The following is a 60,927-nucleotide window of genomic DNA, read 5'->3' as shown; positions in this document are numbered from 1 at the left end:
ATTCGATGGGTTGAAAAATAAATAATGAAAGGCTAGTTTACGCCGTGGTGTTACCGTAAATTATTAAATATAACAAACAAAAGTGCTTGTCGTACCACGCACAGTGCAGGAGTTCCATCATCAGGTTTGTTATAAAAACCACATTATCAAAAAAATAATTTGGCTCAATTCTATACACACTGTGTATATAGTATATTCTACTCCCTACGCAAGTTATAGATATAATTAAAAATACATTTATGATTTAATCTCGCATTCTTACTGTCGTTATATTCTTTCCAACGTTTGGAGTCCTTCACTGTTTTCTTTGTTAAGAACGGTGTACAACCGAAGAGGTTAAATTAATTAAAAAGAAGTTCATTAAATATTATATATTATAAATAATATATTTAAATAAATAAATTTGATTTAAAAATTACATGTTCAACATGTTTTAAAATACATATTTTTCGACTTCGTCGTGGCCTAACGGATAGGACGTCCGGTGCATTCGTGTTGATGCACCGGTGTTCGAATCCCGCAGGCGGGTACCAATTTTTCTAATGAAATACGTACTCAACAAATGTTCACGATTGATTTCCACGGTGAAGGAATAACATCGTGTAATAAAAATGAAACCCGCAAAATTATAATTTGCGTAATTACTGGTGGTAGGACCTCTTGAGAGTCCGCGCGGGTAGGTACCACCGCCCTGCCTATTTCTGCCGTGAAGCAGTAATGCGTTTCGGTTTGAAGGGTGGGGCAGCCGTTGTAACTATACTGAGATCTTAGAACTTATATCTCAAGGTGGGTGGCGCATTTACGTTGTAGATGTCCATGGGTTCCAGTAACCACTTAACACCAGGTGGGCTGTGAGCTCGTCCACCCATCTAAGCAATAAAAAAAAAAAAAAAACTTTAGGAGACCTACGTCTAAATATAACTGTAAGGATTGTGTTTTATAATAATACCAATACTAAGGTTCAATCCATATTTTATTGGCTTGATGAGGGAACGAAATGATAGCCCATCATAATAATTTTTATATTTACCAGAATTTCTGTAAATTAAATGGTTGTCTGAAAGAGATCGCTCTTAGCGATAAGAACGCCTATTGTACAAATGTATCTGCTTTTTGACTATTCTTTGAATGTAAATTGTGTTTTGGTGTGCAATAAAGTGTATTCTCTCTCTCTCTCTCTCTCCCCCCATCTATTCTCAAGATGAGTGGCGATATTCACGTTGTGATGTCTATGCGCTCTGGCTGCCACAGAACATCAGGTTGACTATAAACTCGTGCATCCAACAATGCAATAAATAAATAAATGGTTATCGGAGCCATAAAATATATTGTTTCGGGCTTACTGGACATACGGTCCTTCCATCAGTAATTACGCAAATTCAGAAATTATGCGAATTTGATTCTTATTACAGGATGGACGGATAGAGCCTACATCGTGTACATAATTCCGGAACAAATGTTAAGTAAGTATTTTATTAGAAAAATCGGAAGAGATTTGAACGACACACATAGTCACATCGCTCGATAAGAGTACAACAGGCGTCTTATACTTTAGGCCACAACGACTTCAGATGCAGAGTTACACCTAATTACCTTTTTGTTACATCTGACTCTACCGTTTACCTATAGAATACAACTGTAACTATACTTGAGACTTTAGAACTTATATGTCAAGGTTGTTGGCGCATTTACGTCGTAGATGTCTATATGGGCTCCAGTAACCACTTAACACCAGGTAGGCTGTGAGCTCGTCCACTCATCTAAGCAATAAAAAAAATCCTTCTAAATTCAATAATGCTATTGCAAATAGCCTTCGGGTAAAGTAATTGCGATATACCCACGGACAGACGGATAGGCGGTCATCCGGTCTTTGAACATTACGAAATACTAATAATTGACCGTTTTTAGCCATTATGCAAGAATAAGATATCCTAAAAATATATACCCAAATAAGACATTTCCTTAAAGTTTTAACATTTAAATTACTTATTAAAGCTTATTAAACTATTGAGTAAGCTAATAATGTCGGAATAATTACTGAATCATATTTAATTAGCGAGAAACAGTCAAGGCTTTTTTTTTATTGATAGTCTTAATGTAATTTTATACAAAAGTCAGTGAGTAAAATAAAAGAACTGAAAATTTTAAATGAACAACTGAAGTGTTAAGGAACATTTTTGCGTGAACTTTGTATTATCATCTATTTGGGAGCAAGTATACGTTTTTTTAAATTCCTTAGACGAAATAACGAGTTCAAGGACCACATGGTTAAGGGGTTACCGGAAATAGACATCAACAACATACATAAATGCTGCTACACACCTCGAGCCATAAGTTTTAAGTCACGGTTCTATAGTTCAAGGCTGCCCCATCCTTCAAGCCGGAACACATTACTGCTTCGCAGTAGGTATAGGCACAGATGTGATACCTATCACTCCGAGCTTGCAGTAGGCCGTCTCCCTACAAATGAAACAAAATTTACTATTTATTTTGTTAAATCAGTCGAAAGGTTTAATGAAGCAATAATAACCACAATTACATACTTATTCTGCTTCTTGTTATTATTTCATAAGCGAATCTAATTAGAATTTCTCAAGCTTATAGCACGCTATTGAGTTTCCCAAGTCACTGAGAACCTCTTTAAAAACTATACCCATTCTAAGAGGTAGTGTGTAATACTTATTAGAGCCAAAACAATCTTCAATTGTTTTAAATTCATAGAAGGTGTCCGCGCCTACGGACCACACCGAGGGGGTCTTGACGGTCTGCAGATGTTAGAAGCAGACCTCGGGCCCAAGATGTTTTTACCTTAGATTGTCTCACCCAACATCCGATCTACGCCCAAGATCAGAACCCAGGCAGAGAAAGGATATCCTGTGGATGACAGTAAAACTAGATTCATGGCGCCACTGCTTGGATCCTCGATAGTCGGAATTATCCGTGGTACGGCAGTCCATCAGGCCGTCCTGATGATGCCGCTGGTGTTCCAGGATATTCCGGAGGGTCAGAACTAGCCTGCCAGGTTAGAACGTAATGCAGCGCCGACCGGGTTGCTTTTCCAAAGTACGTCACAGAGATACTGTCGTTAACTAATCTGTTGTTAGATAAATTCAAAAAAAATACACATTCAGGTGTGAATTTTGTCATATATATATATATAGTATATACATATGTATATCAAAAAATTTCTGTGCGTATTCATTTACAAGTAATGCAAATAATTATCTAGAGAAAAGTAGTTAATGGGAGAAATACCGCAGGGTCTCATGACAAAAGTCTATGACCAGTATGAGATGCTAGTGATGACATATCATAGTGAGACATGGTTGCTGACAATGGGCCTTATCAAAAGTTTCAAAGTAATGGAGAGGGCTATGCTGAGCGTTTTCCTACAAAATCTAATTAGGAATGGAAAGATTCGCAGAAGCATTTCCAAGGAAACTGGGATAGTCCGAAGGATTGTAAAGTTGAAGTGGCAGTGGGCAGCGCACATTGCTTGTAGAACAGGTGGCCGCTAAAAGTCGCGGGAATCCGCTGGATGCATGCGATGTAGGATCGGCTCTTGTAGCGAGCTTTAGCAGCAGCAGATGCCAGTCGGTTAAAAAAATGGAAGCCTATGGTCAATGTATAATAAGTATAAATTCTAAATAAATCGAACAGTTTCTAAACCATTAGTAGTTCGGTAATCCGTCTACCGTCTAATTAGTGTTTCTTCAAGTTTAAATGTGTTTATATGTTTAAATATGTAACGGTGATTTATTAACTGTTTAGTATCTGTGAAAGTACACAAAGGTGGGAAAATAAAACTAAGCTTAACTTAAAAGCGTAACTTCTCGGGATCCTCCAAAAAGTCCATTGAAAAAGTCTCAGTAAATGACCACCATTTACTGAGATTATATTTCATCTCATATCATCTCAACTCATTTCATTTAATTTCATCCTAGTTGATTTATGTCTCAAATTAATCATCTTCATTTCATTTCACTCCATATTATCATTTTTCATAAAAATAAAAATATACATTAAAATAAGACATCACCTAAAAGTCTTAATTACCAGGTCATAAAAACCCTTATAACATTTTAATTTTGTCAATGTCACATTTCAGCTTGTCAAATGTTTGTCAATAATGACAAATAAATAAATATTTATATATGTAGGTATGGTACGGTATTGAGCAGCTTTGAGATTTATAAAAAAATAATGTGAAATAAATAGTATACTGAGTAACCATTTGACTATGAAATGTATGAATACAATATGACGAAAACCAATGAGAAAAGTATTCGTTAAAATTAACTATGTTGACGATATTGAATAATTTTTAAATAAAGGTTTAAGATATTCACGTTAAAATGTCGAAAGAAAGTTTAATGTTTCATCCTATAATTAGCTCAATACAACGAATAGCGCTTTATGAAACAAAAGCTGTGAGTATTACAATTATAAATTCAAAAGTACTTTGTCAAAATATTTGTTTAATAAAATCAAACAAGGTCAAAATGTATATCTAAATTTGTCTATTTTTTTGCATATAGTACCACCCCCTATCTTAAGTGGGAAGTCATTTAAAACTGTTTCTATTTTTTTGTGTTATAATAAATCAATGTAGATAAACCCACTGAAATAAAAATTAGAAGACTGATGACTAAATTATTTTTCCAGAGATTCTATTTGATTGGATCAAACAACACTGAAACGAGGTTTAGAGTTTTAAAAATTGATAGGACAGATCCAAGAGATTTGACATTAGTAGATGACAAAGTAGAGTATAACAAACAAGAAATTCATCAACTTTTGAACATGATTGGTTTTGGAAACAGAACTGGAAGATCAACAGGACTCAATAAACTAGTGTCAGCATTTGGGATTGTAGGTAAATATAAAAATTCTTTGTTCTTTAAGGAACCAACTTTGTAAATCAAAACTTGATTTTTATTTATGATTATAGGTTTCATAAGATTCTTAGAGGGCTATTATATTATACTAGTCACAAAACGTCGGAAGATCGCAGCTATTGGTTCACATTCCATTTACAAAATAGAAGATACAGCAACGATATACATTCCGAATGAAAACAATAAGCCTCCTCATCCTGATGAACATCGCTACCTCAAAATGTTCTTAGCTATTGACTTGTCCACCAACTTTTACTACAGCTATAGTTATGATATCACTCACACATTGCAAATGAACATGGCACCTCCAAGACAACTAGCTCCGGCGTTATTCCCTAAACCCATCACAGCAGCAGTATATCAATCAAACTTGAACACTGATAAAGCAGGTGACATGGGATGTGAATGTAGAAAAAAAGAAGACGATGAAGACATTTTTGAAACTTGGAAGAAACAAATTCGACAAAGACAAGAAAAGACAGGGTATGTTTGGCACAAATATTACTAAATAGTAATAAACCCTGATACTAAACATCATGTTTTAATATTACATATACATAGTCTGGAAGAATATATTTTCATGCTAATCATCAATATGATTAATTAACAGCCTTTTATAGTCCACTATTGGACATTAGTCTCTAGTGAGGCGCACCATGTGACCTCATCCTGGGGGTCAAATAATTTACCTTAATAATACATGAAAATAAAAATAAATGAAAATTGTAAATGAGTCGTCTATTATCAAAGGTGGCAATCTGTGCATTCGGACAAAAAAATGTTATTGATATGTCAATACAGATTGATTTGAATATAATCGTCTCCTTCAAAGAGTACCGTTCAAAACCTGCATTAAATAAAGGTTAATACTTAACCTGTTATTTATCTAAGATGTCGTTCAGAAGAGATTTGTGACTGCCAATGGAATACAAAGTCAATATTTCGTTTTTCTGATTTACCAATAATTGTCCAAAGGTCACATTGCCGGCTTTGATAATAGTCGACTCAAATGACATCATGCTGGGCCTCTCGTCAAATAATTGACTTTAATAATACATTAAATTCATAATAAATGAACATTGTATAGTGATCACCCTTTTAAAAGTATTAATAATAAAAAGAATAGTAATAAAAAGTAACATAAAAAATTTAAATATAAATTTATTTTTAATCATAAGTGTTAATTTTGACAATATGTAATAGCATTTAATTAAATTGTTATCTCTACACCAATAACACAGTGCTCTTATGATTAAAATACAATAATGTATGTAAAATTTTAAATTAAAATAATGTGAAAATTTTCAGAGGAAAAAGTCCAAAGCTAGAATTCGGAGTGCGCAGTGTACCGGAGTGGAGGTTTGTTTGGAACAGTCACCTGCTATCTCCAGTCCACTCACATCTGCATCCAGATTGGATATTGTACATTGTTCATGGGTTCATTGAACAAAGTAATCTAAATATATTCGGAAGAGCTGTATATCTCACTCTTATAGCCAGAAGGAGTAACAGATACGCTGGTACTAGATTCCTTAAGAGAGGTGCTAATATGCATGGAGATGTCGCAAATGAAGTGGAGACTGAGCAAATTGTACATGATTCAATGGTATCATCTTTTGCAGCTGGAAGGTAGGTAATTCAAACAAAGTAATTTTCACATTCAACTGGTACCTAAAAATTTGAGTTGTTTAACTTATATTCTTCTTCATAAAGCAAATACTAGGTGTTTTTTTTTTTATTGTGATCAATTTTGTATTTCGGCAATATATAAAAGATTTAATGCTTATGTGAAACATGACAGCCGTAACCCATGCTATTTAAAATAAACAACTGCATTACTATTTTTTTGAAATTGACATAATACATTCTGAAATAAGTAAGTCCCATTGTTTATTAGAATCAAAGTTAACATTGACTATATAAAATAAAACAGAACAAAATAATGTTATATAAATTGTGGCAAACTTATTCCTTCAATAATTTTTATTAAAAGTGTGTTAAACCAAAACAAACAGTATGTTTAATATGTCTTATGCGAAAAATGTATTGAGGATGAATAAAAGATTGAACAAACAAAATAAATAAAAGACTTAAAAATGTTAACTTACAGATTTAGCTCATTTGTACAAATGAGAGGTTCAATACCAAGTTACTGGTCACAAGACATCTCGAAGATGGTACCCAAGCCAGCAATATCGATTGACCTCGGAGATCCGTTTGCAGAAATACCAGGAAAACATTTGAACAATTTAATGCGAAGATATGGGTCTCCAATAATGTTCCTAAATTTAGTTAAGAAAAGGGAAAAGAAAAAACACGAATCTTTATTGACCGATGTGATTAGTAACGGCATCAAATATTTGAATCAGTTCTTACCCCCTGAGCATGCAATACAATATTATCATTTAGACATGGCTAGAGTCAACAAGGGCTCCGAGGCAAAGGTTTTGGACAAGTAAGTTACATTTTCATTTTAGGTACAAAAGTCAATGTGCAATATTTATCGCCACGCACTGTTTAAATTAACTGCAATTTCTTTTTACTCATCAAATACGTGTCCTGGATTTTTGAAAATGGAGATGAAATGAGTAGTATTTGTTATTATCACATAAACAAAGTTTGTTATTACTATATTTACACAGATACAAAATATAGTTACATGGGTTTGACTAATAGTATAGTAATAAAATAGGTAGTTACTTATGTGATTATTGTCCTTGAACGAAATATGATAAAACGTTTTATAGACTAAATGTAGATCCCGCTTCCCCAAGTTAATTTTTAAATCGTTTTGTATATTTCTATAATATCAATTAAACCCAAAGTGAATATACCAGGCACACTGTTTAGCCACTTCCCAGTGTCATGTAACATCTCTCTTTTAATATGAATATGAACGGAAGGAAGCGGCTCTGCCCCTGGCATTGCCGAAGTCCATGGGCGACGGTAACCACTCACCATTAGGTGGGCCGTATGCTTGTCTGCCTACAAGGGCAATAAAAAAAAAAGACAAAATATTAAAGAGGCTAGAAGTAAGGAGCACACAGAAGGATGGTGCCACCGTAGCAAGTGGTGTAACTAATGCTGTTTTGGTGGGTTTTTTTTGTTTAATGGTTTTAATTTGCCGTTTTCAACTCGAAAGTATTTCAAGTTCTCCTCTTAGATAAGACAATTTTACACCATACCTCTAACTTCCTTAAATGATACGCGATATTCAGTTCTACCTTAAGACAGTTTTAGCTGTAATAGGAATTCTATTCGTAAATAGACCGCGCCATATCGCGAAAATCTAAATTAAGGTCATAGCTTCCGATTTAAGTTCATCGGAACGCGAGTTCGGCTCTAAGCTGATTAATTCAATATTTTATTGAACATTGAGGGAAACTTTTGCAACTGATCAAAATTTAGTAAAAAAAACCGTTTAAATATAGACATAGTATTCGTGATATTGAACAATTATTGATCGGTATCCAAATAAGGCTTTTTGCGTTGTACCTATCGTTAAAGTTTAGTCGATATTTTCTCTCCACAGATTATCGGCTATAGCCCGTACAGTAGTGCGTAAAACTGGTATATTTTTGAGTTTAAATGGCTACGGAGAAGAGATCGGTGTTGAGGGGCATCAGAGCGGTCGCTTACAAACCGGTCTTGTTCGAGTCAACTGCGTGGATTGCCTCGACAGAACGAACACGGCTCAGTTTGCAATCGGAAAATGCGTACTAGCTTATCAGGTTTGTATTAATAAAATAACTTTTAAATTGAGTGGTTACCGGAGCTCACAGACATCTACAACGTAAATGTCGCCAGCTACCTTGAGATATAAGTTCTAAGGTCTCAGTTTTTACAGTACAACGGCGGCCCTACCATTCACACCGAAACGCATTTCTGCTTCACGGCAGAAACAGGCAGGGTGGTGGTGGTGGTAACTACCCGTGCGGACTCACAAGACGACCTACCACCCGTAATTACGCAAATTAAAATTTTACGGGTTTGATATTTATTACACGATGTTATTCCTTCACCGTGGAAGTCGATCGTGAACATTTGTTAAGTACGTATTTCATTAGAAAAATTGGTACCCGCCTGAGATTCGAACACCGGTGCATCGCTTGATACGAATGCACCGAACGGCTTATCGTTTAGGCCACGACGATTTCGTATTTGTATATTTTTTATACTTTATTCGGTTTTCGCGTGTAGTAGTCAATTAAAACTACTTTTACGGTTTAATTTCGCGTATTTTACTGTCGTCAAATTATTTCTGATGTTTCGAATACTTCATGTGGCGGGTAGCCACCATACAACACAAGATATTTGACAGGGTCCTTAATCTCGCTTACATTTTCAAGATAAGCTTGCTTATATACAAGTTCCGAACGTCAATATTCGGACCGTTGGTCTACCGAGCAATATCACCCGATCGGTGGAAAACCTTCCCTTTCTCGTTAAATCTTAACAGTTGCTGTGGTCATATATAATTATTACTATTAACACCTTCACTGCGGGACAGGCCCCCATCGGCCAGCCGCGATACTTTCAGCTGGTGGGGATAAAGAAAACCACGTCCCTGTCACTAGTGCGGACCGATTATTTCAGGTGTTTGTTCAGAGTTCGACACCGACAAGTATATACTATAAATCGTGTCAGAGGCGGATTATCTGTAAGGCAAACTAGGCGCGTGCCTAGGGGCGTGTAGTTACAAGGGGCGCGCGAGCTCAGAATTATTAAATAAATAAAGAAAATAACATATCGACGATTAAGAACTAAATGCTGATCTATAATCTAAATCTATAATAGATTATATTGCACAAGCATCGATATGCTCGTATTATGCAATATTGCGGGTTTGGTTGTATTTCATTCGCGCATTAGCGTAAGTACAAGGGCCCTGGTCTACTAAAGTCTAGGATTTGATGATACAACGTCATCCAATATTAATTCCAAAAACAACTAGTTAAAATTTATAGTATTATGATGGCCATTTATGGCCGGTACAGGGGCGCCGATAAAGTGATTGCCTAGGGCGCTCTGGACCTTTAATCCTCCACTGAATCGTGTATAGTATGTTTTCGAAAACTTACAGCAGTTTAACTTACCCTAGTGCTGGTGGGTCGAGAAAGACCCGCCACGCACTGGTGGAAATATCGTCGGAGGCGCATTTCGACCCGCCGCCGCACCACATGAAGGCTTATGATTTTACTTTCCGCAGCTAAGGTTTTATATACATACCAGGGCAGAGCAAAGAATTTTTTTCAGATATAAAGCAATTTAGAAAATATAACGAAGGAAATGCCTAGCATAAATAATGTATTATATTGAAGTATTCCAGATGGTCTGTATGTATACTAGTGTTAAAATTACGGCACAATCGTATTTATAGTGAAAACCAAAACTAGAACTATAACTATAACTTGTAGTCGATAATAATTTGCGCAGGAGTTGCCGCCCCTTTCAACATGTCCTCCGCCTGAAGAACAATAGATCAAAGCGTGGCCATCTTGTGTCTTTACCACTTCGACAAATAAGATGCGCCAGCGACATGTTGCAAGGGGCGTGGTTTAATAGTCTTTGCACACGGCACTCGGATCACCTGATGTGACGTAAAATCGTATGATTTCTGTGCTTCGTTGAGATGTGCGAGTTGACTTGCTCACTCGCCACAATATTATTGCACAAAGATATTTAAATGAACCATATTTTTTAATGAAACCAAAGCAAATAGTTTGATGAAATTAAAAAATATATACACATATTTCTTTCTTTGTTCGTTACAGCTATATGCTTTAGGTTTGATCGGTACACCGGTTATAGAATTCGACTCGGACTGTGCGAGGCTACTTGAAGCTTTATATGAAGACCACGGAGACACACTAGCTCTGCAGTATGGCGGCTCCCAACTTGTACATAGGTAAGTATATCGACGCTTGAAAGGCAAACATGACTTAGTGACAATGCGTGAACTTTACAGTAGACTAATTTAAATTAAATTTAAAGTTGAAATACCTGAAAAAAATTCTATTTTAACGAATCTAGCTGTAGGATTGAAATTATTTTAATAGACCTAGAAATATATATTTTTTGCGCATCGAATATGGTTATTGCCTATCATTTATGTACAAAGCAGTTATTGTCACTTAGTCACGTTTGTCTTTAAAGCGTCGATATGTTTTCGTGGTGTGCTATGTTTTGTTCCCATACGGGTGATTACTGTTGTACCGGCTGAAGTTAGCTTATCATGCATGTAGTAAGCACCCGCCTGCGGGATTCGAACACCGGTGCATCGCTAGATACGAATGCACCGGACGACTTATCCTTTAGTCCACCACGACTTATCGAACGACGACGAATATTATTTATAACACCGACTACAAGGAAATATTCAATAAGAATACAGATTTTTTTAGAATTAAGCATTGTTATGGGAAGTAAGGCTTTTTTTTCATACATAAAGCACATCCGTCACCGAGCGTCGTCATGTTTAGCCTTTAATAACATACAGCAAATACCTAACTGTTTCGTTTTGTTTTTATTGTCACAGAATAAAAACGTACCGCAAGACAGCTCCGTGGTCCTCGCACGGCAACGACATAATGCAGACCCTTAGCCGGTATTACTCGAACACGTTCTCGGATGCCGAGAAACAGAACACCATGAATTTGTTCCTGGGCCTATTCATACCGGACCCGACGAAGCATCCCATCTGGGAGTTCCCGACCGATCACTACCTGCATCATCCTGAAGCATCGGTGTACATACCGAGGACTAGGTGCGTAACATATTCCTAACACGATGCTAATAGTTTGAACTTTTTTTTTTCATTGCTTAGATGGGTGGACGATCGGTGGTTACTAGAGCCCATAGACATCTACAACGTAAATGCGCCACCCATCTTGAGATATACGTTCTAAGGTTTCAGTATAGTTTTAACGGCTAGCCCACCCTTCAAACCGAAACGCATTACTGCTTCACAGCAGACATAGGCAGGGTGGTGGTACCTACCCATGCGGACTCACAAGAGGTCCTACCATCAGTAATTACGCAAATTATAATTTTACGGGCTTGATTTTTTTATACGATATTATTCCTTCAGCGTTGAAGTCAATCGTGAACATTTGTTGAGTACGTATTTTATTAGATAAATTGGTACCCGCCTGCGGGATGCGAACACCGGTGCATCGCTAGGTATAGTAACCGGCAAACTTCTTGAGCAAATGACCTTGACTGCGCAGAACCGAATTTTAGATCACTTTGGTGGTGAGGGTGAGGCGCGACGGCAGGGGAAATCGTATCGAGCGCGTTATTGGTAGATCAGTCGAACCTTGCGTCCCGCACCGCGCCCTCTTTCCGCTTGCTCCCAAAAGTACGCTTGCGTACAGTGAAAAGTCTGTCGTTATTAATTGTTACGTTATTTGTTATAATTGCTTGTTGACTTTGTTGCCATTGCTATATGTTGAGTGTTTGTTGATTTTTTATAAAAAATACACTATGCCGCGACAAACTGGTGTAGTATTCAAAAGAAAGGGTAGAAAAATTGTGTACGACGTATATTGCTTCATTATAAAACAGGGGAAGAATTATATGGAAAAAGTAAAACAGACTTCGGAAGCAAGAAAAACATCAGTGAGTACTGTTAGGTGCATTATTAACGAAGCTAAAGGCTCTGGCTTGCTCGCCGTGTTTCGGACTCCGGGTAAGAAAATATTAGGGAAGAAGAAAGTTACCGGAATGGATAGTTTCGTTCAATCTGTAATAAAAAGATGTAATCATAATAACTACATAACAAGCAGCGAAACTCCGTATCGTAGAAAGGCTTCAAAAAATTTAAAGAAGATATAAATTTTAATGGCTCGGAATGAAGCTTACGACGAATTATGAAAGAGCTAGGCTTCAGATGGAAAAAAAACAGAAAGTAATCGGAAGCTGGTAATTGAAAAAAGTAACATTCGATTACTACGAATCGAATATCTTCAAAAAATAATTAATTATAGACAAAAAAGAAGACCGAACCGACCGAGTTGTAAACTACACCGATGAGCCCTATGTCGACTCATCACGATGATAGCGACTCGGGTGATGAAAACAGTGATGATGATGATGATGGTCAAGATTATGATAACGAAAAAAAAATTACAAATACCAGCTTCGCTTCAACTGAACGAAGACCTGGCAACAGCTCTAGTTTTAACTTAATAAAAGGAATATCTATTTTACCCCAAGATTAAATTATTACAATTATTAACCTATATTTTTTGTTGATGTTCTAATAAATATATAAATAAATACATAATATGTTGATTTTAATAATTTAATAGCATTATTATGACGCAGAGTAAATAATGTTTTTGCACGTGAGTGTACCATGCGCGAACTTACCCCCACTACGTCGACAAATGCTCAAGAAGTTTGCCGGCTATTATACGAATGCACCGGACGTCTTATCCACGACGTCTTAAAAACTATTTGTATATATTTAATGGAATCTGTACGTTATATTCTCAAACTTCAAAACGTTTGAAATTGGAATTTCGATCACCATCAGTATTAAAATAAAATAATAATATTTACTTTTTAATTCGATTGGCTATTAAGGAGCGTTTTTTAGACTATATTTAATATATTTTTAAGGTCAGATAATTTTATAGATTACAGTTTGTAGTGTTACAATAAAGAACAGTTTGTTAGATTTATCTATGAGACTAGTATACGATCGCTGAAGAGTTACTGTTCGTATTTCCCTATTAATCGTGAATTATCATAATATATTACATTACTAGCTTTTGCCTGACTCCGTCCGCGTGGAATAGTTACTTTAGCTTTGTGGAATAGTTACTTTAAACCCCTATTTTGAAACATTATTTATTGGTGCTCCACTTGTATTGGCATTACCGTGATGGTATATAGCCTTTAGTCTTCCTCAGTAAATCAGCTATCTAACACTGAAAGAATTTTTCAAATCGGACCAGTGGTCCCTGAGATTAGCGAGTTCAAACAAACAAACTCTTCAGCTTTATAAATATTTGTATAGATATTGTGACATTTAACATGTGAGATAACAAAACTTGTGTCGTACGTAAGCTTTGTTAGCAGCTAATCACCAATAAGGAATAAGCCTTTTAATGTCTGTGCTCATAAAGGCAAAGACGAAATTGTTTTTTTAAATAGTCATTTTTTTTTCTTCCGTCGGTCAATAACAAAACAAGAGTAGATAACATCAAATGAATCGAAATCTTGGGGTTTCAGTCAAATTGGCGGGTGAATTTCGATCATCAAGCAGACTCTACATTTCGATTATGTATGTATGTCTGTGAATTTTCTACAGATCCTTAACGAAATGGTGGGACGATGACGTTGTTCGTCACCTTCCTCTGCCGTGCAATGAAATGAGGAAGCTTTGCTGCGAAATAATCGGCATCCAGGGGGACGGCAATAGCACGGTGGAAATGGTTGATGCCTACCACGACTATAACAGACCTTTCGAGTATACCGTTTTCATGGAGAGCTTTGAGTTTAAGGTGAGGTAGTGATGTCTCTTCATCGAATTAGACGTGACCTTTAGTAATGAAGAAGATGTCCCCTAAAATATATTTAGGTATTAGAAATACAGCAATGGCAGGACGTAATGTAAGCCCGCCAAAGTGGGTACCACAGCCTGACCATTTTTTTTTATTGCATAAATGTGTGGACGAGCTCACAGCCCACCTACTGTTAAGTGATTACTGGAGCCCATAGACATCTACAACGTAAATGCGGCCACCCACCTTGAGATATGAGTTCTAAGCTCTCAGTATAGTTACAACGGCTGCCCACCCTTCAAACCGAAACGCATTACTGCTTCACGGCAGAAATAGGCGAGGTACTTACCAGTGCGAACTCACAAGAGGTCCTACCACCAGTAAAAATGTAACTCAAAACTCACTTCTTCAATACACGAACGTATTTATTCGAAATCGGATTCTTTTCGTATTTGTGTACTTAGATATTCTGAGATTTTAAACATAGTTAGTTCTATAAATTATCATTTGATCGTTGTGTAAGAGAATAGCGTTTTCAGATGATACATACTCTACGTGACTTGGCTCCAACATTCACGGAGAGCTTCAGTCCGTTTGTAGTCCGGGGTCGCGCGATCGGACAGAGCAAGGGACCTACTTCCAAGAACCCGGTCATAAGCGGCAGATCCAGTACCGTCTCGAACAACTCTAGCGAGTATGTAACGTCACGCGACATGGCGAATGTAACGGTAGGCAGCGGCTTGGCTCTGCCCCTGGCATTGCTGAAGTCCATGGGCGACGGTAACCGCTCACCATCAGGCGGGCCGTATGCTCGTCTGCCTACACGGGCAATAAAAAAATAAAAAAGAATAACATTTCTCGACTGTAAATCCATAAGGTCCGATGTCGAGGATTTTGAAATATTCAAATTGTAACTCAACCTTTTTGGTGTTGGACTTATTTTCAGATATTTTGCAGAAATTGCTAAAGAATTTTTGAAAGAAAAGTATCTTATAAAAAACTTGAACTTAATAAAAAATACAAAAATCAATGCTAAATTCACAGCAAAATAATTTTAAATGATTATTAATGAATGTTATTATTAACTTATTAATATTATGCTCCCGCTGACACGTCCGTAATGGTCGATAGCTAATACCTATAATTAAACTCCGCAATAATCGGTATTCCGATGCTCCGCACTTTATACATGAATAATGATAATGATAATAGACAGTCTATATATTGACGGATGGCATTCAAAGGGTTAAACTTCAAAATTTTAAAAACCAATAATACGCATAAAATCAATTTTTCAAAAAATTACATTATTCCTAATCCCGAAATATCTCTTGTCCATGCCGTGCTTTGACACATTACGGTAATTTTCATTAATCTATAATTTGTTCATAAATCATGTTTATTATTATTATCATCAATATTGTGTATAACTGTGTTTTAACACTGTGTTGATTTATCTTTGTGCCTCTCACGATGTCTATATTAAATGGAGCTTTATTGTGGCATCTTAATTATATTGTTTGAAGCGATCATTTTCGCGAGATATGGCGATACCCCAGCCTCCGCGTACCGTGTGGTTATATTTATTAATACCGTAATCTGAGGTCGCTCGACTAGAGTAGACTATGCGTTATTGTTCAAAAATAACATTAGTTATAAAACAAAATAAATTTAAAACATTAAATATAAAAAATACAATGGGCTGTCTTATCGCTAAGAATGAACTCTTCCTCCATCACCTGGACAGGAAAGTTTAAGGACAGATATGAATCAAGTTGCAATTACCGTTTGAAAAAAAAAAACAATAAAAAAACACAAAAATAAATAGATAATTCTCTATTTGTCTTTAAAAGGTTTTTTTCTATATAGTTGAGATAAGCTAGGGCTGTCAAAAAAAAGATTTATTATTTCACTTAATGTATTTCATCACTTCTTTGTCTTTATAACACTGGATATTTTAACGGATTACGTCACTGTGGGCAGCAGTATTAATCTTTCGATACCAGAATTGCCCAGCCACGTCTGCCCGCTACCGTTAATTATTAAAGACGTGTAATCTTTTTTTTTTGCTTAGATTTTTTTTTATTTTTTTTTATTGCCCTTTTAGGCAGACGAGCATACCCTTTTAGGCAGACGAGCATGACCTGATGGTGAGTGGTTACCGTCGCTCATGGACTTCAGCAATGCCAGGGGCAGAGCCAAGTCGCTGCCTACCGCTTAATACTCTCCACAAGCCTCGTTTGAAGAAGGACATGTCATAGCGCTCGGGAAACACCGTGGAGGGGAGCTCATTCCATAGCCGGATGGTACGTGGCAAAAAAGATCTCTGGAAGCGCACTGTGGATGACCGCAGTGGCTCCAGGTAGTATGGATGAACTCTACTCCGGTGGCGGGCGGTGCGATGGTAAAAACGAGATGCCGGTATCATCTCGAACAATTCCTCAGAGCACTCCCCATGGAACATACGGTACAAAATACAGAGGGAACCGAAGTCCCTCCGCAGACCCAGAAGTTCCAAACGTAGATGGGTGGTCAAGCTCACAGCCCGCCTGGTGTTAAGAGTGGTTACTGGAGCCCATAGACATCTACGACGTGAATGCGCCACCCACCTTGAGATATAAGTTCTAAGGTCTCAAGTATAGTTACAACGGCTGCCCCACCCTTCAAACCGAAACGCATTACTGCTTCACGGCAGAAACAGGCAGAGTGGTGGTACCTACCCGCGCGGACTCACAAGACGTCCTACCAGCAGTAACAAATCTTTTTCGGATACAGCTCGAATAGTGATTCGTCAACTGACGACGACTTAACAAGCTCAACGCCCAGTTCTCGTCTTACGGTAACATCTCCACTGGACGCAGTGGCTAAGTTATTGGAGACCAAAGAACTGGAAGAGACCCCCATGTTTCCGGCAGTGAAGAGAATCAATAGGATACCACTTAAGGAGCCGTCTAAAAGGGATATGATGATGTAAGTTTATTTATTTTCTTATTGCTTAGACGGATGAATGACCTAACTGTCCACCTGGATTTAAGTGGCTACTGAAGTCCATAGATATTGCTTAATTGGGTGGACGAGCTTACGGTTGTTAAGTCGATGTTAAGTGGTCACCGAAGCCCATAGACATCTACAACGCAAGTACCGCCACCTAACTTGAGGCATGTGTTCTAAGGTCTCAGTTTTTACAGTACAACAGCGGCCCCGCCCTTCAAACCGAAACGCATTACTGCTTCACGGCAGAAATAGGTAATGTGAGTGGTTTAGCAAAGTTTTTTTTTAATGCCCTTGTAGGCAGACGAGCATACGGCCCACCTGATGGTGAGTGTTTACCGTCGCCCATGGACTTCAGCAATGCCAGGGGCAGAGCCAAGCCGCTGCCTACCGATTAATAAGCTAATAGTTAGTTAATAATATAGTTAATAAGTTTCTCTTCGTACCGTCGCGGCAGTTACAGGCGTTATGTTAACTTCGAGCGTCGCTCCAACCCTCGGTACAAGTCGGAGTTGCACGTCGTGATGACGGTGAGCAGCGCCTTCACCATCGACAGCACGATCGACGTCATACCGCCGACGGTCACCAGAGCGTCCCGAGAGATATACCAGAACTATATACAGCGGACCGCGGGCCGCGTCACAGCGTCGCCGTCGTCAATGTCATTGTACACGAATTATGTTAATTTCAATATGTAGAATGTTATAGATTCAAGGCTCTTCTATATCAAAGGCATGTGACGAATTACGTATTTAATTTTGAATTTTTCAGCAAACATAAACTAGTGTCCGTACCTGTTTAGACGAAATGACACAAAGTAAAATATATCTCGAGGGGTGAAAGCAACATTTCGATTTTTCGGGGGTTTGTTGTAAGCGACCTTTCGATTAATACGCGACATTTATCTTTGTAATTAAAGAAGTCCGTGTTTTAATTTAGTATCTATATATTAATACGTGAAGCAAAAACTTTGTATCCCTTTTTAAGAAAATTGCGCGAACGGAGGAGTATGAAATTTTCCACACTTATAGAGAATATAGAGAAGTGCACAATGCTAATAATTTTTTTAAATAATGCATAAAAAAACATTAAATCAATAAAGAAAACATTACACACACTACATACCATGTATTTGACGCACACACGCATGCATACTATTTATTGTCAAACTTTTGTTCTTGACGTCTGTTGTCAATTGAGAATAGAATATGGTTTGTCTTTGTTAATATTTCTTAAAGTGTAGTCTTGGCGAAATTCGTGAATATAGAAGTATAAAATACAATCAAAATAGTGTACAAACTTTCAATTCCAATGAATTATAGTCGAATTTCGACTACTGCGGGACCTCTAGTTTATGTAATTTAGTATTATTAGTATGAGCAATTCGTTGTTTTTAATTAAACTTAAATTAAGTTTACCACGTTCAAATTATAGTTGAAGAAGTTTTTTTTTTATGACGTTTTTTTCCAAATTCTACACCTTAAATGGTTCTCCTGTGAAATTGCGTAAATGTCGCTTAAACCAAATCGCCTTTCACCCGTCGATATGTAGATGTCAAATGATATACGGAGTTTTTGCGAAAATGTCGCAATTGATTAAAAACCAAAATAGCTTTAAAAAAATGTTATACACAAATAAAACTTTTACTATCGGCAGATAGATACAATTGTTAGTTTAATTTTTTTAATTAGCAAACATGAGTCGACTATTATCAAAGCCGGCAATGTGACTTTTGGACAATTATTGGTAAATCAGAAAAACGAATTATTGACTTTGTATTTCATTGGCAGTCACAAAACTCTTCTGAACGACATCTTAGATAAATAACAGGTTAAGTATTAACCTTTATTTAATGCAGGTTTTGAACCGTATTCTTTGAAGGAGACGATTATATTCAAATCAATCGGTATCGACATATCAATAACATTTTTTTGTCCAAATGCACAGATTGCCACCTTTGATAATAGACGACTCACATAACCTGGGGTGGATGTTGAAAAAATTCCAATTTTTTTTATGGCATTTTTACAAAACGGCTCACCTGATGGTACGTATTCATCGTCGCTCATGGACATCAGCAATGTCAGTAAAGCAACTCAGGGCAATTCATTCCCAAGCTGGATGGTACGTGGCAAAAAAGGCTCTGAAATGAATTTCTCATGAATTCTGAATGGAAGACTGCTTCGGTAGCTGGCGGTGTGATGGTAAAAAGCAGATGAAAGGATCATTCGGAAAAAATCCTCACAGCAGACATCATGGAACATACGGTACATAGAGAACCGAAGTCCCTAGAATCAGCAGACCTATAAAACCCACGAATGACGTATGATTAATGTTTTGGAACAAAACATTAGAATGTACCTACCCGTACGATTTCATTTATTAATTGATTGATGTACACGTTTACAAGTTTAGGGCAACGGAAAAAAGGTTTAATTCTCAATTCTCCTGTGATAAATGTATAATTATTGGCCGCAAATTTTAGTAAATCTTATTTATAAAAGGTGTATATATATTTTTTTTTATTTATTCTTTGTTACTGTGATTTTTTTACAACAATTTAAATTAAGACCAGAATTAACCTGCCAGGTCGGAACCCGATACACCGCCAGCCGGTCACTCAATATTCTTGATACCAACAGGGTAGCGCGCTCACCCTACCTTACTTAATCCAAAGACCATGTATGCTATAAGTTTGGAATACAAAAAACAGTAAAATGTTTGAGCACGTAACTACAAAAATGTTTCTTTCCCTTAAAATTGTTCTTAATATTCTTACTTTCGTACTTCTTTTGTTCGGTGGTCGGTATTTGCACATTGAATTTAAAAAGGCAATGAAAAATATCCTCAATAAAATTATATTTACACTACTTTCATGGTACGTATTTTCCCTCCTGGCTGAGCCCTTGCTCCTGCACCTGTTTTTGGGAAACTGGAACCAAGGCCACCGGTAATCCCTCAATCAATAAAAAAGGTACGTATTTTGTATTAGACACATTTTTTCCGTTCTTCTAAATTATTCCAACAGCATAAAACGAATAAAAGTCATTGACATGTCACCAAAGTATTGATTTATTATTTTGACCTTGTTTACGATTCAAAATTGGCGTATTTAATTTTGTAAGTAAATACGCCTTAAAAGACTAAAACTGGCCGCATAAATACGCTTAACCTAATGATATTATTTAAGTGCATTATTTTTGTACGAGTAATTAATGACGCACTATAAAATCACTAGAATGTAGGCAATGAAATAAATTAAAAAAATCTTTAGAAATTCATTTTGGTATCTATAATCCATTTTGTTAAATTGTGTTTAAAATCTTTAATTAGGTAGGTACCAGATGGTGGGTGTCACTGAATAGTAGATACGTAGTAATCAGAGCGTGGTTTTAAGCGATATAGGTAGGTACTTAAAAAATTCGATCATCGACTTTTTGGCGGGAACGCGAGGAGCGAAGTTGTTGAATTAATTTATTTTATCTATTTAGTGTTTCTTTAGATTTAAATGAGTAATTACGGTGGTTTATTTACTGTTTAGTATCTGTGAAAGTGCAAAAATGTGGTAAAATTAAACAAAGCAGTTGGACGTAGCTTCTCGGGATTCTCCAAAAAGTCTCAGTAAATTACCACCATTTTATTGAGATTATATTTCATCCCATATCTCATCTCATTTCATGCCATGTTTCATTTTAATAAATTTCATTTCACTTCCTAATGCCGTATCGTCTCATTGCTTCGACGATGTGGTGTTGTGTTCCAATCGTTACATAAATCAACATTAAATTATTAGAAGAAAAAAAACGCGGGAAACATTGGAATTTGGCGGACGCTGTTTTTGTGCTGAATTTGCTTTTCCTTCGTTTTTTATTATTCATAAACTTTACAGCTTAAAGGTTTTAATTAAAACGGGCGAATTATAAAAATCTTATTACTTGACGCTGGCTAACGCACAAACTGTACCAGAGCCAAAAAATAAAGAAGAAGATGAAGAAGTCGATCATCGAAAAGCAGACAAGTAATGTATTATACCTGGGTAGTCTTTGAATGAAAGTAGGTACCGTACTAATAGTATCTATTGAAAAGTAACCTCATACCAAAAAGAGTTTCAAATTTAATTTAGATAGAGTAAACGTTAAGTTGATTTCCGCCTGTTACATAACACTTGTCTTTAAATAAAGTGAGTGTACCAATCGTTAGTGTAATACTTTTATTGTTGGGTAGGTCTCGTTAACGTACTAACCGCAACGTTAACGGCGAAAATGCAAATCAAAACAGTGTTGTCATGAAATTAATGTTCGTTATTATAAGTCGTGCTAAGAGGATGGTAATAATGCATAGATAGATGTAAACATTTCATATATATGAAGCTTAATATTCCAGAAAACAATGGGTATGGGAATAAGAATATTATATAAATTTTTAAATATACCATGCTAGAAATTCATTTTTGTAACAGTTGTGTATTTTCAATGATATTTTTTCAATTATAAAATGACATCCATTTTTAATCTTATTTTCTTGTAACATGTGGTCCAAGACTCAATTGTACCGTAAATCAATATAGAACGGATTGCTGGTGTGCTGCCATAGTAATAGAGTAATAGATAAAGGTCGATGGGTTTTAACTCAGCAAGCTCAAAAATGTCCCAACACCAGTAGGTAATTACGCAATTCACAAGTTTAACGGATTTGATTTTTATTTTCCAATGCAATTCTTTTCTCGTTGAAATCGTTATGGAACTCGACTTAGATATTTTCTAATAACTGATAAATAACTAACTAACCCGCAAGACTCAGGCGTGTTTTGAACTCCTGCTTAGTCGCAGCACTCGATACAAATAAAGCGTCTTACCATTGTTTTAAAGCTATGTACGTTTACAATAAGAAAGCTTCCTGATTTCCTGATTTAAAAAGCTATTCCAAAAAGCATACGTAAAACTTGAAAAGTGTTAAGCGCTTGTCAATTTTAAGCCGTTTGTCACACCACTAGTAGCATAGATTAAATTGGATAAGCACTATTCACTATTCTATGGGTGGATTGATTTGATTGAATTCATTCTGTCCACCAAGTCGAAGATTGGTCTCGGTTATTCTCATATAAATTTATAATTGTTATTTGACTTATCTTAAAAGCTAATGGCGTGATAATCGCCAAATAGAAACTAAACATGGCTATGTCCAAAGGCTTTAAAGTTCTGGAGAAATCATCGCCCCCCAGTCCGTATAGCATAATATTACAACACAGAAACAAAGACACTGCACTTCTTTTCGAATCTCAAGCCGTTGTTTCCTTATCATCGCAAGAAACAGAAACTTTAAGGAAACAATACCATAAAGTTGCAGACGCTTATGGATGTCTTGGAGTACTTCAGCTAAATTCTGGTGAAAGCTGTCTTCTGTATCTTGTGTTAATCACCGGATGCTCTTCTGTTGGTAAAGTGGGGGATTTAGAAGTATTTAAGATAACGCAAACTCAATTTCTGCCACTGTTCTACCAATCGCAAGGTGATGATAAGGTTTCGGAAGTCCGAAAATTAATTAATTCAGGTACATTTTATTTCTCTTGGTATTCTGGCAAAAACAATGATAATCTTTTTGATTTGACTCTGTGTGCCCAAAGAAAAAGTAAAGGAGCCAACCCTGATAATAGGTTCTTTTGGAATAGAACACTGTACATACATCTAATCAGATATGGCATAGATTGTGATGAGTGGCTAACTCGAGCAATGTGTGGATCTGTAGAAATACGCACTATTTATGTTGGGCATCGTCAAGCTAGGGCTGTACTTGTCTCAAGACTTAGTTGTGAAAGGGCTGGAACTAGATTTAATGTGCGAGGTTGTAATGATGATGGAAATGTGGCAAACTTTGTAGAAACTGAACAAGCTGTTTACATTGATGATTCTGTAGCATCTTATATACAAACAAGAGGGTCTGTGCCATTGTTTTGGGAACAACCTGGAATACAAGTTGGCTCACACAAAGTAAAAATGTCAAGAGGCTATGATGCATCAACAAGTGCTTGTGAGAGACATTTTGCCCAGTTAAAGCGTAATTATGGATCTGTAATAGTTGTAAATCTGCTTGGATCTAACATGATTGGGGGTAGTGAAGGTGAGGCAACATTAAGTAATGCTTTCCAGAAACACATTAATGAATCTCCACATTCTGATGTCCTACAAATTGTTTTTGACTATCATCAGGAAGTAAGAGCAACATCCCAAGAGATAGCTCTATCAAAATTTAAACAGAATATTGAGAAATATTATGATGAGATTGGGATTTTTAGTGCAAAAGGGTCAGACATTTATAATATTCAAAAGGGAGTTATAAGGACCAATTGCTTGGATTGCTTAGATAGAACAAATTCTATTCAGACATTTATTGGTTTAGAAATGCTTGCTGTTCAATTAATGCTACTACAATGTCTTGATAAAAAACAAAATGTTAATAGATTTGAAGAAGTTTACAAACAGATGTGGGTGAATAATGGAAATGAAATATCTAAAATTTATGCTGGAACTGGTGCAATTCAAGGAGGCTCCAAACTAATTGATGGAGCTCGATCTGCTGCCAGGACTATCCAGAACAATTTATTAGACAACTCAAAGCAAGAAGCAATTGATATTTTATTACTTGGTTCAACATTAAACTCTGAACTGGCAGACCGCACAAGAATACTGTTGCCATCTAACATACTACACACTTCTACAGCTATCTTGAGGGAAATGTGTCGTAGAACGAATGAATTCACTCAACCTTCAACTCTTAGAATAACTATTGGCACATACAATGTGAATGGTGGTAAACATTTCAGAAGTCTTGCTTATAAGGATGTTTCATTATCTGACTGGTTATTAGATTGTCCAAATTCATCTTTGGTAAATACAGTCAATCTGAAGGATCATCCTTCTGACATATTTGCAATAGGCTTTGAAGAAATAGTTGATTTAAATGCTAGTAATATTATGGCAGCTAGTACTGATAATGCAAAAGCATGGAGTGAGGAACTGGAAAAAGTGTTAGGCAGAGATGCATCTTATACACTTCTGTCTAGTCATCAACTTGTTGGAGTATGTTTATTCATATTTGTTAGAAAAGATTTAATACCGCATATCAGAGATGTAGCACTTGATTCAGTTAAGACTGGACTTGGAGGGGCTACTGGGAATAAAGGTGCTGTGGGAATAAGAATGGTAATTTATGGAACCTCACTATGTTTTGTTTGTGCACATTTTGCTGCTGGTCAATCACAAGTTACAGAGCGTAATGCTGATTACACAGAAATTACTAGAAAAATTGCATTTCCCATGGGTCGCTCTCTGTACTCCCATGACTATGTATTTTGGTGTGGTGATTTTAATTATCGTATAGATTTAGATAAAGATGAAGTACGCCTTTTGGCTTCACAAAATAATTTGCAAAGGCTTTTGGAGCAAGATCAACTTTTACAGCAAAAGTCACAAGATTTAGTTTTCAAAAACTGCTTTGAAGGAGAAATTACATTTCCTCCAACTTATAAATATGATCTATTTAGTGATGATTATGATACCAGTGAAAAATGCAGAGCACCAGCATGGACTGACCGTGTATTGTGGAGAAGCAGAAAATATACTATTGATCCTGAAACCACATCAGAATTATCAGCAGGGAAACTTCTACACTATGGAAGGGCAGAATTGAAACAAAGTGACCACAGACCTGTAATAGCAATATTAGAAATAGAAGTGTTACAGGTCAGCTATACAAAATGCATGGAAGTTTTTTATGAAGTAGTAAAAGATCTGGGTCCTCCTGATGCTTGTATAATTGTGCAACCATTACAAGACCTTAATACTGACGAGTCTGTATTTGATGATAATGTCATGGCTGCTGTACTCCAAGAGTTAGCTACTTTTGGTGAAGTAACCTTAGTTCGTTTTATAGATGAACACACTTTGAGCATCACTTTCAGAGAGGGTCAAAATGCTTTAGCAGCAGCTCAAAAAGCAACTTTATCAGTTTGTACAGTTCCATTGCAAATTTTCTTGAAATCTCCAAACTGGGTTAATATTGTTCGCACAGAAATTGGTTTGTGTACAAACAACACAATACCTTTATATGGTGAAATTCAATCTGAAAGACCACTGAGATCTGCTCCACCTACTCCTAGAAAGCAACAGCCGAGCAGACCCCCAGCTCCTTCACCAACACCATTGGTTCTATCGAGATTACCAGCAGTGAGTCCTGCACGACCTCCACCCCCAAGACCTGCACCTTTGTCTCCTGAAACTAGTAAAGTTGTGGGACAGCCCCCCATTGTTTCCCCGCCCGCCGACAGTGTTCCGCCACCTAGTTGTGCACCTCCTCCCCCACCGGAACCAAGTTCACCGCCGCCACTTGGACCTCCGCCTCCTGTGCCTGCTAGACAAGGTGCTCCGCCACCCTTACCTGCGCGGCCGCGTCCTACGAATTAAACAGACCTGACAAGGGATGTTTTTGACAAAAACAACGCATTAATACTATGTAATACACTGTAGAATTTATAATAGCTACATGATTATAGCTAAATTTATTTAAATGTTGTGGTTCTATGCTGTAGTGTTATTTGTAAAATTATGTTAAATCTGCAAGTTTTTTTTACTAGCAGTTATATATATTATAGTCTAAATGGCGCAAGTCCTTAAGTATTTTCAATGTTAAAAAGGCATGTGCAATATAAAGCAAGCTTTCACTATGTTATGTATTTACAATTTATTAACTTTAAGTTTGGGCTGGTCATTAATTATTGTTGAATCTAAACTGAAGGGTTTTGCAATAAAATCAAAATTAACACTACCTACTTAATTTCAATATTTAATTATTGTACTTATAAAAGAATAAAAAGAATAGAAAAATTAGGATGATCCAATGAAAAACTTCGTATGTTTTATTAATTTTCAGGTTTTTAGAATTTCCGAGGTAGATGTTAAATTGTTTCCACATTGTCTCAAGACAAATTTCGATAATTCAGTCTTATTGTTAAAATATGTTATATTACTTCATTTGGCTGTGTTAGGCATTTAATTTACTTAAATTAATGTTTCCTCTTAAAATTAAGAAAATCGAAAATATAACTTGCATAATGGCTCATTGTCATATCTTAGCCCTTAGAACCAGAAAAGATTAAAATTGTTTTTTGTTATTATTTATAAAAATTATGATTATTAAATTATAAACATCTATTATTATTGATAGATTAGTATTGGAAGAACAGTTAAGCTGATGTCTCAAATAAAAAGTTCAGTTAGTTTGACAATCTGAATTTAAGTTTTTGTTCTAGATAACGCAGATAGTGATGTTCCTTGTTTCTAATTTTATGTTAATTTTTATACTTTTTCATAGTTAATTACTATTTAAAAATGTACCTGAATATGAATTTCTTTGTTACATTTTAAAAATGTATTGAAATCAATTATTAAATGTAACAAAATGCTTCTGAAACTCCACAAACTGTTGTAAAAATAGTTAGCATGTGTTCTGCTTTGTAAGAGGTATATAATGTATATTAGAAATATAATGTTCAGAAAAATGGGGGTTTTAATTTTGATATGTAGGTAAACCTGGACAATGAATATAAAATCCATAAATAAAAGAGATTAAATGTTTTCATTATCTTTATTTCTAAGTGTTATCACTCCAAACCATCAACTAACATAATTATGCTTCACATTAATGATCTATTGTTTTTTGGGAATAGCATGGGAGTAGATGGTTTGCACTACACCTACCAATCCGAGAGCGCAGAGAAGCAAAGTCAGACGATACAGTATAACGTCAGCAGGTCCACCTTTTAGGAAGACGGGCAAGTCATTGTCTCTCTGAAAAATGTAGAACAAAATATTTTATATCATTGTTACTATAATGTAGTATAAATTTACATTTAGATATAAATTAGCTTGTAAACTTGTAATCGCGACTAACTTAATGTTTATAAAAATTTTAAAACATTTAACGTCGGTATTTAAAAGTGGGTGAAAGTAAGTAATTATTTGACATTTTTTACTGATATGTATTGTCATTGTATTTTTCTTTAGAAATTACCTGGAAGAGCTCTTGTTTTCTACGAATATTTTCGGGAACTGGTGGATAAGGAGTGTTCGTCCCAGGCATCAGATTCCTTTTTCCAGGTGCGGCACAAGCTTCTTCGGTCACAGTCGAGAACTGGTTGGTATTGTACTGGATTACAGGAACCTCCACCCGTTGTAGGGCTATGGGTGCCTGAAGTGTGTACAGAATTTTTAATGATTATCTAAATCTTGATAACCAAATTTTAAATTTAGAATCTTATGTACTTACTACAGGGAATAGTGGAGCCTGTAGATTTGAAGCTGCAATGAGTCTACCAGTAATTCGGCCTAGTTGATGATACATTTTGCTGTACAATATTTTATTTTATTGGGGTTCCTTTAAATGTCCGCAAAGTCGATCGAGCTATTACGAAACCAAGTTGTAGGTACTTTGGTTCGTACGTACTTCTTATCACACTCGTTCAGAAATAGTGTATTTGCTTAATAAAAAAAAAATACATTTATGAAGAATAAAATTAGTCACTTGATTTATTTCATTTGAACAATTTTGATTTTTATACCTAAAGTACTGAATTGTTTTTAAACGTAGTTTTTATTAGGAAATTTAGTCGAAGAATGTAACTCTTGAATATTTCTAATATTAAGTAAAATCGAGTTAAAATAATATTAGTCTACAACCAAGTAAAACCAATTTACACTCCGCTCGCTATTGTTAAATGTATGAAAAAATCTTTTTCCTAAACCATACGCGTACAGTTGGTTTATCATACTATATTTTACCCCTATCTAAAATTAGCCCTCGTAATTCCATCCCCGCCATCAAAATATTTGGCCAGCCCATACTGCGGGTCTTGAAGAACAAGTTACCTAGGCTTCATACTCGACAGAGAGGTGATATTCCGACCCCACAATAAGACAATCTCGGTACTCGGTCGACTCAACTCCATGATTTGAAAGCGAAGTAAATCTTTGTAATAAGGCGACATGCGCGACCATCGATATATTAACACTAGTACCATAACTTACCTTAATACTGTTACTATTATGTCATGGAAGACCGCCCACGTCCACCCTATCCCCAAGAAGGGTGACCGGTCGGACCCATCGAGCTATAGGCCTATCGCGATAACTTCCTTGCTTTCCAAGGTGATGGAGCGAATAATAAATATACAACTCCGGAAGTATCTTGAAGAATGCCAGCTGATCAGTGACCGACAGTACGGTTTCCGTCACGGTCGCTCAGCTGGCGATCTTCTCGTATACCTTACTCACAGGTGGGCTGAAGCCTTGGAGAGCAAGGGCGAGGCTCTTGCTGTGAGTCTTGATATCGCGAAGGCCTTCGACAGGGTCTGGCATAGGGCACTTCTGTCGAAGCTACCATCTTACGGAATCCCCGAGGGTCTCTGCAAGTGGATCGCTAGCTTTTTGGATGGGCGGAGCATCACGGTCGTTGTAGACGGTGATTGCTCTGATACCATGACCATTAACGCTGGCGTTCCACAAGGTTCGGTGCTCTCCCCCACGCTTTTCATCCTGTATATCAATGACATGCTGTCTATTGATGGCATGCATTGCTATGCGGATGACAGCACGGGGGATGCGCGATATATCGGCCATCAGAGTCTCTCTCGGAGCGTGGTACAGGAGAGACGATCAAAACTTGTGTCTGAAGTGGAGAACTCTCTGGGGCGAGTCTCCAAATGGGGTGAATTGAACTTGATTCAATTCAACCCGTTAAAGACACAAGTTTGCGCGTTCACTGCGAAGAAGGACCCCTTTGTCATGGCGCCGCAATTCCAAGGAGTATCCCTGCAACCTTCCGAGAGTATTGGGATACTTGGGGTCGAGATTTCGAGCGATGTCCAGTTTCGGAGTCATCTGGAAGGCAAAGCCAAGTTGGCGTCCAAAATGCTGGGAGTCCTCAACAGAGCGAAGCGGTACTTCACGCCTGGACAAAGGCTTTTGCTTTATAAAGCACAAGTCCGGCCTCGCGTGGAGTACTGCTCCCATCTCTGGGCCGGGGCCCCCAAATACCAGCTTCTTCCATTTGACTCCATACAGAGGAGGGCCGTTCGAATTGTCGATAATCCCATTCTCACGGATCGTTTGGAGCCTCTGGGTCTGCGGAGGGACTTCGGTTCCCTCTGCATTTTGTACCGTATGTTCCATGGGGAGTGCTCTGAGGAATTGTTCGAGATGATACCGGCATCTCGTTTTTACCATCGCACCGCCCGCCACCGGAGTAGAGTTCATCCATACTACCTGGAGCCACTGCGGTCATCCACAGTGCGTTTCCAGAGGTCTTTTTTGCCACGTACCATCCGGCTATGGAATGAGCTCCCCTCCACGGTGTTTCCCGAGCGCTATGACATGTCCTTCTTCAAACGAGGCTTGTGGAGAGTATTAAACGGTAGGCAGCGGCTTGGCTCTGCCCCTGGCATTGCTGAAGTCCATGGGCGACGGTAACCACTCACCATCAGGTGGGCCGTATGCTCGTCTGCCTACAAGGGCAATAAAATAAAAATAAAAAAATACTATTAGTATATCGATTTGCGTGACACTCCGCAAAACTTGTATAGTATACGTTCCGTCATGACCTATGCAAGTGTAGGATTCGTTCACACGACAAGCACACACATTAATTCTTTCCAGGTCATCTAATCCTGTTTTTGGCAGTTTAGCGGTTGGAGCATCGTGATACCTGAGGAATGTGTTGATCTTCATGACGACCTAAATCTAAAACTTCAATTAAAACAGCGGCGCGACACAATAACCCTCCTAACAGTCATAAAGTTACTTATTTTATAGGTACACGGCTAAATGAACATTGTAGTTTTTAGAGATTTTAGAAAGTATATTTATTTATTTAATTATTAGGCTCACAATACACATTACAAGGTAAAAAGATACATCAAAAACACAAGTAAAAAAGCAGGCTACATTTCAATATTAACGGATTTGTAATTGTTTTGGTCTCTATAGTAAAATCTTAAAAATCCATTGTTATTCTATCAGCCTACAGAAGATTATTAGGCAATACAGATTTATTCCATTTTTCTAAGATAAACACATTTTTTTTAATTTTTTTACCTTTTATCTGTTCACCATTTCCCGCAAAAATTTCAGAACGACATGAAACGAACCGCCATCTTTGGTTATCCACTTTGATTTGACGTTTCTTTTTCTTTCCAAGCACGTTTTTCATAGGAGGTGAGTGAATTATGAATTATTTCGGTAATAAATTATGATATCTTCGCAAAAAAAATACAAATAACAATTTACTGGAATACTACACCGCATTTTTGGTCTACGAAGTAAATAAAACCTATCATCATTGTTGAGACAGTTCGAAATTTAAAATCCTCGTGGCGTGTCATGTAGACAATCTCAGTTCATTTGTTTTAGATTCATTCACGGTCCAATTAGGAAGTAAAAAGTCATAAATTTTACGTGTGGTTTATTTTAGCAACACAATGCAAATATTCGTCAAAACCCTTACGGGGAAGACCATTACATTGGAGGTGGAAGCTTCCGACACTATCGAAAATGTCAAAGCTAAAATCCAAGACAAGGAAGGTATTCCTCCAGACCAACAACGTCTCATCTTTGCCGGGAAACAATTAGAAGATGGCCGCACTCTTTCAGACTATAACATCCAGAAAGAATCCACACTTCACCTGGTTTTGAGACTTAGAGGAGGTAATATAAATTCTTCTAATGAATTCATCTAACGATAATGTATTTTCAGTTCGTTCATATTCATACAACGAAATTTATTTGTAGGTACAATTGAACCTTCCCTTCGCATTCTCGCCATGAAGTATAACTGTGAGAAAATGATTTGCCGTAAATGCTATGCCCGTCTTCATCCTCGTGCTACCAACTGTCGCAAGACAAAGTGCGGACACACTAACAATCTGAGACCCAAAAAGAAGATCAAGGATTAAATAATAACCAAATGGGAAATTTATTGTAACAATACTATTCTCGTAACATGCAAAAGAAACTTAAAATAAAAGTTTTCCTCATATTGTAATTTGTTTCATTTTGTATATTTTCTTTTGTAAACAAATGGGCCTGTTGAACATTTACCTAATATTTGTAGCAAATGTTTGGAGCTAGTTTTGAGGAGTGTTTTTTGGTGCTATACAATTAAAGTGTAACTGTGTATTCTAGCAATGCAACTTTTAAAACTTTCAATTCCTGAATCTCCATTTCTGCTAATGTTTGTGTGAGATTAATTCAGGGTTTGGTAGATAAAATTTACTATTGCAAAATTTTCACTTTTTTTAAACTGAGTACCTACTTCACTATATTGGAATTCTTAATTAAAAGACAAAATAAATGCTCAAAATTAAGCCTAAACTGAAGAAGTTTAGGAAAGGAGCCCGTAGGTAGTGTTAATGAATTCTGGAGCAATAATTAAAAAAATTTTTTTTTTTTGTAGCTGTAATTGTCATTCGTATTGGTTTATGGGATTAGGGACTGATGCTGTTGCTATAGTTTATGGGTTTGCAAATATCAACCTTTCAAAATGATGTGTCTTCATAGGAGTTAAGGTAGTGCCTATTCAGTAAACTACCTATACCAACTTGAAATTAAAAAAACTCAATAAAATTTCCCATTAACATCTTGATTAAATTAGTCAGTTGTGTTAAGCAACATGTGGAGATTGCAATTGATGCTAAGTAATAAAGAAAAATATCATGCATTATAATTAATACATGGTTTATGTACCTATGTATCAGATTCCCAATTTCTTTTTTTTTTTGTAGAAGATTTATTTGTATTTTATTAATGGGCAATTTGTAGTCACATACTAGTCTTGTGTTGTGCAATGCTTTCATTGTGATGACTTTAGAAGGACATTAACAGTCAATGGGAATGACAATAAGTTATACCTACATTTTTCAAGAAAAGTTGTCTTCGGTAGTATTTCATTGACACTTCTCATTTTTATTCATGAACATAGTACACAAGTAGATTAAAAATACTAAGCCTAAAGATAAATAAAACGAAAATATAATCGACCTGAATATAATTTTTAAATGCATTTTACATATTCATAATAAAGAACTGATAAACTTCTATAATAATTACTTAATAATTTTAACAAGTTTGTGACTATTTAGTAAAAATAACAATACTTTATTCAAAATTAATGGGTATTATATACTTAGCGAGAAGTTAAAATACTTAAAGATAATGGACGGATGTTTTAATCACTAAAATTGTTTCGTATTTAGTCATAAATATAATTTCTAAATCAAATGCATATTGAGCTATAAGTTCAAACCATTCCAAAGTGAACTACTTTTATTTTAGAGGGTTTCTGCGGGGCCGCTTCTGTAAAAGAATTTAAATACAATTTTAACTATCTTTCATTAATATGTACTACCAAAAAAAATTGGTATGGGTACAGCGTTATAAGCATAAGGACATCATTGCTGACCTTAGGTCTCCCCAAAGATTTCGCCACAAGGTGTAATCCGGAGGAAAAAAAAAGTATACAATTATACCTATAACTAAACTACCTTGATAAATCAATTTCCAATAATTTATTTTTGCTTAGGAGTTATAGAGTGTGATGGTTTAATTGCATGCTTTTACAGAAAATTTTCATGCCTGTGAGTACTTTACTTATCTATTTTAAAAACGATTTGAATAGATAATTAGCACAGTACAAACGAGGTAAAAATGTGACTATTTTACATATTTTAATAACTTACGATAGGTGGACGAGGTTTTGATTTTGGTGTTTTAAAAATGACCACTGCTAGACTAGTGCCAAAGTGAATGTCACGCCCGTCATGACTCATGAGGTCGGTGTCTTTTTGGTAGGCAGCGGCTTGGCTCTGCCTTTGGCAATGCTTAAGTCCATGGGCGAAGGTAACCACGGTGAGCCATATGCTAGTCTTCCTAAAAGTGCAATATAATAAAGGCTCAATTCGACCCTTCAAATGACAACATCTGAGTATCTCACTACTAAAATTAACACGTCTGCGGCACTAATACGGTTGAGTTTTGCATGCCGTTCCACTAGCTCTTACTTCACTATTTTTATCTCGTTTGCTATACATGCGATGTGTGTTAAGAGTGAGTGCAGGTATGAACAAACATGTGCGATGGCGGCATGCGTCAGACTTCAACGTAGTCGAGCGGAGTACCGGGCGTCTGCGGAGTGAAGGCGGACAAGTAGTTGTGCGGCGGACACAGCGGCAGGCTGTCGGCCAGCTCTCGGGCCGAGTCCGGGGAGCCCGGCGGGTCCTGGAACATCATGCACAGATCGTCCTTCTCGCATTAAAACTGTATAATTTCAAAACTTACTAATTTTACAGGAGAGTGTTTTAAAGGTTTAACATGTGATATTTATAATATTAATCATCTTTGCAACATTTATGTTTTATCTTTTATCAGTTACATTATCTGTATTTTAAAGTAAGATAAAATTCTGTATTAATTATGTGTTAATAGTAGTCAAAATATAGGTAAACTAAAAAAAAACTAAACTACGCTCTTTTGACAGTATTTATGAGAAAAATACTGGTGATACCAAATGAATCCGCTTATTAACACAATTTAGAATATTTTTGGAAATTGTACACTTTTAAGGCGAAAAGACGAGATGTGGATGTATAAGTCGCGCCAATAAAGAAACAAATCTAAAATGGCGGCGGCGATCATGCGCTCTCACTCTAAACTGTTGTTGTCTTTAGTCGCACAGTGCGCGTACTGCATGCAAAAAAAATATCAGTTCTGACTTTGTTCTCACATTGTCTCGACTCGCTCTTTTTTCTCTCAAATTCTGTTGTTATTTGTTGCATTTGTTCGTTATTTCGTTGTTATTTTTGTTATTGTTAAAGTACATTCTCATTTGTTTTTTATATTTTTTTACAATTAACAACTTTTTCTACCTTTCTTTTTATTTGTTGACTCTACCATCTGTCAGTGCAACGCCATTTTCGATTCGTTTTTTTATTGACGCGGCTTATACCTTCGTCATCCACACGGTGAGACGTGTCTGTCGCCACCCACCTTGACACTAGGTTGATGTCTGAGGTTATCCCATTCTTCACAACGAAAATCATGATCGCTTTGCAGCATGAAATAAAAGTTAGGATATTTGAAAAATCGCATTATATTCCGGTTCAGTTTGGAATTACGCAATTTTATAGATAATATGGTGTCTTTCACCAAAGAGCCTCAAAGTTATTAGCGAAATATACGGCACTCACCGACATAACAGCGATCGTAACAGTATCCGAAAACTTAACTTTATTTTTTTCAGTACGATTAACTGTTCTCTGTACGTTGTTCGAATATGCTCTGTCCTCCAATGCGTAGTTCAGACTTGGCTGGTAATTGTTGTTTTGGTAACGGTACAGCGTGTTCGGGGCTTCCTCCTTCAGTTCGGTTTGGTACAGATGTTTGAAATGAGACATCGCGATCCTTTCGTCGTAGGGTCGCGGCACGATGTCTATGACTGAACGCGAAGGCATCACGGTCCCCTCGCTGATGGCCGCCAGCGAGTGCTTCGTCGGCGGCCTGTGCGTCGCTAAGCCCTCAACGCTGTGCCATTTGGAGCTTTGACTCAGAATCGGTTTCAGTCGATCAGCGCTGGGCGTCTTCAAGTAAGTGTCGTCTTGAATGGCTCTGTGCCAAATCGTCGAGTCCCTCTCCAGGTATTGGTGTAAGTTCGGACGGATGCTGTTCGTGGATGAGGGTTCGGGTTGTGATGCGGGGACCGGGAGTAGGGTCGAGTGGTCCGGGAGCGCCACCCGGGGCAGAGGCGGGGGCTTGGTCTCGGACGAAGCGCTCGTGTCGTCGTCAGAATTCGAACACGAGCTACACGAACACGACTCCGAACATTCCGAATCTGGAACAAAGCGTTGATTCAAGCTTTGAAATATGTATATCTAGTTAAAAACAAAATTGAGCATAATTGTACAGCCTACGACATCTAGAGAGGACTTATTTTCAAAAATTCAAATCAAGGAATAAAAAAAAACTTGGAAAATTCAAGATGATTCATTTTAATTATGTAATTGGAGGTAGGTTATTGTAAACCAAATAGGTACCACCCAGGAGCAGGCCTATACTATGCAAAGGAGCCTTTGATCTTATGTCTCAAGGTTTTTTTTTTTTTTTTTTTTTTTTTTTATGATTGAAAGTTTACTGGTGGCCCGAAGGCCTTTCCAGTTTCACCAGGACAGGTGGGCGAGCAAAGGCTCAGCCAAGAGGGGTGGGATTTGCTAACAACTGCCCGAGCGCCTCCGAAGGAGACCTAACAACTCAAGAGCAATTGTTTCGCGAATGAATCTACTACCGGATCGGAATCGCGACCCGCTGAGAAGATCCGGCGAGAAACTCAGCGGGCTGATGCATGGGTTAGGTTGCACGTCGACCTCTTTGTCGAGTTCGACGAGTACGGTTACCGGGGTCCCTAAGCCTGCCCCTAGTATTAGAGCTGAAGGCATCTAATGCAAAGGTTATTGGATCTGATGGATCCGTAAGGACGTGTCTAGGGCGTCGACGGTGACTGGCTCCTGCATGATCAGGATTCGGGGAGTAGTCAGCGGCGGCAACGATAAGGCGATTATCATGACGCATAGCCTTATCGAAGTATCGTTCCGACGCTGACTTCATGTATTTCCGAATTGATTCGAGGCCCAGGTCGTCGTGTAGGTCAACGTTCCTCACGAACCACGGAGCCCCGACAGCTAACCTGCAAAAGCGGGATTGTAGGGATTGGAGGGTGTCTATGTGTGTGCGGGCCGCGTGAGCGAACACCACACTCGCGTAAGTCATGACGGGCCTTATGCAAGTTTTGTAAAGTGTCACCTTGTTCCGAAGGGACATTTTACTCCGCTTACAGATCATGGGGTAGAGTCTACCGAGAATAAACGCGGCACGGTCACGGACTGATTTTATATGCGGGCGGAATGTCATCGATGCATCCAGGGTAACGCCCAGGTACTTGACCTTCCTGGCCCAGGGTATGGGTTGTCTAAAGAGAGTAATCGGGGGTGTGAAATTCCTCCTCCTAATCCGGGAGGAAATCCGTGTGGAGCTTCCCCTCTGAAATAGCACCGCAGTACTTTTCGCTGGGTTGATGTCTATGCGCCATTTTCGGAACCACTGTCCTAGGGCTAGGGCTGCGCTCTGAAGCTTCTTCGCGATTAGGGACTTATTTCTACTAGAATAGTAAACAGTCGTGTCGTCGGCGAATAAAGCTAAATGGGTCGGCGGCGACCGGGGAATATCGTTGACGAATAAGCTAAATAGGAGGGGTGAGAGGACAGAGCCTTGCGGGACTCCAGCTGTGAGAGGTCGTGGGGAGGAGCGGGTTCCCTCGACTCGATATCGAAAAGAGCGGTTCGACAAGAAGTCCCGTATGATGAGCACGAGACTATCCGGCACGCCCATGTTGAATAGTTTGAAAATCAAACCATTGTGCCAGACTTTGTCGAACGCTTTTGCGACGTCGAAGAAGAGAGCTCCCGTGTATAACGGTTTTGGTCGATTAAGCCCCACAAGAATGTGCTCCGTGAGGCGGTGCACCTGTTGAACGCATGAGTGATTTGTACGGAATCCGAATTGTTCATCGATAAGAATGCCCTTGGATGAGACGAAGTCTCTGAGGCGTTTGTAGAGCAGACGCTCATACAGTTTGCCTAGAGACATGAGGAGGCTAATCGGGCGGTAGCTCGTCGGATGATTTTTTGGTTTACCGGGTTTATGTATGCCGATAACGTCCGCTTCTTTCCACACCGCGGGAAAGATACAGTTCGCCATAGCGGCATTGAAAATAGATGCCAACATCACGATGAGTTGGACGGGTAGAAGTTTAATAACGCGGTTGGATATACCGTCGGAACCGGGAGCCTTGCGAGGACGTAGGTCTTTGATCAAGTCTTTAACTTCCATCGGGGTGACGGGTGGTAACGCATCAGAGGGTGGCAAGGAGGCTCTGCGTTCTACCTCACTGTCTACTAATTCTACATGAACAGGGTCCACGGATTGAGTGCTGGGCGTGCACTGGGTTTGCAATGTATCGGCCAGCAGCTCTGCTTTTTCGTCATCATCGAACGCCGCGAGTCGGCCTGAGGGGCCTACGAGGGGGGGCATAGTTACTACCGTATCCGATTTGAGAGTACGAGCTAAGCGGTAGTAAGACCTTTGGGAGGGCGCGAGTCCTTCTAAGAAATCAGACCATCTGGCATCTCGGACTTCGGCGATGCGAGACTTTACGTCGCGTTGTAGGGCACGCATTCGAATACGATTTTCCGCGGTAGGATACCTGTCGTAGGCGCGTATCGAGGCGTTCTTAGCTCTAAGGAGTTCCCTAATATCGTCGGACAATTTGAAGCGGTGAAGGAAGTCCTCCGCTACAACTTGTTTCGATGACCTATCTAATGTCGAGGTGATGTGTGACGTTAAGATGTCTATGGCTTCAGCGGTATCCTGAGGAGACGGGATAGAGTCCGGGTTAAACGGGAGCGATGGTGGATCAGATTCAGCCAGGCTGATGCCCAGCGTGTGCCAATCCACCACAGTCCTCGTGACGGGAACGGAATCGGGAGCGCGACCGAGCTTCATAACGACGGGACGGTGGTCTGAATCTAACTCTGAAACTACTTCGATCGAGTGTAAGGGCAGAGTTACGTTTTTTAATAACGCTATGTCGAGTATATCCGGGCGATGCGCGATATTTAGCGGGTAGTGAGTCGGGGTTAGCGGAGCGACGATATCGAAGGCGAGATCATCGACTAACGCGTCAAGCCGCCTGCCATTCGGGGTTGTGGTGTGTGAGTTCCACCTGATGTGTTTACAATTTAGGTCGCCCGCCAGAATGACAGAGCTCCCCATACCGAGCAGCGCCTCGATATCACTGCTTAGAACGATCTTATCCGGTGGAAGATAAACGGACGCGATAACGATCGGCGCGTGTCCCGTCAGTGAGATTCGGCACACTGATGCTTCGATATTAGCGAGCGCGGGAGGATCGAGCGGGACGCAATGCAGGGCTCTTCTATAGTAAATGACGGTACCACCACCACGGGCAGAGAGCCTGTCGTTCCTGACCATGTTATAGTTCGCGATTTTAGGGTCACGGCGCGCGGGCTTAAGTAGGGTCTCCTGCACTAAAAAGATATCAATTTGGTGGTCACGCAAAAAGTCAGAAACCTGATCACGTTGATTTGCGAGACCGTAAGCGTTAAAAAATCCTATCGTTACGGATAGGGGCTTTATTCTACTTATATACGCCATTGATTACCGGCGGAGTGAGGGGAGGACGTACGTATTTAATGACGCGTATACGTCGGCGTATTCCTGCACAACGGCGATAAAGTGTTGTGCAGTGGAGGCAGCGCGAATGGCGTCGCCCAAAGCGTTAACGCGCTCAAAGTTGATCGACTGAAAGAAGTCGATCGCTAAAGCGAGATTGTCGGACGCGGTCGGAGGGCAAGTCGCGGGAGAGGGACGAGTCGCGGGGGCGGGACGAATCGCGGAGGAGGGAGTTGTAGCCGTGTTCGTGTACGGCAGCGGTTTTGCCCAGGCCGAGACACTGGGCACCGTCGCCGGAACGAACGCTGGCTTAGCCTGCGACGCAGAGGGTGCCGAGGCTTTGATGTCTGGGCCGGAAGCTCGGAGGCGGTTTTGGCGGGCGACGCGGCGATTTATTTTAGGGGCTCGGGGGCAACCACGGTAATTCGCGGGGTGACCCTGTGTTCGACACAGGACGCAGCTAGGCGGTTCCGTCGCGGTTTTTTGGTCGCGAGCGCAGAGGGCCGTGGCGTGATCGCCCAAACACTTAACACATCGGGGGCGCGCGTGACAGTTACGGGAAGAGTGCCCGTACAATTGACAGTTATGGCACTGGCTAGGAGTGCCTTTTTTATGGGGGGCTTCGACAGCGATACCAGAGAGCCTACAGACGGTCTGTGTGTTAAAGATTTTCTTACCCTCAGGGGTAGGCTGGAGAGCGACTAGAACCATATTATATGGCTCCCTACCGCGACCGGTGTGCATACGGTGCACAGAATTCACTGGTAGGCCTTGTTCTAACAGGTCGGCTTTTACGAGCTCTACATCTAACTCTTTAGGGATTCCGCGTATTACAACGCGGAGTTCGCGCTCCTCCTGGAGCGTATACGTATGGAAACTTATACGCTCCTTACGGAGGTAAGAAGAGAGGGCCCTATGGTCGTCGGGTGTTTGAACCTTAATTTGAATGCCGTTCGCGAGGTTACGGGCATTCGTGAAATTTATATTTTTGGCCTTAAGGGCCAGGCAAACTCGATCCCAAGCTGCCTTCTCCTGAAGGATAACCGGGGGAGGGGTCTGGGTTTTATTTTGTGCCACCGGACGCGGCGACGGAGTGGCACGGGCTGGGGGCGCAACGGGAGTCTGAGGGCGGGGGCGCGACGCGTTCACGGCTTTGCTAATTTTAGCGGCCGCGGGAGCTCGAGACTCCGCGGCACGCTTCTTACCCTTCTGTACCAGGGTGAATCCATCCGTCGATGAGGCGGGGGCGAGGTCGACCTCCATGTCCGAGTCAGAGTCGGAGCACGAGGAGGCGGGTGCAGGCGACCTACGAGCAAGTGTAGGTGTTTTAGAGGGCGCGACGGAGGCCGCGGATGATCGCTCAGCTGAAACGATGGTCACGGCGGACGACGCAGCAGCTTTTCTCGCCAGTATAGGCGACACGGGAGCGGCAGGCACGACAGAGGCTGCGGTGCTCAATGCAGAAGCTCTGCACGCAGGTACAGGCGACGCAGGAGCAGCGAGCGCGGCGGAGTCCTCGAGAGGGCTCGCAGTGTGATTGGCCTTGAAGGCCAAAAACTCCGAGGCGAGCTGTGGGTGGCGAAGTCGGAGGAATTCCGCGAATACAGCGTCCATGATCGCTGAGTACCCAGGTGGGGCGGCCCCGGGTCTTGAAAACACTCGCCTTGCGGCGAGGCCCCAACTTCTCGGACCTGAGCGGATCTATTGAACACAGGTGGCAATGCGGCGCGATTACTACAGGACAAAGAAAAAGCACAACAAAACAGAAATTACGAAAAGAAACAAAACAAATAAATACTTGCAGGAAACCACTTTGTCGGCAGATGTACCACGAACACAGAAACAACAAAAGGAAACAAAACAAATAAAAACTTCCAGAAAGAGCACTTAGTCGGCAGATGTACCACAAACACAGGCCGCGCGAACAATGGCCGGGCTAACAAAAGCCGGGCGAACAAAGACCGGGCGATCGAGTGGACGATGAGCACGTCCGCACGTGACGGGTGCCTCTATCGGAATGCATGTCTCAAGGTATGGGGCCGACATTCATATTGTGATCTCTATCTCTTTCTCTTTCTCACTTAACACCAGATGGATCGTGAGCTCATTTTACTGTGCAGAAAATAAATGTTAGGGGGTGAGATTGTGAAATACCACGTCCCGGGTCCTGCCGGGCGGGTTTACTTCGTAACTTATAATGAACACGTCACTGTTTCCGCTGATTGCTGGTTAGTGCAAATGAACCGCTACGTTCATAGACTAGCAGCGTGACCCTTGCAATTCTTTATTTTCCATCATTCATTCTTTCATGCCTTTCATTCTTTCTGAATTATAAATTTAACGTGTGCGAAACCGCGTTACTTCAATAGTCTGTAATAAGTTGTAATCAAATACAAGTTGACATATATGTAAAATTAGGACAGTTGGAATTGCGGACATCCGACTTTATGACATGTCGACTATATGTCGAGGTATATTTCTGCCGTGAAGGTTTGAAGGTTTTTTTTCTGCCTATGCTGATAGCCTTGAGAGGATATTTCAGCTTCGCCCTAACATGTAGGTGAGCTCACGGGGCTCAAACCTGACGTCGTTGCTAACAAGAACCATAACAAGAGCCGTGCTTCGCAGAATCTACCACTGGATCGGAAACGCGATCCACTGTGAAGATCCGGCGACAAACTCAGTGGGCTGTTTGAAGGGTGGGGCAGCCGTTGTAACTATACTTGAGACCTTAGAACTTAAATATCAAGGTGGGTAGCGCATTTACATTGCAGATGCCTATGGGCTCCAGTAACCACTCAACACCAGGTGGGCTGTGAGCTCGTCCACCCATCTAAGCAATAAAAAGAAAAGGCTGTTTTTTTTAAGGAATTTTATGACCTGGTAAGTATTATCTTTAGGTCAAGTCTTATTTTAATTTTTAATCTTATTTTTATGAAAAATTATAATATGGAATGAAATGAAATGAGATGAGATGATATGGTATGAAATATAATCTCAGTAAAATGTTGGTCATTTACTGAGATTTTTTCAGTGGACTTTTTGGAGGATCTCGAGAAGTTACGTCCAGTGGCTTTGTTTCATTTTCCCACATTTGTGCACTCTCATCGTTATTAAGCAGTTAATAAACCACCGTTATTACACATTTAAACCTGAAGAAACACTAAAAATACACAAAATAAAATAATTCAACAACTTCGCTCCTCGCGTTCCCGCCAAAAAGTCGATGATCGAATTTTTGAAGTACCTACCTATATCGCTTAAACCCCCGCTCTTATCACTACGTATCTACTATTCAGTGACACTCATCATCTGGTACCTACCTAATTAAAGATTTTAAACACAATTTAACAAAACGGATTATAGATACCAAAATGAATTTCTAAAGATTTTCTAAATTTATTTCATTACCTACATTCTAGTGATTTTCTAGTGCTTCATTAATTACTGGTACAAAAATAATGCACTTAAATAATATCATTTAAGGTTAAGCGCATTTATGCGGCCAGTTTTAGCCTTTTAAGGCGTATTTACTTACAAATACGCCAGTTTTGAATCGTAAACAAGGTCAAAATAATAAATAACCTCCTTGGGTTCCCGCCAAAAAGTTAAAGAAAAGGCTGGGTTGTTCGTGACGCAGTAGTAGGTACCTGTGCAGTGCCGCGGCCGGAGCGCCCGCGCCAGCAGCTCGGCCTCGTGCTGGAGGCGCGGCGCACGACGGGCGGCGGCCCAGCGCGCGTCCCGGAACAGGTCCCAGGCCGCCAGCTCCACGCCCAGGGACAACGCCTTCTCCACGCGGCCCCGTCTGCGCAACGCACATACATATTCGGCCTCAAGATCCACTCAGGGTTCGACTAGACGCAGGACACAGTAGTGTACGATTTTCTCAGAGGTTGTCAATAATGGACGTAGTTTTGCTGAATTTAAACATATTGTTACGCCAGCAAGAGTAACGCCATCTATTGCCGAATAGCCGAACGAATGTTGAAGGATCCAGTAGCACCTAGAACGCTCGAGAAGCACAACGCCATCTATTGTCAGATAGCGGAAACACAATACTAGAGATGTGTGGAATATTCTCGATAATTCTAGGGATGTGGTATCGACTATAAAAGCGTTGCAGGGATGGCACGCAGTCAGTTAGTAATCGGAATTAGTCGAAGCGAAACAGCGAACGGATCACCGGAAGCGAAGCCGAAGAAACGAATTGAGAGTTTTAAAGTGTTTGTTGAGTGTTTTAAGTGTTCTAAGTGTTGAATACAGTTTTCAATTTGGAATTCGGTAGAATTTTATTTATCCCGAGCCCCAACGCGTAACAATATCTTTGTAATTAAAGGGGCGTTTTATTTGGTATTAGCATCAACGGTTCGATGTTTTTAATTGAATTTCAATTAAGTTTACTCGATTCAAACAGTTGAATAATGTTTTTTTAGTTATGACATTCTTTCAAATTTTAAACTTTAAGTGGCTCTACTGTAAAATTACAAAAATGTCACTTAAAGTAAATAATATTTCAACCTTCGATATGAAACCGTTCGCAAAAACTAAACTTCACTTCCAGAAAATTACTATTCTTCTTTTTTTTTTTTTTAAGCTGAGTCGATGAATGGAGATTATTTAACAGTACAGTTATTTATAGACGTAACTTGCTTCTAATGGTAATAATAATAATAAAATCATTTATTGCCTTTCACATAAAATAAAATAAAATACAAAAAAAGAAAAAAAAGAGGAAAAGGCAAAAGGTGGCTCAGCTAATGCTGTTCAAGGTCGATAAGTCGAACAGCGCTGATTTTCAGTCACCCCCGTTTCCCTTTGGTTCTTTGCGGGAATGAAGGCTAATTACAGACTTAGAACATTGTATAAACTAGTATAAAAAAATAAGAAAAAAACACGATTATATACCAAATTTACCTGAGTAAATGATGGAAGAACTTCCTGGCGAGGTCGTGCAGGGGCGAGGCGTACCGGCGGGCGGCGTGCGCGTGCGGAACCCGCGGCGCCAGCCACGCGCCCAGCGCCGCCTCCGCCGCGCCCTCGCCCGCCACCGCCTCTGACACACACGCGCGACACTGTTAATCTGTGCTCGCTCTCAAATTGTAATAAGTATTGTAACGCTATCTATCGCCGAATAGTCGAACGAATATCAAAGGATCTAGTACAGCTTAGAACGCTCGAGAAGTACAACGCCCTCTATTGACAGATAGCGGAAACACAATACTAGAGATGTGTAGAATGTTCTCGATAGTTCTAGGGGTGAGGTATCGGCTATAAAAGCGTTGCAGGGATGGCACGCAGTTAGTGAGTAATCGGAACTACTCGAAGCGAAACAGCGAACGGATCACCTGAAGCGAAGCAGAAGAAGCCAATTGCGAGTTTTAATGTGTTTGTTGAGTGTTTTAAAGTGTTTGTGAAGTATTTTAAGTGTTGAATACAGTTTTTAAGTTGTACTTTGGTGAAATTTTATTTATACCGAACCCCAGCGCGTAACAATATTGAATTTTTGGCGCCTATTTCTGTCGTGAAGCAGTAATGCGTTTCGGTTTGAAGGGTGGGGCAATTTTATTTTGTAATTATACTGAGACCTTAGGACTTCCACTCAAAATCAGGAGGACTGTGAGCTCGTCCATCCATCTAAGCATAAAAAAAAGACGCGAGGAGTGAAGTTGTGTGATTTGTTTCATTTTGTCTATTTAGTGTTTCTTCAGGTTTAATTGTGTAATAACGGTAGTTTATTAATTATTTAGTATCTGTGAAAGTTCAGAAATGTGGAAAAATAAAACAAAGCCGTTGGATGTAGCTCCTCGGGATCGTACAAAAAGTCCACTGAAAGTCTCAGTAAATGACCACAATTTTACTGAGATTATTATATTTTATCCCATATCATCTCATAGCACTTTATTTCACTACATATTATCATTTTTCATAAAAAATAATGTAAATTAAAATAAGACTTGAATAAAAGATCTTAGTTACCAGGTCATAATATCCCTTAAAAAATGTAATTACTAAATATATGGAATCTATAGTGCGTGTGTTTTAATTTTGGAATTTTAGTCCGACTTCCATGACTACAGAATTTAGTTTCAAGAAATAACAACGACCCCAAACTAATCTATGGTTGGCACACCAAAATATTAACATTTTTTTTAGAAAACGCTAGTATCGTATCGATGACATAGAATTGTGAACATAAGACAACAGCGACATTGCATATTATGTTCATTTAAAAATTAATGTAAAAACGTTGTCATCATCATTTTCAATTTCTTCTTTATGTACTAGTAGAGAAGTTTTATTTTTTAAAATACTATTCGTTAGATTACTAACATAAGTAGTATCGGTTGAAATTACGAAAGTCGAGGAGAGAGAGAGAGAGAACACCAATCAAATATAATACCTGCCCCGCTCCTGAGAGAAGCGCAGATAAGTTTATTGACTGCCCATAGGCAATCATTTCCTTCATGTTCCCAATCCATCGCCCGCAGCAAAGCTACTGCACTCGACGTCCGACGAGCCCTTATCCACGCCTGTTACAATCGGTTTAAGCCAGAGTAAGTTTTATAATTACAACAGAAAAAAAAGAAAAACACAATATTTAAAATAGCAATATCTTTAGAGAACATGTTTTTTTTTTTTTTTTATTGTTTAGATGGGTGGACGAGCTCACGGCCCACCTGGTGTAAAGTGGTTATTGGAGCCCATAGACATCCACGACGTAAATGCGCCACCCACCCTGAGATATAAGTTGTAAGGTCTCAAGTATAGTTACAACGGCTGCCCCACCCTGCTTACTGCTTCACGGCAGAAATAGGCAGGGCGGTGGTACCCACCCGCGCGGACTCACAAGAGGTCCTACCACCAGTAATTACGCAAATTATAATTTTGCGGGTTTCATTTTTATTACACGATGTTATTCCTTCACCGTGGAAGTCAATCGTGAACATTTGTTGAGTACGTATTTCATTAGAAAAATTGGTACCCGCCTGAGATTCGAACACCGGTGCATCGCTCAACACGAATGCACCGGACGTCTTATCCGTTAGGCCACGACGACTCCAAAACTCAAGACTTTATTGGTGGTAGTCAGAATTATCAACAACTATCGATTCCTAAGTACACAAAATACACGAATGCAGTTACCGTTATAAGACGTGGGTGCGTGATGTGAATTAATGCGAGCGGACCGCCAGTGAATGTTGCCAGCAAAATGGGACCACATTTCGCATTCAGGGTTGCGAGCACCTTCATTCTTTTCGCATCGCTGTAATTAATATTATTTTTTATAATATCTATACTAATATATAAATCTACAGTAGTTTTTACGGATGTTCCGTTATAACTACTGAACCATGCATCCGATTGACTTGAAACTTGGTATCCATGTAGAAAATAAATGTACTTAATGGATAGGCTAATATTTATATGAGTGTTGGACTCCCTACACCAGTTGCGGGGGCGTTAATGATGAGAATCTTTGTGGGGGTGAGAAATAATAATGTTAATTTTAAATGGCCAGCGAAGAGAACGGGTATAGCTAGTTAATTAATAGTATTGTTATTATAACACGTAGGTGGAAGACGTTCAGTCCTCCTGCTGTTAAGCGGTGGTCGGAGCCAAAATAACTTCTATGCTGTCTACTTTTAGGTATAAATTCGAAGAATAGAATGCCATACTTAGGAAACGGTTATTCCGAATTTTAAAACGAAACGTATGATGGTCTCGCATAAAAATTAGTTAATCATTTTTGAGTAAATTATAATAATAGAAACTATAAAGGGGTTGTTAATCCCTTTATCATGTTCTTAAGGATATCTCGATTTCTCGATTGCACTAGGTTCTTTAAAAATAATAATTACAAGACTATTCTTGAAATTCCGCAAATGAAAATATAAGACAAAATTATATATATTTTTTGTAATTATATACCTCAGATCCGCGGCTAAATCTAGAAACTTGATGTGATGATTGAGTAGCGAGAGGGCGCGGTCGAAGCATTGAATCCTTCCATTCTCTTCAATGGCTATCACTAATTCGCCAGCCCATCGCACGTCCGTCGCGATCTGCAAACAATATATTCACATATTAAATATTGTTTGTCGACAATTTACCGGACATAAGGTACATATATATATGATAATAAATTTTAATTAAAATGTAACTTTATAACGTGCACATCCCTATATCGTCTTCTCGTATTAAAACTGTATAATCTCAGAACTTACTAATTTTACCGAAGAGTGTTTTATAAGTTTAACATGTAATATTTTTAATATTAATCATTTTTGAATTTTTTTTGTTTTTTTTTTACCAGTAACATTAACAAAAAATATGTATTAATTTTGTTAATAGTAGTCAAAACATACATAAACTAAAAAAAAAAAACAAAAAACTAAACTACGCTCTTTTGACAGTATTTATGAGAAAAATACTGGTGGATACCAAACGATTCCGCATATTAAATCAATTTCGAATATTTTTGGAAATTGTATACTTTTAATGCGAAAAGACGATATCTCTCGTGGGTCTCGGAGGGGGATGCATGCGGGCGGGGCGGGAGTACACGCCGTCGACGCCCACTTAACTATGCTCTATAACTATTTTATTGTTTAGATGAGTGGACGAGCTCACAGCCCACCTGGCGTTAAGTGGTTACTGGAGCCCATAGAATCTACAACGTAAATGCGCCACGCACCTTGAGATATAAGTTCTAAGGTCTCAGTATAGTTACAACGGCAGCCCCACCCTTCAAACCGAAACGCATTACTGCTTCACGGCTGAAATAAGCAGGAAGATGGCACCTATCCATACGGACTCACAAGAGGTCCTACCACCAGTAATTACGCAAATTATAATTTTGCGGGTTTGATTTTTATTACACGATGTTATTCCTTCACCGTGGAAGTCAATCGTGAACAATTGGTGAGTACGTATTTCATTAGAAAAATTGGTACCCGCCTGAGATTCGAACATCGGTGCATCGCCTCAACACGTATGCACCAGAAGTCTTATCCATTAGGCCACGACGACTTCCATGTGAATGTAAAATTTTATGGGTGAAAGAACGGATCATGACATGATCGCTTTGACTTCATATCATATTGAGTATAGGGTCAATGACCTCCATTACAGTATTTAAAAAACTCTTTAGAAGTTCTTAGTTCCTTCTGCGGAAAATAAAAGTTGTGGGAACGTAAACTGACGAAGCCGGCTTTAGTTGAGTGCGTGAGTCCCGCGGTGTGGTGCGCCACGTGCACGGAGCCGTCGATGCAGGCTGCGACGAGGCGCGAGTCGCACGGCGCCCTGCGAGCGACCCGCGCCGGCGCCGGCAGTGCCAGCCGCGTCACGTTCTCCGGGGACACTTGCAATTTCGGCGTATGACTCTCCGTCACTTCGTATCTCATCCAGCGCAACGTCACGCAGTTCTGAAAATTTTATAGAAAACAATTTTTTTTTTTTATCTTAATAAACATTCTTTATCTCTTTTCTTTTCTTTAATAAACATTCTTTCGGACTTTTTGGCGGGAACGCGAGGAGTGCAGTTGTGTGATTTGTTTTATTTTGTCTATTTAGTGTTTCTTCGGGTTTAAATGTGTAATAATGGTGGTTTATTAACTGTTTAATATCTGTGAAAGTGCACAAATGTGGGAAAATGAAACAAAGCTGCTGGACGTAACTTCTCGGGTTCCTCCAAAAAGTCCACTGAAAAAATCTCAGTAAATGACCACCATTTTACTGCGATTATATTTCATCCCATATCATCTCATTAAATTTCATCCCAGTTGATTAATGTCTCAAATCAATCATCTTCATTATATTTCACTCCTTAATTATCATTTTTCATAAAATTAAGAATATAAATTAAAATAAGACATGACTTAAAGGTCATAGTTTCCAGGTCATAAAATCACTTAAAAAAAAAAAAAAAACATTCTTCCTACGTCATTGGCAAAAAGTAAACGCTATTGCCAAAAGAAAAAAAAAACACATTCTTTCCTACTTGTCATGTTGGAAGAGAATATTAATAAATAGAAACTATGGCTGTTAGTCCAGTTTAGATTCCAGATAGAAAGCAGTTAGATTTCTGATATACGCTAACAAAATAAATAAAATAAATTAAATCTACATACTCTAATTTTCAATTATCAATTGCTTATCAACTCTTATTAAGTTATGCATTAACAATACTGCCCTATTAATGGTTGATTTATTTATTTTTTAAGGCTTAGATGTGTGGACGAGCTCACAGACCACTTAGTGTTAAGTTATTACTGGAGCCCATACACATTTACAACGTAAATACGCCACCCATCTTGAGATATAAGTTCTAAGATCTCAGTATAGTTACAACGACTGCCCCACCCTTCAAGCCGAAACGCATTACTGCTTTACGGCAGAAATAGGCGGGGTGGTGGTACCTACCCGTGCGGACTCACATGAGGTCCTACCACCAGTAATTACGCAAATTATAATTTTGCCGGTTTTTAATTAATATTTACCTTTTGTGATGCAGTTTGGTCCACAATATGTATGATCCGATCCCTTTTATGCGAAAGCTCTGCAACTAATGTTTCATTTTCTAACCGATGGTAAACAAGTAGGTTCATGTTTTGTCTGAAATGAAATACATTTACTAGTAGAATAGTTATTTAAGTATAAATTTAATCGTAGGACATATTTGAAGGACGATGACGACGAATAGAATAAAAAAAAAACAATTACGAAGCATACTCAAGTACAATCATAAACAATATATGGAAGATTGGTACATACTTTACAGTGTAATGGCCGAATGGGTTATTGGTAATTTTTAAAACCGCTAATTTATTTAACATTACTTTCTGCTTGTGGCTTCAGCCTGAATACCTTTGAACCTCGAAAATTAAGCCAAAAATATGATGGATTATTTTCATATTGCCCACATCATAGTGAAGGGGAAAGTTTATTGGAATATATTTGTATACCACACTGAAAAATCTACATATTATTTCGAGCTAGTACATGTAAGTTTTGAGGACTTGATATTCTCTAAAGGCCAGCATATATGTAGCTGACCATGTGAACAGTGCCCAGGTGAGAGCAAGGAGTGCTAAAGTGAATTCCTGCTACTTTCAGAGTTTGGCCCTGGGTCATTAATGGTCATTATCAACAATAGCTATTTTTTAAGTAAATTGCAATCTGTAAAGTAAGCAAAAATGTTATAAATATTATCACATAAAACACAGACAAAGAGTCTGGTAATTTCTTCAGAACCAAGAAGCCTTAACTATATTTTTTTGCTCCTTTTAACTGAATCACGGTAATTAAACCAACCATTGAAACTAAAATCATAATCATTATGCCAGATTAAAATCTATTAATAATTGAACTATTAAACCACAGGAACACATTACCGGTATGTTAGTGTGTTCTGCGATTAAGACAGTGCTCTTTATTAATGAAGTTCAGAACTAAAGTTTTGTTACAAAACATTGAAGTTCCACTAATTTTCCAAGGAAGCAAATGCCTGAACAAAAAGTTTTCTATGTGTCAATCCAGAAAGCGGTCTATCTATTGTGTATGCCAACCTTCATCCAAATGTGTTTAAAGGTTTATGCATGATCCAGTAAGAAATATCCATACATCTTCACAAACTTTCATATTAATAATACACTCGCGAGCAAAAGTTTGGAATCACTTACTTGAAATTGATTCCGCGCGATCTTGTGTACTAAATATTTTTTTGATAATCATAAAAATTAGATCATTTTAAAGGTTGAATTCCTAACTTTAAACTGATACCAAATTCATTAAAATCAAGCCAGTATTTAAGAAGTTATCTTGGATTAAGTGAAGGAATAACGAAAAAGACGTGTTTCAATTGCTTGATACGTCGCGAGTTGCGGCCTATTGACCCCTATAAAAGCACCTGTTATCGGATTTTCTTTATCAGTCGACTTTCACACGTTGACTGGTACTTATCTCGGCTACTTTTGACCCTTTACCTTGTACGACAATTGGGACAACACCTACAGAAGTAGCACAAATCGTAGCCCTATTGCAAGAAGAGCTCAGCCAGCGGATTGTCGCTCGTCGGCTCCAAATAAGCCATTCCTGTGTTTCAAAAGTTTGCAAGCGCTTTCAAGAGACTGGTAGCTTTATCCCGAGACCAAGATCTGGACGGCGCCGGGGCACATCGGAGAGGAATGACCGTTTTATCGTGTTAACCTCTCTCCGAAATCGGCATTAACCTGGTGTCGACGTCCAACAGGAGCTCCGAGATGTTCGTAGGGTAGCAGCTAGCAAGTAGACAGTTCGTCGACGACTCAAGCAAGCGAATCTGACTCCAAAAAGGCCTGTCACAGGCCCGAAACTCACGGTAGCTCATCGACAAGCACGCCTTCAATTTGCTCGTACTAATCTTAATTGAGAGGTTGAGCAATGGAGGCAAATCCTGTTCTCCGACGAGAGCAGGATGTGTTTGCATGGTAGCGACCGAAGAGGTTGGGTCTACAGGCGGCCTGGGGAGCGATTTGCGCAGTGCTGTTTCGCTGAAACAGTGGCTTATGGGGTGGGCTCTTGTATGATGTGGGCCGGCATTTCCTTCGACGGTAAAACCGAGCTTGTTTTCGTGCCTGGCGGGGGACGAGGAGGCGGTCAACTTCGGACCGGTACATTTCCAATATTCTGCTGGAACATGTCGTTCCCTATGCGGGATATGCCGGTGATAGCTTCCTCCTTAAGCACGATAACGCTCGTTGTCACACTGCCCGTGGAACAACTGAATACTTCGAAGAAGTCTATATCGCCACATTGGACTGGCCTGCGCTCAGCCCTGACTTGAATCCTATTCAGCACGTGTGGGATGAACTGAAGAATAGGGTTCGTTCCAGAACTTCTGCTCCTTCATGCCTGAATGAGCTGAAATCGGCGTTGATTGAGAAGTGGGAAGGTATCCCACAAGAATCAATTCAAAAGCTGATCAGGTCTATGAAGAATCGTCTTCGAGGAGTTATTAGGGCAAGGGAAGGGAACACAAAGTACTGACATTTAATTTTAAGGCTAAATAAAATTTTTATTTATTAATTTTTGTTGTTTTATGCATTCATTATTTTTCCATATTTCCTTTGTTTCCTACCTCCTTCACTTAATCCGGAATAGCTCCTTAACTACTGGCTCGATTTGAATGAATTTGGTATCAGTTTAAAGTTAAGAGTTCAACCTTTAAAATGATCTCATTTTTATGATTATCAAAAAAATATTTAGTACACAAGATCGCGCGGAATCAATTTCAAGTAAGTGATTCCAAACTTTTGCTCGCGAGTGTATTAGTAGGATGATGTTGGAAACTATTTACATATTTTTCATTATGGTACTTTCACATTAACTTTTGAGAGCTGAATTAAGAGAAAAAATAACTGCTTATGAGATTATGGACTTGATTTGAAATTAATATATGACAAGTCTTACCCGCTGATTTGATACAGATGTAAATTTGCATGATCTTCTAGTACAGGACTCCAAGGAGCTGGTTCAGCAGGAGTGACACTCCAGACTAGAGTCCATAATAAATCATTATTTTCACACCAAGAGACATGTCTGTCTGTGCGACGTGAAGCTCCACCAAGTTCAATAGTCTAAAAAAAATTTAACTTTTTTGCTGGCATTAAAGTTCTTATTATATTCATGAGGGCCTACCTAAATTGTCCATTCAGGATCAGTGTTAAACACAGTGCGGTGATGTAGCTTGAATGAGATTAAATTTAATAAATAATTTGTGACAATATAGTGATTTTAATATCCTATTTTGTATTACAGTTATTATGGTTATTAAGAAAAGGAAGAAATTCTCTGAGCAGGTGATATTATTATTGACTTGAAAATGTTATCAGCATGATTCAGGCATCTATCATATCAACATTAAATAACTTGAATATTCAAACTTGAATTAACAATACTGCATTGCCAGGCTGGTTCCACTTAGAAATGTGAGTGCCAACGCTTTGGGACAAAGTGTGAACTGATTAAGTATCTAATATTTATGTAATCAATTGAATCCTTTGTTAGTATTCAATGTGTATCACTTTTTTTGTCCAGTAAAGGACATCTTGTTTTCACAAGAAAAAAGTAATAGACTGTCAATATTGTTGGGTAATGAAAAATGTTAGCTTGGATGCTAGGTGATTACTATATTATTAGTGAATTAATAAGATTTTTATTTCCCTTCACCTGATAGTATAATTTAAAGAGTTGGTATTTGAGATACAATTTTCCCTGTATTTTAAGTTAACAGCTGTATTGTTTAATTTAAATTTTCACCAGAGCTCCAAGCTTAAAGAGTTCACTAAAAACCAAGGAAATAGACAATCAATATAATATAAGTACTTACTTGTAACAGAGGTTCTTTATCAACTATTTTACATGGCACATTTGATGTCTTTTTTTTAAATGTCACTAATGTTGCTATTCGGTCCACAAATGTGAATAATATGTGGGACTTAGATAAAACAACTGAAACATATTTTTCATTTAGTTGGTTGATAACAACTATATTTATTAGTTTATGTTTTACAGACGATATAAATGCAAATTTAAAGGAAAAATTATCAGTCAATTTAGATGTTTTAATGAAAATAGTTAATTACCATTTGTTACAGTGTGTCCAGGAAGTTTGCCTACAAAATATCTATCAAATAATATCTGTGAAATGTCTAAAGTATCTTGCTTAACTGTTAGGTAGGCTATGACCCCTGATGAGAATATAATAGTTACAAGCTGCTCGTTAGTCCATTCACAAGCTATCACATTTTTATCACGTAATTTGGATTCCAGTTTTTGTATTTGCCGCGGGCGAGGTGACCGCCAATGTCCACCACGCAATTCACAGTAATTCCTTTTACTTGAACCGTATATTGATTCTTCAGCGCGTTTTTTCGTTTCATACCTAAAAGAATATTTCGGTAAAATTGGATTTATTTCTGATTTTCAAATTAATTGCTACTGAAACCTACTTGAAACATTTGAAGTCGCTACTTTTAAGGTGTAATGTTTCAGAGGATGTTATATATTTGATATGGTAATTTATCATTGTAATTTTTACTTTCTATTTACATTTCTTTTTATTCAAAATATTAAAATCACGGAAGCGATTGTTACGATTTATAAACAAACCCCAACTTTTTGACATAAGTCAAAAGCGAAAGTTGTCTGTTGTCAACTGTTATTAGTGATGTGTCAGAGATGCCAGGGGTACAGTCAAGCCGCTGCCTATCGCTTAGCTTCGGCTGTCTCGAGTTAAATTTCCGTCAACTCTTATTTGGGCTGGGTGTTTTTGAACGAGTGTTTTTTTTGCCTACTTGTTGCTAGTAATCTTGAGGGGTTATGCTAGCTTCACTGGACGTATAAGTGAGCTCACGGGGATCAGTATGGGCATTGGGCTCAGTTTGCTTACATCTACATCTGCCCTAGGAAGAGCAGTAGGCAAAGCAGCGTTTCGGGACTGTCTTTAGATATTCACATATCGATCGATGCACATATCGGATTTTATTTAAGGTCGTCGTGAAGGTCTAGATTCTTCACGTACCGTGGTGCTCTGATGGCTATTCTGCAAAAATGACATTGAATGATTTGTAGGGTCTTTAAAAGATGCGTGAGCGAACATTACACTTGCACAAGTCATGACTGGAAGTACCAGGGCCCTGAAACTGCGATACTTTAAGACAAATATTTTTTCTATGAAAACTAGCGACGTCTCGTAGCGGATGCCCCTAACATAAACTTATTTGTTGTTAAAGTTAAGGCATTTAATTATTGTATAACTAAACACAAGAATAAAAAAAAACACATGTCTATTTTTTATAGACAAATTGATTAAATTTTACCAATTTGTGGTTTCTGAAAATTTACAAATCTTTCAAAAATATAGGATAAGTAATATGTCACTGCCATCTATCGGAGCAATGAGAAATTAATCGAAGCGAAGTTATCTAGTGGCCGACGCCCGTAAACATTTTTGTTGACGTCATACTTGTCAAATCTAAAAATCTAAGTAAAGTCAGTAAAAAAGATAAGTATTTTAAAATAATATTTATTTTTAACCCAAATATTCACGTTCGCCAATTCCGCTCATCTCGTCGTGACCTAAAGTATAAGACATCCGGTGCATTCGTATCTAGCGATGCAACGGTGCTCGAATCCCGCAGGCGGGTACCAAATTTTTCTAATGAAATACGTACTTGACAAATGTTCACAATTGACTTCCACGGTGAAGGAATAACATCGTGTAGTAAAAATCAAACCCGCAAAATTTGCGTTATTACTGGTGGTAGGATCTCTTGTGAGTCCGCACGGATAGGTACCACCACCACCACCCCGCCTATTTCTGCCGTGAAGCAGTAATGCGTTTCGGTTTGAAGGGAGGGGCAGCCGTTGTTGTGCTGAAAAACTGAGACCTTAGAACTCGTCTCAAGGTAGGTGGGGCAGCCATTGTATTGTAAAGATTAAGGCTTTAGAACTCCAGTGTCAAGGTGAGTGGCGGCATTTACGTTGTAGATGTCTATGGGCTCCAGTAACCACTTTACGCCAGGTGGGTTGTGAGCTCATCCACCTATCTAAGCAATAAAAAAACGGTAATTTTCGTAATCTTTATGCGTTTTATTTTTGTCAAAGTCCGTTTTCTACTACATCTCTGAGAACGCTAATGCTAATGTAACATGAGATTTTTTTGTTTAGACAAATTTAATGTATTTTGTCTCGATTAATACACACACTTCACAATTTTATTTCATTTTCGAAATTATAAATCTTATAAATGATTGTTTCAATCTACTCGCAACTTAAGTATACAATATAAAATACAAATTATATCATTAAAATGGCAGAATTATTGAAGTTAAAACGAAATAATGGCGGACATCTGGCGTTCGTGTCGGCGTTTTCGCCGGAGTCAGCTAGACCTACTTTAATATAATTTTAATTATTCTGAAGCGTATCTTTAAGACTGACCATATTTCTTAATCAAATTCCAAGGTAAAACGTTATGGAATTCGGATAAGTACTCCAGTTGAATTACCTCGTTTAAGCCTTTTGGGATACCTGATATTATTTAATCGACATACACTGACAACAAGTTATGTTTAGATAAATACTCGGAGGTACACCGCCGATCATCTCCCTATGAATATGTATGAGTTAGGGATAGACTTTGCAAGTATTCTTCGCACCGATAAGTGTCAACGTTCTCCCTGGTTCTCCCTATTTCTTTTGCCATACGTTAATGCGTGAAAGACAGCACGATCTTCATACAATATAACTCTGTCGCAAGTTATCACCTAATATAATAAAAAAAGGTTTTATCATAAATATTTTGAAGTCTTTCACATTGAAAATGTGTTAATGGGTTTACTAAATAGTAATATTATGCGCTGTTGTTCAATGCAATATCAATGCATAAAAAATAATTGATCAACTTAGCTACAAAAGTAGCACTTAGAGATTTAAAATATTTACAGTAAACGACTATACAGGAAAATTTTTGTTCCACCGAGGGGGTGTCTTTGGCGACAGAGCATCAGAGCGATGAGCACGGAAAATTAACGGGAGATTTCTTCAAAATGTCGTTGGTGCGATTCTTTTTTTTATTGCATTTGTAGGCAGACGAGCATACGGCCCACCTGATGGTAAGTGGTCACCGTCGCTCATGGACGTCAGTAATGCCAGGGGCAGAGCCAAGCCGCTGCCTACCATAAATTCATAGACGAGATAATTTTATTCGGGGATTGATAAGTAAATAGTGCCAGAGATTTTGATATAAAGGGTTTTTCAGGAAGAGCGCTCGAACTGAAAAATAAAATAAAAAAAACCTGTGTGATATTGCCACAATTTATATTTTATTTTAAAGGGCATTCGATGACATTATGTTTTTTTTTTCACACAGAGATTCAGTGGATTTTATTTAAACTTTGAATGCATCGCTTTACTGAAATTAGCTACAGATCGTTCCGATGTTTGAGCTGTGTGAAATCAGATACCTATGTTGGATTCATATGGAAAAAACAAAATCGTGGAACTTTACGTTCATTTTGAAAAGGAAATAGTAATTGCTAGTTAATCAAATAAGTCTTTGGTATAGAGCTATCAGTTAAAAAGGTTTCATACATAGATAATATTTAACATACACATAAAACATTACCGCGATACTTATGACAGTTTAAAGCCGATGAAAAACAGATTAATTGCAAGATTGCTAGTCTCGTATGTTCAAAATCGAGGTAAATTATCTTCAACACTTTTTTATTTATTTATTATTCCTACCTAAGCTGGTAGCCTTGAGAGGCTATTCCAGCGTAACCTTAACTAGTAGGTGAGCTCACGGGACTCAAACCTGACGACGTTGCTAACACGAACCCTAGCAAGAGCAGTACTTCGCAGAATCTACCACCGGATCGGAAACGCGACCCACTGAGAAGATCCGGCGAGAAACTCAGTGGGCTGTGTCTGAGGGTTCAACACTTAATATTTAAGTCTTCAACTGCATAGTTACTTGTGATCATAGATACCGATGCTACATACTTGACCAATGGTCCTGAATCATTTCTACGTTGAAGAAATCTAATCGTGTAAGGTAAGGTAGATATCACTACAGCGCCTGTTTCTGTCGAAAAGTTGGTTTAATTATATTAAATTCACAAAGTTCTTCACTTCACTATTTAATACTACGAGTATAACAAATTAGCAAGAGAACAAAAATCAGATAGCCATATAAAAACAAATATAAAACTTCATCCTGTTTTCGTATAGTAAATAATTCTTTGTTGCATCATATGTTTTTCTCTCTAACAATCACATACCTAATCTATATTTATAATCCAGTGTATACATACTCTATGTCCAGGTCCTTACCGGCTCGTTATTGTTGAATAAAACTTTAAATGATTTCGTAGGTATCGTAATAGGTTCGAAGGCAATGTTTTTTACGCACCCATAAACAAAAAATCTTAAAAGCCGACTTCTCACGTTGACGCGGGATCGATTACATCGCCCCCGAATGAGCACAAAAGCGACGTGTTTTACAAAAGATTGTATACATGTACCGAATATGAATTTATCCCGAACTGAATAGTAATGTTTTCTTTTCAAAGGCAAATGAGCTTAGATCTCGGCCCTCTCAGTTAACTGGTTACAGGGGTTCAAAAACACCACAGTCAATTTTTTTTGTAATTGTTATGCTGCTCTTAAAATTGTAAGGTATGAATATTTTTCACCAGAAAAGGCTAAATCCTTATGCGCGGACTTAAAATACGCCATACTGAGGTGCACCGATTCCTAATTAACTTGTTAGACTAATTAACACTTTTATTACCTTGGTATGTATACTCGTATATGTATGTATATCTGTTTGTATGTAATGGGATATTTGATCGTCGTTATCATAGACTTCAAGACGTCTTATTAACTTGAAACGTGTGCAACTTATGTATCAAGAATCGATTATAATATAATAATTTAATAGCTTTGCCTAATAACCAGACAGGATGAAAAAAGAAGATTAAATTAATTCTTAGTTTGATTTACTATTTAAGACTGCTTTTTTGGTTTCTAAACTACATATATTTTTTGTTATAAAAAACAGGTACCTGATTTAATGAAGTTATGTAATAAGAGGAGGTGAGGCGTCTTTTAAGGTTTATTATAAGCAATAACCACCATTTGCCTGTCTGTTGCGAAGCGGTTATGAATTTTATTTGGGTCCGAAGGTGTCGTTATTGCCCAAAATTTTGGGACTTTTACTTTATGTCTCAATATGGGTGGTGTTGTTCATGATGTGTATGAACTTAACCCCTTAGAATTAGGTGGTCCGAGAACTTGCCTCAAGAAATTGTATTTATTATTCTATTAGCACCAAATGGATCTTTATTTGCGTTACTTTTATCATATGGTAGACAAACGAGTTTACGGTCCACCTGGTACAGTGTTTACCGAAGCCCATTCTAATCACGAAATGATAGCCGCCGTGAGACATGAGGTGAACGTCTCAATTATGTTGTAATACGGCAGCCCTAACCCTTCTGAAAGGAACGCACAAGTGGTTCGTGTCGTTGCTTATCCATCTATACTAATATTATAAAGCTGAAGAGTTTGTTTTTTGAACGCGCTAATCTCAGGAACTACTGGTCCGATTTGAAAAATTCTTTCAGTGTTAGATAGCCCATTTATTGAGGAAGGCTATATAATAAGCTAAGACAAATACAAGCGGAGCACTAATAAAGAATGTTTCAAAATCGGGTTTTTTTCCCCTTTTAAGAGTTTCCGCTGCGTGCGCTGCAGAAACGGTTAAAGTTTCGCTAAAATAATGTATGACAGAATTGTTCCCCTTTAAGAGATCTAAAAAAAATCCGCGACAGCATGTGTCTATGTCAAGTCTATGTTAAGTTAAGTTATGTTAAGTCTATGTTAAGGTTGGCTCACTATAACGTTTTATAAGCTAACCAAATTTATTCTAAAGTAAATCATTATTTGTGAACTATTCCACGCGGACGAAGTCGCGGATAAAAGCTAGTAATAAATAATATGTAAAAAAAATGATGTCATAATAAATGCTATTTATAAAATACGAGTAGGTACAAAGTGAAAGGCGAGATAACACTAGTAATAATTCCGATTTATTGTTTTCTCCGTTCGCGATCGTTTCTTGAACTTTTCTGGTTATAATTCTTTTTTATTGCGAGCGGAGTGCGAAAGCTATTTGCATGAGATATACCAATAAAATATGATAACCTAAATGGAATTTATTTAAGTGTATTTGAGCTGTTAAAAGTGCAAGTTATGGTGTTTTGTTTAGTTGATAGGTATTTTATTTCATTTCATAATTCGTCCAAAACAGCTTATGCCCTCACTTTATATCCTGATCTTTTAGTAGTGGAAGTAGGACGTGTGGTAAGCACGGAAGAATTGGTACCAGCATTCTGACTGAAAGCCTTTATTGTAGAGCAACTAAGATCTTAACTTAGTATAGAGTGGCATTCTGTTTATAATGTCCATAGGCTTTTCTAACCGGTTAGTTTACAACTGAATCCAGTACAGTACTTCGGACGGAGACGATCTTGAAAAACTGGTGATTATAGGGAGAGTCAAAGCAAAAAGATCACGGGGGCGCAGTCCAATGCGTACGTAGGTCTGATGATGTCCGCATCACCCTTGATTCCACCGTCTACTATGCTCTCTGAGTAGCCGAAGACAGAAGGAGGTGGCATAGCATCGTGAGAACAAAACCCATGGATTGAGGTGGTCACGACCCTCAGACATGAGGAGCACGATTGAAGAAGGAGTTTGTGGCAAGCCGTAAGCTTATCAGTCCATCAGGGTAAAAGGGTCCCTTTTTATAAGCTGCTAAGCTACTATCTATTTAGGACTATTTTTATACCTTGTTTGAAGACCATGTCACAGCTGGAAATATTTTGGAGGAAAGTCATACCCCCATCCAACGCCATATGGTAAAACTAATTACTGTAAACGTAATAAGGATGAATGTAGTGATTTCAGGTAGTAAGAATGATTTCTGCTCTGGTGGGTGGTAGGTACGATGGAAAAAAGAAGTCAATAGCAATAATGGGGGTTGGGAAATAATTCCTTACGGAAATCCGTGAATTTGGTAGAAAGCACGTTACAGTTATACCTATTTATTCAATGAGTACACCGATTTTAACAAAATCACACATTTTTACATTACAGGTAACATCCAAGGGCTATTAAACTGATTTTTATAAGGCTATTAACTTCATTATTGCTCATCGTTGTTTATAGCATGTTTACTTGCAATTATCTTAATTTTTTTGCTTTGTGTGTGTGTTGTGCTATAGATTTATTAAATTGGATTTTTTATATGTAACCTTTTAATTACAAATGTGGATACCGGAGAAACTTCCAACACACGAACATGAACACTCAATTCCAAATACCAAATGTATTTCAGAGAAAGAAGCGTATTGAGACCGGAAATCGAAACCGGACCCGCGGGTCATGGTCACTATCAAATGGACGAACGAGGGGAATCTAATTCTTGGAAAAGAAGATATTTTGAGTTATCACAAATATTAGTTTTCATGTGCGTTTAAAAACCCTTGAAAGTACCAAATACGAAGTTTATCCATTTTTGAAGTGAAACTTCTTTAGAATCGTTGGGTGTGATTTCAAACTCGATGAAAAGAA

General features: G+C 38.4%; 5 protein-coding genes across 8 annotated transcripts; 3 read left to right on the top strand and 2 right to left on the bottom strand.

The window, feature by feature from the left end:
- Positions 1–4,134: 4,134 nt before the first annotated feature.
- On the top strand, positions 4,135–19,067 carry LOC101744751 (polyphosphoinositide phosphatase). Of its 2 annotated transcripts, XM_004925518.5 has the most exons (12): positions 4,135–4,430; positions 4,666–4,876; positions 4,952–5,381; positions 6,207–6,527; positions 7,009–7,353; positions 8,431–8,629; positions 10,673–10,806; positions 11,437–11,664; positions 14,218–14,410; positions 14,950–15,104; positions 17,186–17,380; positions 17,859–19,067. In XM_004925518.5, exons 1-12 carry the CDS (start codon positions 4,356–4,358, stop codon positions 18,097–18,099), a joined length of 2,727 nt encoding a protein of 908 aa, XP_004925575.1. In that variant the 5' UTR covers positions 4,135–4,355; the 3' UTR covers positions 18,100–19,067. The 2 variants fall into 2 exon arrangements, with proteins under 2 accessions (XP_004925575.1, XP_021203258.1); XM_021347583.3 differs by lacking the exon at positions 4,135–4,430 and having other exon boundaries at positions 4,733–4,872.
- Positions 19,068–22,001: 2,934 nt separating this feature from the next.
- LOC101737247 (synaptojanin-1) lies at positions 22,002–26,954 on the top strand. The gene has a single exon (XM_021347579.3). It carries the CDS (start codon positions 22,573–22,575, stop codon positions 25,858–25,860), a length of 3,288 nt encoding a protein of 1,095 aa, XP_021203254.2. The 5' UTR covers positions 22,002–22,572; the 3' UTR covers positions 25,861–26,954.
- A 72-nt stretch (positions 26,955–27,026) lies between these two features.
- LOC101744608 (uncharacterized) lies at positions 27,027–27,933 on the bottom strand. Its single transcript, XM_004925517.4, has 3 exons — positions 27,722–27,933; positions 27,467–27,643; positions 27,027–27,243 (listed from the first exon to the last, which is right to left on the bottom strand). Exons 1-3 carry the CDS (start codon positions 27,794–27,796, stop codon positions 27,103–27,105), a joined length of 393 nt encoding a protein of 130 aa, XP_004925574.1. The 5' UTR covers positions 27,797–27,933; the 3' UTR covers positions 27,027–27,102.
- A 2,716-nt stretch (positions 27,934–30,649) lies between these two features.
- LOC692779 (ubiquitin/ribosomal protein L40 fusion protein) lies at positions 30,650–31,483 on the top strand (the record flags this gene model as incomplete). The annotated part of the gene is given in 3 exon segments (NM_001043907.1): positions 30,650–30,663; positions 30,920–31,152; positions 31,237–31,483. Coding segments are annotated over 2 exon segments (390 nt in total). The 3' UTR covers positions 31,401–31,483.
- Positions 31,484–32,476: 993 nt separating this feature from the next.
- Positions 32,477–53,931, bottom strand: LOC101737102 (WD repeat-containing and planar cell polarity effector protein fritz). 3 transcript variants are annotated; one of them, XM_021347582.3, is made up of 14 exons: positions 53,833–53,931; positions 53,367–53,665; positions 53,111–53,232; positions 52,192–52,358; positions 49,242–49,356; positions 47,946–48,167; positions 46,672–46,805; positions 45,886–46,006; positions 45,143–45,272; positions 43,657–43,795; positions 42,393–42,547; positions 34,689–35,329; positions 33,621–33,744; positions 32,477–32,799 (listed from the first exon to the last, which is right to left on the bottom strand). In XM_021347582.3, coding segments are annotated over exons 1-14 (2,427 nt in total). In that variant the 5' UTR covers positions 53,835–53,931; the 3' UTR covers positions 32,477–32,743. The 3 variants fall into 3 exon arrangements, with proteins under 3 accessions (XP_021203257.2, XP_021203255.2, XP_004925601.2); XM_021347580.3 differs by having other exon boundaries at positions 53,733–53,871; XM_004925544.5 differs by having other exon boundaries at positions 33,621–33,720; positions 53,733–53,871.
- Between the last annotated feature and the right edge of the window lie 6,996 nt (positions 53,932–60,927).

Source organism: Bombyx mori, chromosome 12 (genome assembly GCF_030269925.1).
Source record: "Bombyx mori chromosome 12, ASM3026992v2".
Classification (NCBI taxonomy): Eukaryota; Metazoa; Arthropoda; class Insecta; order Lepidoptera; family Bombycidae; genus Bombyx; species Bombyx mori.
Note: the sequence above shows the minus strand (reverse complement) of the source record. Positions and strands in the feature narration are given on the sequence as shown.

Excerpts from the sequence above, each read along its gene's own strand:
- LOC101744751 (XM_004925518.5), top strand. The coding sequence starts at position 4,356 with ATGTCGAAAGAAAGTTTAATGTTTCATCCTATAATTAGCTCAATACAA. Across the intron at positions 4,431-4,665 it reads CGCTTTATGAAACAAAAGCT|AGATTCTATTTGATTGGATC; the intron begins GTGAGTATTACA and ends TTATTTTTCCAG. Across the intron at positions 10,807-11,436 it reads GGCTCCCAACTTGTACATAG|AATAAAAACGTACCGCAAGA; the intron begins GTAAGTATATCG and ends TTATTGTCACAG.
- LOC101737247 (XM_021347579.3), top strand. The coding sequence starts at position 22,573 with ATGGCTATGTCCAAAGGCTTTAAAGTTCTGGAGAAATCATCGCCCCCC.
- LOC101744608 (XM_004925517.4), bottom strand. The coding sequence starts at position 27,796 with ATGTATCATCAACTAGGCCGAATTACTGGTAGACTCATTGCAGCTTCA. Across the intron at positions 27,644-27,721 it reads AGGCTCCACTATTCCCTGTA|GCACCCATAGCCCTACAACG; the intron begins GTAAGTACATAA and ends TACACACTTCAG. Across the intron at positions 27,244-27,466 it reads GAAAACAAGAGCTCTTCCAG|AGAGACAATGACTTGCCCGT; the intron begins GTAATTTCTAAA and ends TACATTTTTCAG.
- LOC101737102 (XM_021347580.3), bottom strand. The coding sequence starts at position 53,809 with ATGATAAATTACCATATCAAATATATAACATCCTCTGAAACATTACAC. Across the intron at positions 49,357-52,191 it reads CATCTGTATCAAATCAGCGG|ACAAAACATGAACCTACTTG; the intron begins GTAAGACTTGTC and ends ATTTCATTTCAG. Across the intron at positions 46,007-46,671 it reads GATTTAGCCGCGGATCTGAG|CGATGCGAAAAGAATGAAGG; the intron begins GTATATAATTAC and ends TATTAATTACAG.